This window comes from Spinacia oleracea, chromosome 5 (genome assembly GCF_020520425.1).
Source record: "Spinacia oleracea cultivar Varoflay chromosome 5, BTI_SOV_V1, whole genome shotgun sequence".
NCBI classification, from domain to species: Eukaryota; Viridiplantae; Streptophyta; class Magnoliopsida; order Caryophyllales; family Amaranthaceae; genus Spinacia; species Spinacia oleracea.
Window position 1 is genome coordinate 14,278,821 of NC_079491.1, and position 65,654 is coordinate 14,344,474.

Below are 65,654 nucleotides of genomic sequence, written 5' to 3' on the forward strand. Positions count from 1 at the left end.
ATTCTTTACTCCGCTCCCTCATAAAATACCAGCAAAACCCAAAAAAAGTTCAACCATGCTAAAGACTTAACACACAACTTATCCGAAGAAAAGAACTAAGAAGTTTCATCATTCACAACCAAGCAGACAAAATGACTAGTAAACACTACAATAGGATATAGAGATCAAGAAAAGGAGGTTACCCAGGTGGAGCATTCTTCATTACAACATCACCCAAGTGTTCTGGATAGATAGCAACCCGATGCCATTGAACATTACAACGATCAGCATACTCCCTCGGCTCTTCATTAGGAAATGGAATCCGCTCATTCCTAATCCCACCCGTTCCTACAGTAGTAAGCGTCATCAATTTCCCATTCTTCAGCCTCTTCTGCATAGGACTCTGCCCTACTTGTCCAACCAATATAGCCTAATTCCAGAAATTGGCACTCAATTAATCATCCAATTAACACACATAAAACCTCCAATCTTACATTCTCACACATATATTTGCAGTTTTCGACAAATCCAGCAACTTAGATCTCCACAATTAACAATCAAACAATTGCTAATATCTCAACAACAACAACCCATTTCCATTAAATTACTATGTTCAAACAGCATATATCCAATAAGGCTCGACTCGAGACCAGTACTTGTACATGACCATAAATTGTTTACTAAAATGTACGAACCTTGTAAATGCCGATGTCTAAGCCACCTTCAAGGACCGTCTGATTGTAGGCACGGTGTCCTGCCGATTTGGGGGAAGTTGAGGAGAACTCAGAGGAGGAAGCGGTGGAGTTATCAGGGGGTAACTCGGTCGATTCAGTGTCCGAGTCGAGAGTTGGTAACTCGTCTAGCAATTTATCCAAGTTGTCGTCTGGAATTGAAGGTCCAGTGGAGAAGAAGGAATTGGTAGTGTGATTAAGATAACAAGAGGGTTTTTTATTTGAGATGAGATTTCGATATAGTCTTCTTGAAATTGCTGCCATTGAGTTTGAGGTAGCCATTGATGGAGAGTTTGATCAGAGAGAGGGAGAGAGAATTGCAAGGTTTTGGGGCTTAAACCTGAGTAAAACCCTAGGGGAAATGACTACTGAGGTCTGAGGTGGGAGACTCAACGGTCAACAACTCAACACTAGGTAGTAGACCTGTCAAACGGGTCGGTCGGGTTGGGTTGTAAAAAAATATTTTCGGGTTTGGGTTGAATCGGGTCGATCACTTTCGGGTTCAGGTTTATAAATGCTTGTTCAAGACCCAGAATTTTTGGGTTCGGGTCGACCCAACGGGTTGAGAGATTTTAAAACGCGCATTATATTTTCATTAATTTAGGTGATAAATATACAAAATATGAGCAGAAATTAACAAAATTTCCTACACAAGTTTATATTTAGTCAAATTCAACCATAAAATGACGTATAATTCAATTTAAAATCATATTACACACAACAATAGTAAAAACTGTTGGAGTAAGCTTGAAGTAACTTGGAGATCTAAGACAAGTATATTTAGGAGTCATCTAAATATGCTTAGGAGTTCTATTATGCTTAGGAGTGTTCTAATAAACATATCTAGTATTTAGGAGATTATCTAAATATATAATGTTTCCTAAAAGGATTAGGAAATCTCTCTCTATATAAGAAGATGTTAAGGTGTGACATAACTTACGTGAATTAAGAGATTAAGCAACTTAGAGTTTTGAGTTATTTTCTTTAAGTTAATAAGAGAGTTATTATTGTTAATCTTGTGTCCACTATATTGATATTCTACATTTGGTATCAGAGCTTGTTAGCATAGGATACTTGATCGACGACGGTTCGGCTTCTCTGTTTTTGGTTTCACCAGAGTCATCTTTGTTGTCACCCATGACGACTTGATTGTTTGCTCTGATATCAAACTACACTGTCTGGGCCTTACGAATGAAGATTGCTCTCAAGGTGAACAAAGTGTGGGAAACCATAGATCCCGGAAGTAAACACGAAGACAAGAACAACTTGGCAATTGCCCTGTTATTTCAATCCATACCAGAAGCTTTAACCTTGCAAGTCGGAGAGCTCGACACCTCGAAAGCTATTTGGGAAGCAATTAGGGCAAGACATGTTGGTGCCGACAGAGTAAAGGAGGCCCGATTGCAAACCTTAATGGCAGAATTTGATAGACTCAAGATGAAGGAGGAAGATACAATCGACACATTCGTTGGTAGAATCTCTGAAATTTCCTCCAAATCAGCATCTCTTGGAGAAGTCATTGAAGAATCAAAACTTGTGAAGAAGTTTCTGAAAAGTTTACCACGAAAAAGATACATACACATTGTAGCAGCTCTTGAACAAGTTCTTGATTTGAAAACAACCAGCTTTGAAGACATTGTTGGAAGATTAAAAGCTTATGAGGAGAGGATCAACGAAGAGGAGGAGAATCACCATGATGATCAAAACAAACTCATGTATGCAAACATGGACACATCCCAGAACTATCAACAAAGTTACGACAGTAATAGAGGAAGAGGACGAGGAGGTCGTTTTCCATGGAGAGGAAGAGGTCGCGGTCGAGGCCGAGATCCAGAAAGGACGAAGAATGTAACATGTTATCGATGTGACCAACAAGGTCACTATGCATCCGATTGTCCCGATAGGCTATTGAAATTTCAAGAAGCAATAGAAGAGAAGGGTGAAGAGACTCATGAGGCCGATAGATTGATGAAACATGAGATGATTTATCTGAATGAAGGAAAAGTGAAGCCCATACTGTTTGAGACACATCTAGACACGAGTAATGTGTGGTATCTAGATAATGGAGCTAGCAACCATATGAGTGGAAATCGGCAGCTCTTCATGGAGATTGATGAAACAATCTCAGGAAAGGTACGATTTGGTGACGACTCACGCGTAGACATTAAAGGAAAGGGATCGATATGCTTTGTACTCAAGTCAGGCGAGAAGAAAATACTGGAGAATGTGTATTTTATTCCTGACTTAAGAAGCAACATCATAAGCCTTGGCCAAGCAACAGAAGCAGGATGTGAGGTGCGAATGAAAGACGAGGTCTTTCGACTACTTGATCGAAGTGGCAAATTACTTATGGAGACTACTAGGTCCAAGAATCGCCTATACAAAGTAGTGTTAGAGGTTGACAACATCAAGTGCTTACAGATGATAGGAATAAGTGAGTCAAGCAAATGGCATGCAAGATTGGGGCATGTAAATTTGGATACCATAAAACTAATGATTACCAAAGAACTTGTGAGTGGTATACCGAAGATAGCAATCGAGAAGGAAACTTGTGTCTCTTGTCTTCTCGGCAAGCAAACAAGACAAAGCTTTCCTCAAACAACATCGTACAGAGCATCGCAAGTTCTTGAACTCATCCACGGGGATCTCTGCGGACCAATCTCTCCACCCACTCCAGCAAGAAAACGGTATGTATTCGTACTTATCGATGATTATACTCGCTATATGTGGACAATTCTGTTACAGGAGAAAAGTGAAGCATTCGAGAAGTTCAAAATCTTCAAGAACGTAGTAGAACAGGAGACGAAAAACACGATTAAAATGTTCCGTACAGACAGAGGTGGAGAATTTACATTGCATGAGTTCATGGCTTCTTGCGAGAAACATGGTATTCAAAGACACTTAACAGCACCATACTCACCTCAGCAAAACGGAGTAGTTGAGAGGAGGAATAGGACCCTGCTTGGTATGACAAGAAGCATCCTAAAACATATGAACTTACCAAAATACTTGTGGGGAGAAGCTATAAGACACTCCACCTATCTTATAAACCGAGTAGCAACGAGATCACTAGAGGGAAACCAAACACCGTACGAAGTGCTTAAAGGCAAGAAACCTAATCTCAATCACCTTCGCGTTTTTGGATGTATAAGCTATGCAAGAACAGAAACTGTGGGTCGGAAGAAGTTGGATGACCGATCACGAGTGTTAGTGCACCTCGGAACGGAACCCGGATCAAAAGCCTATCGTTTGTTTGATCCGGCAAATCGAAGAATTGTTGTCAGCAGAGATGTGGTATTTGACGAGACCAAGAGCTGGAAGTGGGATGAACTAAGAGAAGAAGAAACGGGAACATTTGAGATAGACTTTGGAAGGGATGGAGTTATCATCCAAAACGACGAGACAACAAATAATAATACTATAGAGAACAGAGAAAGAAACGAAGAAGTCGACGATGATGGACCTGATACAGACAATGAGGGATCGGAGCAAACTCAGCAACCACTGCGACAATCAAATCGAGTACGTCGCAGGCCAGATTACTTGACTGATTATATTTGTCTGGCTGAAGTTGAAAGTGAACAATTGTTGATGCTATTGGATGAGGAACCATGGGAGTTTAGTGAAGCCAAAGGATCAAAACATTGGATAAACGCGTGTGAAGATGAAATTTGTTCAATAAACAAGAACAAAACATGGGATTTGTGTGACTTACCGATTGGAGCTAAAGCAATCGGACTGAAGTGGATTTTCAAGATCAAGCGCAACTCCGATGAAAGCATTAATAAGTACAAAGCTAGACTTGTAGCAAAGGGATATGTACAAAAGATAGGTATAGACTTTGATGAAGTGTTTGCACCAGTAGCTCGGATTGAGACAATTCGGTTCATCATCGCCTTGGCAACCTCAAACGGGTGGAAGATACACCACCTTGATGTAAAGACCGCGTTTCTTCACGGAGAGCTGAAGGAAGTCGTTTATGTTACACAACCAGAAGGGTTTGAGATCAAGGGGAGTGAAGAGAAAGTATACAAGTTAAACAAAGCACTTTACGGATTAAGACAAGCCCCAAGGGCATGGAATACCAAGCTAAATCAAATTTTGATGGATCTCAAGTTCGTAAAATGCTCAAAAGAACCCTCGCTTTATCGAAAACAAGAAAGGGAGCAACTTCTTCTTGTAGCAGTCTACGTAGATGACCTGCTTGTCACAGGGTCATGCTTAGAGATAATTTTGGATTTTAAGCGAGAGATGGCAACTAAGTTTGAAATGAGTGATCTTGGTGAGTTAACTTATTACCTCGGGATTGAAGTAATCCAACATGATGACGGTATCTCGTTGAAGCAAGAAAGATATGCGAGGAAGATTTTGAAAGAGACTAAAATGGAAGAGTGCAATGCAGCTCACATACCAATGGAATCAGGTCTGAAACTGTCCAAAGCTCGAGAGGAACAAGGCGTTGACGAGAAAGAATATAGGAGAAACATTGGATGCCTCCGATACCTGCTTCACACGCGACCGGATCTTTCGTTCAGTGTTGGGGTGTTGAGTAGGTACATGCATGAACCAAAGGGGTCACATAAAGCAGCATTGAAGCAAGTCTTAAGGTATTTACAAGGAACCCTCTCCCATGGTCTTATGTTTAAACGAGTAAACAAGTGTGAGCTCGTAGGGTACAGCGATAGTAGTCACAATGTGGATGTAGATGACGGCAAAAGCACCGCTGGCCATGTTTTCTATCTCAATGATTGTCCAATCACTTGGTGCTCGCAAAAACAAGAGACTGTGGCTATGTCTTCTTGTGAGGCCGAGTTCATGGCTGCCACAGAGGCAGCAAAACAAGCCATTTGGCTCCAAGATCTACTCAGCGAAGTCACGGGAAAGACAAGTGAGAAGGTGTTGGTTCGTGTCGACAATAAATCCGCCATTGCACTTACGAAAAATCCAGTATTTCATGGACGAAGTAAGCATATACACAGAAGGTATCATTTCATAAGAGAGTGCGTGGAGAATGAGCAAGTGAAAGTCGAACATGTTCCAGGTAATGAGCAAAAGGCTGATATTCTGACAAAGGCACTAGGAAGGTTAAAGTTCAAAGAGATGAGAGATCTCATTGGGGTTCAAGACTTGTCGAAGAACGACTTCAAGCTTAAAGGGGAGATTGTTGGAGTAAGCTTGAAGTAACTTGGAGGTCTAAGACAAGTATATTTAGGAGTCATCTAAATATGCTTAGGAGTTCTATTATGCTTAGGAGTGTTCTAATAAACATATCTAGTATTTAGGAGATTATCTAAATATATAATGTTTCCTAAAAGGATTAGGAAATCTCTCTCTATATAAGAAGATGTCAAGGTGTGACATAACTTACGTGAATTAAGAGATTAAGCAACTTAGAGTTTTGAGTTATTTTCTTTAAGTTAATAAGAGAGTTATTATTGTTAATCTTGTGTCCACTATATTGATATTCTACAAAAACAACGTGTTTATTATGCTTAAATTTTCTCATAATCTCATTTTTTAGTATAAAAACAATGATTTTCAATCGGTCGGGTCCAAAACGGGTTCGGTCGGATTTTGACCCATTACTTTTCAGATTGCTCGGGTTCGGATAAAATCGGGTTACGGGTTACAAAATATTGTTCAGGACCCAATATTTTCGGGTCGAATCCGGGTCGATTTCTGACAGGTCTACTAGGGAGTCAAGTAAATTAACATAAGATTAAGGCTAATAAGTCATGATAATAGGATACATGGATTCGATTAACAAGGTATGGAGTATTTATTTCGATGAATTTCGGATAACAGAGATGAATATCGGGGAAGATTTACAATCATCAATGAATTATAACCTCCTCAAAATATGGTTTATGCACCTGGGTGTACAATGCTCACTGTGCACTGTTTTTTAATAAACATATAGTTCAAATACAAAGAATATATAGAAAATGAACATATAGTACAAATTCAAAGAAAATATAGATCAAATATTTCACTTGTACATGTACATTGAAATAATTCTCCATGTTCATTATATTCTCAATGAATGTTCTATCGGGGTGCACAATGAGCATTGTGCATCCGGGTGTATAATCCAAATTACAGTATAGCCTCTTTCTTAAGAGAAAATAGCTCATCGGCCATTGCGTTGAATAGGACGAAGGTCGGCTCCATATATTTGATTTTATCATGTCATCTAATACTACGGAGTACACCCTCTGTTTCTTATTGATCATTTTTATATTTCGACTGTGCACATTTGTCAATGCACATTTGACTACTAGGATCTTTAATTTCGTATTATGGAGTAGTAAAATTATTCGGAGTAAAACTTATATTCTCAAAGTACTCATTGAAATGAATCAAACAAAATCCTATATGATTATGTTTTTTTGTTCATATATTCGGAGTAAATGAGTAGATTTTATCAAATTCTTAATAGTTATAAGATTCCAAACAAAGAATAACATTAAGAAACGAAGGGAGTATCAATTATGAGAGTAAGATGCTAGTCCTGTTATTATCAGCTAGTTAGTGAAGCCAGCTAGTGTTAAAGTATTATAAGTACATAACAATTTGGAGAAAAATTTAAATGATGTTTTATTTTTCAGTTCTAGCTTTGAGATTGTTTCTTAGTCTCATGTTAGGAGGGATGGAAATGTTGTTGTCCATCACCTCGTTAAGTTAGTGTCTTTTGGATTTGAACAAGTATGGGAATACCACTGTCCTTCAAAGGTCTCCCCATACGTATTGATGGACGTTCTGTCTATTGATTAATGAAGGCACCTAATTTTCCCCTAAAAAAAATAAAATAACATTTGGACATGATACAATAAGGTAAACAATCGATGTCCCAGGAGTCAATGACCAAACAAGGAAAATAGCAACTAAAGCCTAAAGGTGTGCACTTATAAATGACTGTAAGGTATATTTGTGGTATGTCGTGCCTAATGCCAAATTCGATGTCGTGGGTTGCTAGTTACGTAAGACCTACTACGTTTTGTGTCGTGCTCGGGCAGAACTTGAGCATTTGTGCTGAAAGTGTACATCTTGCCGTGTTGTGCCTATGTGATTAAGGCTAATTTCACTTATTTGTCGTATTTTATGTTTCACATCTCACCTTCTCGTACTTAATTTACCAACAAACGTGTGGTATAGGCATAACTCTCAAGGTCTATCACACACGTAATCAAATCATTCACCGTAATGATTCAAAACTCTCTACGGAGTATAAAACAACCCCATACCTTAAACAATTATATAAAAATCATGTCCCTTAAATAATTCTCGATTCCGCCTTTAACCAAATGTCTAATAGATGTACTATTGTGTACTTACTAGTCACTACTGATTCTTGTATACAAAGTATTAATATTGCACAAATTCTTAGATATACCCGAGTGAATCTAGAGTTAGGTGTATTTTAACTATTAACACAAGAAGTATCGAATCTTGTAATAGTATCTATTTACTTTCCATTTTAGACAGTCGATACTTACTACTTAGGAGTAATCCTCGTGCGGAGGGGCTTCTAGTGTACTTTTTTTCTTACCCTTTTCAAAAAAAAAAACAAATCAAGGAGTATTTTTATGTCAATTGATAGACTCCTCTCACATATTATGCACACGTGACGAAAAATGTGAGGGGTACACAATCTCATTAGAGGTTCTCTAGCCAAGTTGGTCTTGGCATAGTGGTTGCTCACTTTGTCTCTTAACCAATAAGTTGAGGGTTCGAATGATCGAATCCAAACCTTTAGGAACGAAAATAGATCATTAGCCAGCTTAAATTTATCTTTAAGTAAAACACGCGTGTAAAAAGGTTAGTCACTGCTGTTGACGGTGGACAAGTTAGTTATACACACACAGATAAAACATCAGAGGTTCTGTTAATCAAGGAGTAGGACTATGAGAAGAGATAAAAAAGAAGCATGCTCAACCACAAGGATATCAATAACTAGAATACCTCTCATTTTATTTGAAAAAGTACATTTTTCAAGTCATACCCTTTTCTCCTCTATATTTATAGTGAGAGCCCCCATTTGCCAACTCTTCTAGACCCCCCATCTCTAGTCTCTCCAACATCAAAACCCACAAAACTTCATCACCATATACTTCCTCAACATAAAAAAAGCAAGAAACAAAAAGAAAAAGGATGAACATAGAAAAGAAGAAAATGGATGAGAGCAGAAAAATAGTAGTGGTAGTAGAAGAATCGGAAACAGCAAGAACAGCTCTTAGATGGGCTCTACAAAACCTGGTTCGATACGGCGACGTAGTGACCCTCCTCCATTTATGTCCTTATTACCCTCCTAGATCACGTAACAAGAACAAAATTAGGCTCCTTCGCTTGAAGGGTTATCAATTAGCTCTTTCTTTCAATGACATTTGTACCTCTTCCTCTTTCAATGTAAGTTCAGTTTTTGTTGTTTTAAATTTACAGTATGTTTGTTATAGTATGGTTTAATTAAATTAAATCATAGAGTACAGTAGTTAATTGTAGTTATATTGATACATATAGGTTTGAATATATACAGACGAAAATAGAGATAGTGGTGACAGAAGACGATGAAGAAGGAGAGAAAATGGTGGGGTTGGTTAGAGAAATGGGTGCTTTTGCATTGGTTCTTGGTCTTCATGATCGCAGCTTTTTCTACAGGTCAGTTTTTTTTCCCTAATAATTCATTCGTACCCTTCAAATCTTATTGTCGTCTTGAGAAAATCTTAGATTCCATTTTAACTAGGTTAATCGGTAAAGTCTTACCATACTAGATCAAATCCCGTGTACAACTGTACATCGCTATAAAATGCTCCCTCCGTCCCGGAATACACGCATCGGTTTGAGTCGACACGCTTGCCAATGCACAACTATGACCACTAATATCTTTAACTACATATAATAAAAACTTACGAAATATTAATATTTTGAAAATATATGTTAAGATGAAGCCAACAATATATTATATGCTAACTTTTGTTTTCATATACTAGAAATAAAATAAAGTCAAAGTGAATTATGTGAATAGTTAAAAAGTCAAACCGGTACGTATATTTCGGGACGAAGGGAGTAACTTGTGCCTTGTGGAGTGTTGAGTTGAAATGGTCCCAGCCTCAGCTCCCTGGAAGAGAGTAGTTGGATTAGGATGCCTATTAAAATTGATGATAGATGGATGATGTCCAAAACACCAAAACACGTATTCACTCACGCGCATTTCGTTCACTTCCCTTTATTGTCGTTCAGAAAAGTATTACGAGTATTGCCAAAGTTTTTTATTTATTTTCCATAAAAAAAAAAAGTTTATATTTATTTTGTCTTCCTTTTCAATTTTATAATCCGTAATTCTCACGTAAGCCACATTTTTGGCTAGGTTGTCCGTGTATATAATATGCCATTTTTTCAAAAATAATAATCTGTAAAATGGAACTTATGACAAACTTTTCATGATTTAAGTCATTTAAGTAAAATATTATGTGATGCAGTACGTAGTATGTGGCTATGTAAGTGACCAATAATAAAGTATTATAAATAGCATTGTCGACAATTGAGTGAATTGTTCTCTCATCTATTTGTAATTTGTATTGTCCCGTAATTTATTTGCAACCAAAAAAACTATCGAGTGAATAAAAATATTTTACTCTGGCTTCATTGTTAATGTTAAGTGAATGTTTACCCCTCTATCAACCGTGCAACAAAGATTAGCTAAGAGCCAAAGTTCTAACTTGCATAACACTTGGGGATCTAACGGTTGATTGGTTTCTCCTTATTAGAAGAATGAGCAAGTAAGCAAGAATGAGAAGACGAATTTAATCCTTTCGTGTACGTTTCTTTACAAAAATTAAATAAAAAAAATGAACAAGGAGTGATTTGGATGTTGTGTTTTCATTAACCACTCCAAAACCCCCCACCAAACCCCATTTCTTTAATTTGAGTATTTTATTAGGCAAGTTATATACTTATACGAGTGACATAATGACATGAATCCAGGGATATTAATTTATTTTGGACGGTCTTAAAACTTAAATAAATATTTAATTTCCCTATAATGATCTTTTATGCATACAAGTCATGTACCCTTTTAGAGTTTTAGGGGACATGTTGTTTCTTATTTTGGCACCTTGGAACCAGTTTCACGGCTTATACAACTATTAGAAATGGGAACAGAGAGAGGAATAGGGGATGAGTGCACAAAATCTATTTTGTTCCGACTTCCGAGTATACGTAAAATTCGGTGTACCCAAGATCAAGATAGAGTTACTCGGTTGAGTTAGCAGTGTCAAGGGTGTTTATTAGATTGTTATGTTTAAAAACGAGTCTATGCTCTAACTCTAGTTTAGAGGTCCAAATTTCCAATCCAATGTAGTCCATACGAAATAAAAGTCGATTTTAAAACACGGAGTCCAAACCGATCCGAATTTCCACCCACCAAATCAAATCCGTAATCCAAATCAAACAAAGAAACCGTCAATTTTTTGGGCTAATGGCCCGTGAATAACTAACATATGAGCTATCGCCTGACTGCCTGAGGTTCGAATTAATAAAGAAGGACATACATGTTAAGTTTAGTATGACGGGCTTAAGACTATTCTTGCATAAGAACTTTACGTAGTGTTTCTTAATTTTAGTATAACCAACTTTTTACTCCATAGTTCAAAAGGAGTAACTTTTGAATTATTTTATTGAGTGTAATAAGGTTAATCATTATTCGTTTAGTCTAATTGATCTAGTTGACAATTTCGTTTTTGGATACAAGGATGAATTAGACAGGAGGAGAAGTGTACTATTTATGGAAATATAACCCCATAACTTGCACGATGATTACTAAAAGGAAATATTGTAGCATTATTAGTTATTTTTAAAACCGACAAGCATGTCCCTCCAACATAACACGAGTTTATCTTGTCGAAATCATAATATTTCCGCGCGCCACTGCCTCTACATTTCTATATTTTTGAATTCTACGTCATATATTGCCATTAATTAATATTATTAATTCAGGATTTAGTTATTTTGAAGAGAAAAAAGAAAACAATGATTGAAAAGAACATGGCAAATTGGCAATATAGAACATGTATGCTAATTGCTAAACATATTCTTAAACGGTAAGGATAAGAAATTAAAAGTAAAATAACTAATTAAACATGCCGTAATACTCGGCAATGATGTACTACGTATCTTGCAAGATTCCACATTATAAAAGATTTCTAAAGTTCATGTTTATATTGGCAATATTGGCAAAGAAATAGCCTTGATAATCAATGAAAACATTGTAGTTTCATACGCAAGAAAGAAGAGAGAAAGTGTGTGCTCCAATCCAGTTTTCATTCATTGCCGGCTTGCTCTAAAGAGAGGCTAAGCAAGACATTATATACAGCCCTAAGTACTACACTTAACCAATGAAATAAGGACAGCTAGCATACAAGAGAATCAACCTAGAATAGCACACAATTGTGGCCCTAGGATCAGTCACATGATGCTGACAGAAATGACAAAAAAACGGCTAGATAGTACATGATCACATGCACTGAATTTGATAGAAACTAGGAGCTGGATTGGGCTTCATTCACATGGCTCATAGGCCTTCATTTACTTGGCACACAGGCCTTACTTCTTCAATACTCCCCCTCAAGCTGAGAGTGAGAGCTTCGAACTCCCAGCTTGGACAGAAGGTGGTTGTGCTGTTGAGTAGTCAAAGGGGGAGTATTGAAGAAGGTGGAGGAGATTGGGTCTCAGTGGGTGGTTCATGAATATCATTTTCTGTAGTGTTTGGTGTAGTTTCCAGTTCACTCCAGTCACTGCAGGTTATGGTGTTTTGTGGGTTTCTGGCTGTTTGTTGTTTAAATAGTTTACATGGAAACACATGTTCAAAGAATTTGACATCTCTGCTTACAAACACTACATTGTTTGTCAAATTTAGCAACTTGTACCCTTTCTGAGTCAGAGAATATCCTAACATTAAACAATGTACCCCCCTAGCTTGAAACTTATCAGATAATCTACTAGGATTACTAGCCATAGCAAGACAACCAATAGATTTAAGATGATCATAGGTAGGAAGGGTTTTATGAAGTACCTCATAAGGGGTTTTGTTGTCCAGAACTGTGCTTGGAATTCTGTTGGTGATGTATACAGCAGCAAGTACACAATCACCCCAAAAATGTAGAGGTAAACCACCCTGGAATCTAAGAGCTCTAGCCATTTCCAGTAAGTTTCTGTGCTTTCTTTCAGCTCGACCATTTTGCTGAGGTCTGTTAACACATGAAGTCTGATGTATGATTCCCAATTTGTCAAAAAAAGGTCTGCACTGTTGGCTGTCATCAAACTCATGTGCATTGTCAGATCTGATGATCTTGACTCTTTTGCTGAACTGATTCTTGCACATGTTTACAAATGTTGTGATTGCTTCAAATGCATCAGATTTCTGTCTCAATAGGTGTACCCATGTGACCCTGGAATGATCATCTACCATAGTTAGGAAATATCTGTGATTTCCTCTGGTTTTGACCTTATAGGCACCCCAAATGTCTATATGAACAAGTTCAAATAGATCTTTTGCTCTTGATTTGCTTAGACTGTAGGGAAGTTTGGTCAGCTTCGCTGTAGGACAGGTTATGCATACATCACTGTAGTTGCTTTTGAACCCTTTTAGCCCTTGTATTTTGCTTATTTTCTTCAATGGTGCATGTCCCAACCTGTGATGCCAGAGTGTTGTATCACTGAGAGTAGTCACATTTGATACAGTAGCAGGCAAGTCAAATGTTGTGAGACTTGTATCAGCATTCATGGCTTTACTGTGTTGTCTTTCAAGACTATGTTGAGACATGGTTTTCTTCAGATCCATCAGAATCTGTTGCATGGGCTTGTTGATCAAGTAGTAGAGACCATTTTCAGCCTTTCCTACTCCTCTAATTCTGTCTGAGTTGATGTCTTGAATCACACAAAAATTTGAGTGAAAATTGACTTTGCATTGAGCATCTGTGGCTAACTTCTGAACAGATAGAAGGTTGTGTTTGAATTCTGGCACATACAGCACATTATCAAGATTCAATCCATTTTCCAACTTCACCTTTCCACAGTGTGAGATTATGGAGGTGTGTCCAGTTGGTAGATTGATTTTAGGTTCATTTTTGCTTTTCTCTGGTTGAAGAATCATTGCAAAACTTCCTGTCATGTGATCTGAAGCACCTGAGTCAATTATCCACTCAGATTTCACACTATCTGCATAGTGACAGCTCACCATACCAGCATAGCTCATATCAAAGTCATCTTCAGTGTGTCTGAGTGACTTGCTTTTGAAGGAGTTGGCAGCAGTTTCATGAGTTGTTCAAGCTGCTGAGCAGTGAACATAGCTGGTTGAGTGTTAGAATTAGAACTGCTATCACTTCCCTGAGCATTTGCAGCTGTTCTGCCACCACCTCTTCCATTTCTTCCTCTATTCCATCTTCCACCTCTAGCATTGTTTCCATATTCTCTTCCTTTTCCTCTTTGGTCTTTATCCTTTTGGCCTCTTGGATGCCAACTTGGAAAGCCAACTACAGTCCAGCATTTATCCTGGGTGTGACCAGTCCTGCCACAAGCTAAACAGTTCTCATCACCACCCTTGCTATACATAGCTAGAGGTTCTGATTCTTCTTTAACAGGTTTAAGAATTTCTCTTTGTGATTCTTCTTGTTGCAGTGCACTACAAGCAGAGTCAACAGATGGTAGTGGGCTCATCATTAGAAGATTACTTCTCAATCCTCCATATATCTCATCTACACCATTCAGAAACTGAAACAATTTTTGTTCTTCTTGTTGTTGATGCAATGCACCCACAAATGCATTGATTTCTGAAGTCATGGTAGTAATAGGAGGGTATGAGTTAAGTGATTCTAGTTCTTCCCACAGTCCTCTAAGATCCGTGTAGTAATCTGTAATTGGTTTTCCTTGTTGTTTCATTTCATACACCTGTTTGTTCAGCTTATATTTCCTAGAACCATTTGTGACAGAGTATCTTTGGTCAAGTTGACTCCATATCTGTGCAGCATTTGTTCCAAACATGACAGACTTCTTGATAGACTCAGACACATTTGCAATGAGCCATGAGATCACCATGCTATTGCATGTGTCCCAGTGCTCTTGTTTCACTGCATCAGAGGGGTCTTTTTTGACTAGACCAGTCAAACATCCCAGCTTTCTTTTAGCAGCTAGGGTGATTTCAAAGGATCTCTTCCAAGATCTATAATTTGAGGCACCCTGAAGTTTTTCAACTACTACAGAGGTGCTCCCATCAGATGGGTGTAAATATAAGGGACTAGTGGTTTCTATGGTAGTCATGTTGTTTTGTTCACAAACAGACTCTATACTAGCAGAAATAAACAATAAAGTTTGAAGCTTTACTAACTTGCTATTCTAACAAATTTCCTGAATCATTCTTGCAGAAACACACAATGTAAGAGAGTTGAGTACTACCTGAACCTGGTAGCTCTGATACCATGAAAACATTGTAGTTTCATACGCAAGAAAGAAGAGAGAAAGTGTGTGCTCCAATCCAGTTTTCATTCATTGCCGGCTTGCTCTAAAGAGAGGCTAAGCAAGGCATTATATACAGCCCTAAGTACTACACTTAACCAATGAAATAAGGACAGCTAGCATACAAGAGAATCAACCTAGAATAGCACACAATTGTGGCCCTAGGATCAGTCACATGATGCTGACAGAAATGACAAAAAAACGGCTAGATAGTACATGATCACATGCACTGAATTTGATAGAAACTAGGAGCTGGATTGGGCTTCATTCACATGGCTCATAGGCCTTCATTTACTTGGCACACAGGCCTTACTTCTTCAATAATCAATGATCTAGATAAAACATGAGACTGTAGTAGCCTAGTAGGAACATGAAGGTCCACCGTCCACGTACTATGAATCTATGATTCGGTATTTTGGTGTATTATTGGAAAAATGACCTTTAACCGTACATTGGATGAGTAGCAATTTAGCATTAGCAATGGATAGGGCTGTCAAAAATTGACCCGATCCGAGAAACCGACCGAAACCGACCGACATCCGAACCGAATATATCCGAGAAGTAGAGGCTCTTGAATCCGATCCGAACCGATCCGACATTGATCCGAAATCCGATTTGACCCGTGAATCAAAGACCCGAACCCGATCCGCTAACAACCCGAGGAGACCCGTAACCCGATTAGTACCCGATTAGCTTTAACCAAACCGAACCCGCATCCGACCCGATAGCAATCCGAAATCCGATTTTACCGGATAACAACTGCAATCGACCCGACCCGATAAAACCCGATATCCGATTTAACCCGCATTGTTCTTGACCCGATCCGAATGAACCCGAAACCGACTTTCAACCGAATTATCACCTATCCGACTTGAATCTACTCGGCATCCGAAAATAACCCGACTCGATTTAACCCGATAACCAAAAAGTAACTACCCATACTCGATTTTATTCTATCCGATTTGATCCAACTAAAATTTAGTCTACTCATTATTAATATGACTCACCTAAACAAGTGAACTATTAATTACCTAAACTCCAACTCGATATACACATTTTTGTCGTATCATAGCTAATTTATTGTCATTATTCCCATATAATTAAAGGTCTTAAACATTATAAAACAGCATGAAATTAATTAAAAATTACGGAGTACAATACTAGTTTTTTATATCTTTGGTCTTCCCATTTCAGTATTATTTAATCAACCAAGAACTTAGTTGATGAAGTTTGGTTCTACAAATATTATACTTCAAAACATTTGTTAATCATTATTACGTTAGAGCGAAAATGTAACCTTCAGACAATTACAATATTCAATTTTGGGATATTTAATTGTCTAAATTTAACTTTATGAGTTCATTTTTACTTAATTTAGATATCTTCTATCACATTTATTTTACTTAACACTCCACTATCTTCTATCACATTTTTTTTTCTTAAGCAATAAGTAATGTCAATCCTTCGGGTGAGTTTTATGGAAACAAGTATTAACACTCCACTATGACACTATCTTCTACCACATTTATATTTCAATAAATAATACGGAGAATCCCACTATCTCATTTCACGTCTACTTTTACAATAAATTAATATTTATATGAACAATAACTTATCTTCTACTCCGTAAAATTTAGTGTCAACGAATCTTGATAAGTGTAAAGGTTAATTTTGGACAGAGGAAGTAGAATTCTAAAAATTCATTATTTGGCATGAGATATTAGAATAATAAAGCGATATGATTTGATAGTGAACTCAATAGTTACTCGATCCATAAAACATAAGAATACTACCAACCCGATCCTAGCTCAAACCGCAAACTCAATATGTAATTGACCCGGATCCGAGGTACGACCGATCTGAACTTGACCCTAACCCGAGACTCACGATCCAAACTTGACCCGAAACCGAGATTTTATCCGATCCAGACATGACACATTCCAGCAGTAAACCGGTTAAAATATTAAGTGAATCCGACATTCACCCGAACCCGAGACTTATCCGATCCGAACATGACCCGTACCCGCAGTTAACCGGTCAAAATGCAACCGTATCCGATATGCACCCGAACCAAACTAGACCCGAACCAAAATAAACCGATACAAAACCGTTTTTAACCCGAACCGGTTCAAACCGAACCCGATATTTAGCCGAACCGAAATTACCCGAACCGAAACCGACTCGAACCCGAAACAATTAATTACCCGACTTCACCCGAACCCGAAGTTATCCGAACCGATCCGAATTGACCCGGATAGAAACATTCACCCGACATTATCCGATTTCGACAGAACCCGAACCGTTTATAACCGATCCGAAACCGATCCGATGACCCGATTTGACAGCCCTAGCAATGGCCATGACATTATCCCAAACTCCCTCTCAAGTACGTCTCAACCAGAGATAGTTGGTTATGATCTTAGTCCATGTGACATCCCTATCAAACTCAACTTTACTTTATGTGTGTGCATGGCCTCATAAACTTTTACTACTCATTCGTCCCTCCGTTTCCGAATACCTACAACAGTTTAACTTTGCACTACTCATACATTAACTTTAACCAAATTTGTTTGCGAATATATTAAATCAATTGTTATTGTGCAATAGTTAGATTACTCGATCTTAATATATACTTTTCAAATATCAATTTTTTAAATTTTTTTACTAATATGTAATTATACATAATTACGGTCAAACTAGTCTCTTGGCAAGTATGTCAGTCAGACTGTTGCAAGTATTGGGGAATAGAGGGATTAGCCAGCTCATACATACCTTGAATGTCTCTTAAAGTTTGAGTGAACTTTATAAAATTTACAGAAAAACCTATCCGTCCTATTTTACTTATCCCATTTTAACAAAATTAATTTGCAATTTGTTTTTTTGGTTTTGCTTGTGCAAATGCATTTTTGATCGATTAAGCCCAATTTCTTAACTAACATACCTACAAAAAAATTAAGTTGGGTGATCATGATTCATGAGTTTCATCATGGTGGTACCATTAGTGGTTGGGTGACCAGTTATGGATCACTCATAATCGTCACAATTCACACGATTTTCCTTTGACTACTTGGCCTGTTGGCCACATTTATTCAAGTTCAATCACTTCTTTAATTACTCAATTATTTTTTCTATTTTGAGTACTCTTTAGTTGATTTAGGGCTTTCTTCTTTTATTCTTTTTTAACTAGATCTAAACAAACACGTCACCCGTTACACGCTTCAAATTTGTAAGAAAACACGACATAAAAGAACATACCTAAAAGTAACATCTTAAAATAGTTATTTTAGATGAACATCAAATTTGTCGATAAGAAGTTAGATTTAATTTATACTCCATGTATCATAAGAGATGATCCCTTTCAATTCCAATATTGAAAGATTTACGATTAAATTAGCAAATAATTGAATGGGCAGGTTGGCTATGAGACATGATAACATAACAAAGACATTAAATTGCAAAGTTCTTGCAATCAAACAACCAATAAGGCCGTCATCTTCATCGTCATCGGCATCGGCAAACCAGACAAGTTATACAAAATCAAATAATACAGCATGCATCACACAACTCCAAGCTTCACTCACTTTGGACTTTTCTCAAATCGAAGTTGCTCCTTTGCTGTAAGATTCCTTCCTTTTTCTACTAATACATTTTTTTTTTCCATAAAGATGTTTACGGTTATTATTTGCACAAAAATTAAGACAAAAGTAGAAAAGTTGGTTGGATATAATAAAATATGTATAAAGTAAAAGAAATGTGTAGAAACTAGAAAGGTAGGTGGACGTAAAAAAATGAATAAAGTAAGAGAAAAAGAGTGGAAATTTGTAAATATTGTGATAAGAATGTTAAAGTTGTAAATTTTGGTGTCCAAAAACAGAATAAAACCAAATATAATTAAACCTCATAAGACATTTAGAAACTAGCAAGCTATGATCTTAGTTTGAACCTAGTTATTGTCCCATATGATGAATTATTCATCTAATTTATTACTACTCCTCCGTCCCGGAATACACGCACCGGTTCGAGTCGACACGCTTGCCAATGCACAACTTTGACCACCAATATCTTTAACTACATATTAGTATAAAAACTTATGAAATATTAATATTTTCAAAATATATGTTAAGATGAAGCCAACAATATATTATATGCTAACTTTTGTTTTCATATACTAGAAATAAAATAGGGTCAAAGTGAATTATGCGAATAGTGCAAAAAGTCAAATCGGTGTGTATTCCGGGACGGAGGGAGTATTAAATTAGATATATACTTGCAAATTTGATAGATTAAGTTTTAGAAACAATACAACTTGCATAATGAAATAGTTAACACCGTTGAACTTTAAAATGGAGTCTTGTGACTAAACATACATCCAATCAAGTTAGTATTTCATTTGTTCTTTGCCTTTGTTTTTGTACCCCTTGTTTGCCTTTTGACTCCCTTTTCCAATATTCTATTAGAAACTAAAGGAGAAATTGTTTACTAAATAAACACTAATAAGTTCAGTTTCTTTTGGTAGCATTGCCAAGTTATATACGTAGTACGGAATAATTAAATAATGGACGAATTTTGTAACATGGTAGTACTATTAAAAGAAACGGTACTTGATAGATTTCTTTCTAAACTGGATATAATTAATAAGCATTTTTTCACAAAAATTGGAACATATTAGATAGTTTCTGATAATTTTTCCAAAATTAAATTACATAGGATTCTATCATTACGTTTTCTTAGAGTAAAATTAAAGATGATAGCAATCATGTTAATGGCTGATATTGTACATGTAGTGCATGTAGATGTAGACAAAGATGCAAATTAAAATAAACTGCATATGTCAGGCAATAATTTTTTTTCTTTTTGAAACTTAAAATATTAGATCATTTAGGTTAGCTAAGATTGGTCTTAGTATGCATGTCAATTGTTCCATTTTTGCGAGAAAAAGTGCCAAGTGATGGTGTGGTGTAACTTTACATTAGTAGATGGAAATTAATTTTGACACATCTGTTAAATTGTGAGCCCATAAATGAAATTGCGCTCTCATGGTACATATGATCTTTTTCTAGTGTGCCAAAATTTATTTCACGATTCATGTATGTGAAAGGACCAAAATGATTATACTTTTTTCGTTTCGGAAATATCGCACCATGGTTGACTTTTACTCCTTTAATCATTACTTTGACTCTTAATATCTCAAATCGTGTGCAAGTAAAAATTGTAATAAAATAATATTTAGAAAATATATATCAATACGAATCTAACATAACCCCACATGACTAAAATTTCCTTACGTACGAATTACAAAAAATGACCAAAGTCGTAGTGTGAATAATGTAAAAAATAAATGGTGCGATATTTCCGGAACGGAGGAAGTATTGAAGTTAATTGAACCTGGGTCGGACCGTCAAAGGTGTAACATACTCTGAATGAATAATTGATCGAATATCTCAAAGTATGTGACGATTTGATAATGGGTTTTTTGTTGCAGAGTCCCAAATATCAGCCCACAAAAGATTCCATACCAAATATGTCCAGACCCATCTGCAATTATATGGAGATCCAAGAAGAATAGGAGGAGATCACGCAGGAATTCATAGTTTATATATGTTCATGTATCTACACTTCCTTGTGTTTCATTTTACTCTTTCTTATGAGTTTTGGCTCTTTTATAGCTCATCTCATGTAATTCTTGCTCCTTTTTTTAACCACTTTTACCTAGGGTTGATGGAGATTTTTACTGTATAACTAGTTGTTCTTGCTCTTTCTTTGTTAATGTACTTGTAACTTGCGAGTACATAAGCAAAGAAATAGTGTTGGTTATACCATCTAGTCATTTTTAAGGTACAACTAGTTATACATAGAAAACCGTCAGATTTGATGTGGCTCTTGGTTTGCTAATCCAGAAATTCAACAAAGTAAAGTAGTTGAAAATTTGTAATCTTGTTTGTCATAAATTAAGACCTCATTATTCTTTACGTGCACTGTTATTATACTAGCGTACATTACTAGCACATTTAACGTCATTTTAATTTACATTGCAAGAGTTCCATTTGCTCTTGAAATATTGTGAAATAATCTTGTCTGTTCTCGTTACGGTTGTGTTAGAGTTTTGGGGAAAACAGCAAAACAGAATTTTGTATTTCACAATATTGAAGTAATTACAGCAGCTGATCTAATACATATATATAGTGATGCTATAATCTAGAAGCTTCTATGTTAATGATAAAAAGCTTTCTAACAACCAAGAGTTGGTTATAACAGAATGGTGACGTGGCATTGTTGAGTCATCAAATGCTTATAACAGCAAGCAGTACAGCAAGTAGTAAATAGAGCAGCAAAGCAACGATATATTCCAACACCCCCCCTCAAGATGGAGTGGGTTGAGAAGCAAACACTCCCATCTTGGAAAGCAACATCTGAAACTGAGCAGAAGGAAGTGGTTTGGTGAAAAGATCAGCAAGCTGGTCTTGTGTAGGCAAATAAGTAAGATGCAGTAAACCTTCAAGGATTTTGTCCCTAGTGAAGTGGCAATCAATTTCAATGTGTTTTGTGCGCTCATGGAACACAGGATTCTTAGCTATATGCATAGCTGATTGATTGTCACAGTGGAGAGTGATTGGTTCCAAACCAGTGACCCCTAAGTCAGATAAAAGATTGACAATCCAAGTCACTTCTGATGCAGCAGCTGCCATTGCCCTGTATTTAGCCTCAGCAGAAGACCTAGATACTGTAGTTTGCTTCTTAGATTTCCATGATATAGGTGAACCACCTAGTAACAACACAAAACCAGTGATTGATCTTCTGGAATCTGGACAAGCAGCCTAGTCTGAATCTGAAAAAGCTTGAAGATGTATCTTGTCAGAAGCTTTGAGCAAAATTCCTTGCCCTTCAGTGTGTGCTAAATATCTCAAAGTATGATGTAGGGAAGCAACATGTGGTTGTCTAGGGGCATGCAAAAATTGGCTAAGAGTTTGAACTGTATAGGATAGATCAAGCCTTGTATGAGTTAAGAAGTTGAGTTTCCCAACTAAAGATCTGTATCTTTCTGCTTCAAAGTAAATATCCCCATCAGTGTTTGACAACTTGATGTTTAGAGGCAAAGGTGTGACCACCTTTTTTGTTAAATCAAAACCAAAACCATGTAAGAGTTCTCTGGTGAACTTCTTTTGACTAAGAATGATCCCATCTGATGTATAGCCAACCTCAATCCCAAGGAAATAATTTAAGTGTCCTAAGTCTTTAATGCTGAATTCTTTGTGTAAGAAAGACTTCAATTCTTCAAGTTTGTGAGTATTAGTTCCTGTGAGTATCACATCATCCACATAAACTGCAGCAATGTTGATGTCAGTACCATCCTTATTAATGAATAAGCTGTAGTCATATTTGGATTGTACAAAGCCTTGACTTTCCAGAGCTGTCATTAACTTCTCATGCCATTGTCTAGATGCTTGTTTAAGGCCATAAAGTGACTTAAGCAGTCTGCAAACCTTGTTTGTAGGATTAGGAATGCCTTCAGGAACTTTCATATACACTTCTTCTTTCAAATCCCCATGTAAGAAGGAATTGTTGACATCCAATTGGTATAATGGCCAATGATTGCTAGCTGCAACTGCAAGTAAACATCTGATTGTACTCATTTTAACAACAGGACTAAAAGTCTCTTCATAATCAATGCCATATTTCTGATTGTAGCCCTTGGCTACCAATCTAGCTTTGCACCTTTCCAGAGCACCACTAGATTTCAGTTTGACCTTAAACACCCATTTACATCCTATTGCTTTCTTCCCCTTAGGAAGTTCCACCAGTTCCCATGTTAAATTCTGATCTAGTGCTTGTAGTTCTTTCTGCATTGCTTCCACCCACAGATGATGCTTGGCAGCTTCTGCATAGCTTAGTGGTTCAGTGATGTCACAAACATGTGAAAGAAAAGCTTGAAAGTGATCAGGAAAAGTCTGGTATGAGACAAGGTGACACCAGTGTTCAGTGGGAGATGTTGTTGCTGTATGACAGACATAATCATTCAGATAAGATGGAGTTTTGGGTACTCTGGTGGATTGTCTAGGTGGGTGTGTGACCATAGGGGGTTCTGTAGAGATGGATGCAGTAGAGGGAGCTAGAGTGAGAAGAAGAATGATTATCACCAGAGTTTTCTTGTGATGGAAAGAGGTGTGTAGAATCAGAAACTGTAGTGGAATCTGATGGAGAGACAATGAATGGTGAAACTGAAAGTGGAGAATGTGGAGGGAATGTAGTTTCTGGAGTGGAAAAATCAGGAACCTCAAATGTGGATGGTGACACAAAATCAGGAAGGAATATAGCATTGGTATAGTTAGATGTAGGTGTATTGTGTTTGGTGAAAAGGTGGAAAGGGAAGTGGTTCTCATGGAAAGTGATATCTCTGGATACAAAGAATTTATTAATGTCAATTTCCAACACTTTGTATCCCTTTTGTGAGGTGGAATACCCCATGAAAACACAAGGAGTGGCTCTCTTGTCTAACTTGGTTCTCCCAATTTTGCTTGTGGAAACATAACACAGACAACCAAATGTTCTGAGGTGAGACAGATTTGGTGTAGTGCCAAACATTATGAGGTAGGGTGTATCATTTTGAATGGCCCTCAAAGGCATTCTATTGATCAAATATGCTGCACACATGACACATTCACCCCAAAACCTAGCAGGCACCCTTGATTGAATATAGAGAGCTCTTGCTGTCTCCAATAAGTGTTTATGTTTCCTCTCAACCACCCCATTTTGTTGAGGTGTATGACTACAACTTGTTTGAGTTTGAATCCCATGTTTCAGATATAATTGCTTTAAATCACCCTCACACAACTCCTTGGCATTGTCTGATCTGACACATTTGACAGAAATACCAAATTGATTATGCACCATAGTTAAGAAATCAGTCATCACAGGAATTGTATCTTTCTTATTTCTTAACATGTGAATCCAAGTAAAATGACTAAAATCATCAACTATTGTGAGGAATTGATTACAACCAGTGGTAGTCTTTACAGAGTGAGGTCTCCAAACATCAATGTGGATCAATTCAAAAGGTGTTGTAGTCCTAATGCTACTGCTAGGAAAAGCTTTTCTAACTTGTTTAGCTGCAGGACATACTTGACAAATTGTATCCTGTATACAAGAATTGACCTCACAACTGGGGTGTGCTAGCTTAAGTTGACTGAATGGTAGGTGTCCTAGTCTTAAGTGCCACAATTTGGCATTATTTATATCTAAAGAACATGTTGTATTGCAAACATGTGAAGGCACTGAAACTTCTCCTGTCAGTTGTTCTTCTCCCACATTGTATAATCCAGAACTGACATCACCAAGAGGAATCAATGTCCCGTTCTAACAGCAAACAAAGCACTTGTTATGAGTGAAATGCATCTCACACTGTAAATCCTTACACAATTTGTGGACAGAAATTAAGTTGTACTTAAAATCTGGGACATATAGCACATTTTGTAAAGTAATTTGGTCATTCAAAGTAATTGAACCTATGTGTTTGACTATTACCTTACTGCCATCAGGAATTGTGATATACTGATTTGCAACAGATTTATATTCAGAAAACAAAGACAAATCATGACAGAAATGATCTGAAGCACCACTGTCAAGCAGCCAATTAGATTTAGCAGAAAGCAGACAGATATTACCTACTATCATGGCCAAATTATGTGGTTGAACAGAATTGTTGGCTCCAGAATTATGAGCTCCAGTGATCTGTTGTTGTTTACTCGGCAACTCCATCAATTGTTGATATTGTTCCACTGTGATAGTAGTGTTGGGTTCACTAGTAGGATGTGCTGATACTTCTGTGTGTGTTTCATTGCCATGTGACATAGTTGTTGTCTTTTGATCTTTCAAATGTATGAAACCAGGTGGATATCCATGGATCTTGAAACATCTCTCAATACTGTGTCCTGGTATCTTACAGTGAGTGCAAAAGTAGCTTGATCCTGTTTTTCCTTGCCTGTTGTTTTGGAAACCAGTTTGTTGTGATCCAGTGACCTGAGTTTTGTAGGTTCTGTTGTTCCAATGATCTCCACCAAACCTCCTTTTTTCTGCCACAAAAGCCATTGACTCTGGTGGATGAATGTTCTTGCACACTTCTTGGTGCCTCTCTTCTTGAGCAAACAGTCTATAGGCTTCTGAGACCTTAGGTAGTGTTGGTATCATCAACACATTTCCTCTTATGGTGGCATATTGGTCTGTTAACTTCATCATAAACTGCATGACCATCTTTTCCTGTTGTCTCTGAAAAACTTTTTAGTCACATTACATGTACAATTATTGCAGGTGCAATATGGCATTGGATGTGCTTCCTCAATGGCATCCCACACAGACTTGATCTCAGTAAAAAATTCAGAAACAGATTTGTCACCTTGACTTATCTCAGCCAGTTTTTGTTCTAATGAATACACCTGAGCCATAGAAGCATATCCAAATCTGTCTTCCAAATCTAGCCACACATCTCTGGCTGATTTCAAAAACATCACACTTTTGGCAATCACCTCACTCAGATTTCCTAGAACCAAAGAACAAACCAGATCATTGCATCTCTCCCATGCCTTGCATTCTGCAGTTCCTACATCAGGTTTGGCAATGCTACCATCCACAAAACCGATTTTGTTTTTAGCTGAGAGAGCAAGAAGCATAGATCTCCTCCAACCAGTGAAACCTTCTCCATCAAATTTAAAAGAAACCAGCTGAGTTGAGTTAGCATCTGAAGGATGGATATAGTAAATGCTCGAAGGATCTTGGTTTGGTGGTAGTTTTCTTCTTGAATCTCCCATATTCTCAGCCATTTTCCAGGATTATGAACCAGCTTAGATTGATTCAATTTGAATAAATTGCAACACAAATCGCAACAGAAACACAATTCTGATTACAGAATTCAGGAATCAAACACTTTTAGAACAAAGAAGAATTAGAATGAAGAATGAACTTAGCTCGATCAATCGAATTTCAGAAATATTTTTGCGTGATTTTGATGCGGAATTTTTCAGGAAGAAGAGAGAATCATGTAAGAACCTGCTCTGATACCATGTTAGAGTTTTGGGGAAAACAGCAAAACAAAATTTTGTATTTCACAATATTGAAGTAATTACAGAAGCTGATCTAATACATATATATAGTGATGCTATAATCTAGAAGCTTCTATGTTGATAACAAGCTTTCTAACAACCAAGAGTTGGTTATAATAGAATGGTGACGTGGCATTACTGAGTCATCAAATGCTTATAACAGCAAGCAGTACAACAAGTAGTAAATAGAGCAGCAAAGCAATGATATATTCCAACAGGTTGTTGCTAATTGTAATTGGATTATACATACATTTGAGTGCACAATGCTCACTGTGCAAGATGTATTGTAAATGAATATGGAGAAAGGTTTCAATGTAGTTATATCTATAAGTGAATTTTTTTTATACGGAGTATATATGTTATACTCTGTATGATCTATATGTTGTATGGGTTTGTATATATTCGTTTAAAAAAAGGGGTACATAAACGACGTGTTAATTGCTAACATGATACATTAATACACTACATAATTGATCGTACCTTGTGAGCTAAGTATATATACGCGTTGTGCATGTGAGCTTAATTAATTATTAGAAAAATTTGTCAAAAATAAGCCAACATTTTGGTCGTCCTTCTAAAAACAGTTCCACCTTTGAATAATTCAACCTTTGAGGATTATCTTCTCATAACAGTATTTGACATGTTGGTACTGGATCGACAAGTAAATTGGACAAGTGTGTCACTCACTAATTAGTTTAATTTCTTAATTTAATTGTAACTCTCTCTTTTCCAAAAATCAATCCTTATCTTTCTTCTTTTCTTTCTTATCCCCTCCCCCATGGCTCTCACCTTAACATTTGGAGTACTTAATTGCTTTAGCCACCAACACAACGCCACCATCAACATCACTTTCACGCTTTTCTTTACCACCAACACAGAAAAATAAACGAGAAATATAAAGTACCAATCCCAAATTCCATCAGAATGGTCGTTTAATGTGAATAACTCTAACAAGAGTAAATTTAATGATTTGTGGCCATGAGATTACATTTGGTTACAAACTATCAAATCTCACATTAGGAGGATGCCCGGAGGAGGAATGAAAATGAAGGACCCAAAAAAAAATTATGAAAATTTCAAATTGATTTTTGAATGGTTTGTGGCTAATATATCGTGAAAGAAGGTGCGTGAAAATCAATTGGAGGTGTGCGCAAATCACTTACTCCAAAGCATCCACCAAAAAAAACCCAGAACCACCATCACCTACCAGCTTGATTAACCTTCTCATATCCATCATCAACACTCGTTAGGGCTTGCATTTGACCCAGAAATCCAAAAATATGACTACACATCTGCAGGGCTCCAACAAACGTACTCAAATCCTCATCACCTTCGATCACAGTAAGAAAGACCCCATCAAAGGCGGCGGAGCGAGTGGGTGCGTCATGACGCACCTGAAGAAGCCTGACGGAGCTGAATTCAAGGGATCGGAGTGAGAGAAAGAAGGGAGAAGTAGGAGACCAAGAACGAGAGCAGAGGAGATAACGAGGCAGAGTATGGGAGAAAAAAGGTCTGAAACTGGGCAGAGTTGAGGCCAGGAGATAGAAGAAGCACGTGTCAGGGATGAAGGATAAAGGGAGAGCAGAGTATTTTTAAAAAATAATTAAAATATAAATATAAAAAATGGAAATCTTTTTTAATAATTAAAATAATAAAATAATCTAGACCAATTAAAGAGTGACATGTGTCATGTTTAATTTTATTTTATTTAAAAAAATTGACATGCTAATAAGGTTATAGGTAAAAAGAACTGTTTTGGGAAGATAACCCTCAAAGGTTGGATTATTCAGGAATTACGCAAAGATAAGACTGTTTTCAAAAGGTTGGCCAAAGGTTGGCTTATTTTTTACAAATTTTCCTAATTATTATTATCATTGAAAGTTTTTTTAATGATTACCACCTTTTTTAAAGTTCAGTTATGGAAACTTACCACCTTATAAAACGATTTTCGAGAAATACCACCTTTAACTTATCAAAAAGTTAAAAGTTACCACCACTTAACATAAATTTAATTTAACAACTTTCGTTAAGTGGTGGTAACTTCCAACTTTTTGGTAAACTAAATGTGATAATTTTCAAAACAAGTTGTATATAAGTAGGTAAGTTTTAAAAAATAAACTTTAAAAGGTGGTAATTACAAAAAGGATCCTATATTTTTTTTTATACGGAGTAATTATTTACGAGTTTGTTTAAGAGTATCAATAAACAATTTATTCATGAGCTTATATAATTATATTGATGAGTATTAATATGGTTATATTCATGTTCAAATTCATTTTTTCAAAGTTGTTACGACTCTATATGATAGGAACCAAGTAGGCGAGTAGTATATCAACTACTTATAAGGATCACCTCAAATACAATTAACCAACTAATATACTGATAATCACCAAACCATCAATAAATGAACATTAATTAATAATCAAATATGGAAGAATAAATTGCAAAATCACACACAGATTATACTTGGAAAACCCCTTCAATGTGAAGAGCAAAAAATCACAACACTTGTGAGAAGTCCACCCTTATCACATTCTTTAATTTATTATAACAAAACCGAGTGAAAAATAACTCAAATCCGTCATACAGAGATTTATAAACCACCAATTCTTTTATATGTAACAGATAAAGAATTCGAGGAGCAAAGTGAATAATATCACCAAATACAGGAGTTTTACCCAACAATTATAACATACAAACCGAAGCTCAAACGATGACCTAACTGGTCAATTTGAGGCCCTCATATATCCTCAAAAAGTTGACAAAGTTTTAGCAAAACACGACGATAGAAATTCCAGCAAGCAACAACTTCGTGAAAGTTGTCACTGAGAACCCATACAAACTGAACAGTGGTTGCACCTCCCTCTTTTTCTTTCTAGTTTTTGTCTATGTTCTAGTTTGCGACTGATGCCTAATTCCTCTCTTAGGACATAAGAACACCCTAAACTTCTAAGAGAAGCCAACCCATTTAGGGGTTGTTTGGTTCATTAAACTGGAATTGAATGGTATATATCTAGGAGGAAATGATTCTAAACTCCATACCAACGTGAAATTGTTTGGTTTAGTAATGGAATGGATTCCATGTCCAATATGTATTGTTTGGATCAGTCGACATTTTTCACAAATTGGACGAACATAAGCTCTTATTTTCATATTTATTATTCCACAAGACAGCCAATCAGAAATGTCACGAAATCCCCCACGCTTCTTGGATGCCCTTAGCGCCGAGGACTCCTAGAGATGGAGAGCCCCTTGCCTTTTCTAGCCTATTCTTTTGAAACAATTTTTTTTATCCTCGTTATATTTGCCCATCTTATTTCCTATTTTAAAGTAAAGTTAAAGGAGTTATAAAAAAGTTTAAACAAGTAACTTTTCCAATTGTTCCAAATTCCAACTAATTCTTCGTAAGTGAGGTTAAAAGTTCAACCATGGCAGCTAAGTAATAGAAGGAGACAGAGAGATTACTAATTAAGAAATATAAAATTGGAACTTGGAAATGAAATATCAATCACAGCATTCGCAATTTTCTCCTCTCCGCAAAGTCAATACAACATGTCGATATTCCATTTTCAACAGCTCGCCGGAGAAGGAGCCGGTGATGGGTTGCCGATTTCTGAGATAGAGGAGTTGGTCGTTGCTCTGTGTCGGAGAAGAAGAAAGGTCGCGGGTGGTCGAATCAAAAGTGGTGAGACAACTTCGCTCTCAAATCTTTGTTGTTTTTTTTGGGTGAAAGAGACGGGCCTAGCCCAAACAAAAGAAAGGAAAAACTAACTGTTAAACTACGTTATTGACTACTCCAACCATCATGCTGCCACTGCTGGAACTCGACGGAGGAGCTCCACCCCACTAAGGTCCTCCAATAAAACGGCTCTAAGGCTCACCGGAGCCACTTCCATGATCACAAGCTAACTCCATAGTTAGCTAACCAATCGGCGGCTCGATTAGCTTCTCTATAACAATGGGTAACCACTACTTCCCATTCTTGTTTCTTAACCATCTCTTTGCACCTTCTAACAACATGATAATAAGGAGAGCCGGGTATATCCTCACCTAGCAGAGCACGAGCTACTTCTCCCTCTTTGTTGTAAGTTAGGGTTTGTATGGGTGGAATGTATATTGAATCTTATTGGGTGGGATGAGTATGAGATTTTAGGGGGTTGGAATGGAATTGAAACCCCTTGATAGTTTGGTATGAGGTTAGCCCCAACTAGGGGCGAAGCTAGACTCAGTAATGAAGGGGGACCGATTTTACATACTGTAGTACGTATTAACTCTGATTGATCATCCTAATATTTACTCCTTAATTGTTACAAAATCAAACATAACATAAGATTATAAGAACATAGACATTTGTTAGGAATAAATAAGCTTCGTAAATTGACCTTAGTTAATACGGAATAATGCTAAAGAAAACCAGTAAAAAATTAAAAACCAAACTCATAGGAGGTAAAAGTTACGTAAGTTATAGTGCAAAGTGTATGGAATAATAAAATAGCCTACTTTTTAGCTTGTTTTTTTAGGGAGGCCCACCTTTTAGTACTACAATAGTATTATTTATTTAGTATCTTAATTATGCTTTATCTTTTAGCAGTGGGCCCCACACTATTTTTACACTAAAAATTCTTGTTGTGTCCGCAGTAGAGTACTACATTGACTTATTTTTTATTGGTACAGCAGAAACTTGAGGGGGGCCATGGCCTACTTAGGCCTAGACCTGGCAAACGGGTCTTTTGGGTCGGATTCGGGTCGGGTCTATTCGGGTCGGGCATTTCGGGTTATTTTTTCTCGGGTCGGTTTCGGGTATGGGTCGGGTCAATTTCGGGTTTCGGGTTACTTCGATTTTTTATAATCGGGTCGGTTCTGGTTCGGGTCAAAATTTCAGGTCAAAGTCGGATCGGGTCAATATCGGATCGGGTCGTATCAGATCGGTTCATATCGAATCGGGTTTTTTGGGTTATATCGGGTTTTTCGGGTTGGGTCAGATTTTTCGGGTTTCGAGTTTTGATCAGCTTATTTATCTTTTGTTTTGGTGGTCATACATTATTATTGTTTATTTATGATATTATTATTACAAAAAAAATTAAGGGTTTTGACTTAAGCGTATACGGTTTGAAGTTTAATGGTTTATGGTATGAGAGTTATAGTAAACAATAATTTAAAGGTTACCTTTTCAATTTTTTACAAGTGATAAAGTAGGCGATTCTAGTCCTAGTTCTACTATTAATTTGCGGTCGAGAAAATGAGACTTGAGACATGTACAAATATAATACTCCCTAATAAATTATCATGATTTAGTAAAGTAAGTACTTAACTAGTATAAAGACCAAACACTCGGATTACTTAAAGGTCAAAATGTCGTTATAAATGAAATTTATGGTTGCTATTTGATTATTTTTATTAAGTCGCTTTATTGTATTGTCATTTATCTTTTTTTATGTAATGAAATGAGGACTTGTAATGTGATATACTTAGATAGCTCCTAATTTCAGATCGCATATATTTCATATTTGTACCAATATCTTTCGTTGGTACTATTTGAAGATTTTTGGGACAGTCTCAGCGTACGACTACCTCCCGCTTCGACCGTATGTGGATGAAATGAATGAGATTCTATATATGGTTATATGATGCCACAATATTATACAATACACACGGATTTTGTGCATTTATATACTGATATCCAGTTATTGTGTTATAGTGCCATAGTATAATAATAATAATAATAATAATAATAATAATAATAATAATAATAATAATAATAATAATAATAATAATAATAATAATAATAATAATAATAGTCCCTCCGTCCCGGAATACTTGACCTGTTTTCCTTATCGGGTCGTCCCTTAATACTTGACCTGTTTCTAAAAATGGAAATATTCTAACAATATTATATTATTTCTCACTCCACCCCTATTAACCCACCTACGAGGGAGGCTGCATCGCTGGTAACCAGTGACACAATTACCCCATACCCGGGGTAAAATTGTAATTTCCGCTCAAGAGTTGAAAAGTCAAACAAAATATTACATATGGGCAACAATGACAGTAATTAGTACAGCAATGACAGTATTTTAATACAACAATGACAGTATTTATGCAAACGATGACAATACTTATATAACACTTGTATACATACTTTTGCTCATTCATTTAATATGCAACACTTTTATCCATTCATTTAAGTGATCTCTTTACTTTTTATATTTCATTAAAGTTGTATACATAATTTCCTTTTTTTGGGTGATTGTGACAATATTTTAATACAACAATGACAGTATATATACAACAATGACAATATTTATATTACCAATGACAATATATACCAAGTTAGCAACACTTTTACACATTTATTTAAAGGTGGACCATGTTTCCAATATATATATATATATATATATATATATATATATATATATATATATATATATATATATATATATATATATATATATATATATATATATATATATATATATAGGTGGGTATGGGGTAATTGTGTCGCTGGTTACCAGTGATGTAGCCTCCCTCACCCACCTACCCCCTACTCCATACAAAAAACAATTAAAAATTCAACACCTACTCTCCCCCAACCCCACCTCTTAACCCACCTCCCACTAACTACATTAAAATAATACCCCACTATCAACTACTACCTATTAAATTAAATAAGTCAATTCAAGTTCATTAAAATCTGTGACGGTCAAACCGGGTCGAGTATTCCGGGACGGAGGGAGTAATAATAATAATAATAATAATAATAATAATAATAATAATAATAATAATAATAATAATAACAATAATAATAATAATAATAATAATAATAATAATAAAGTAAATAATTATAATATGAAAAGCTAAAAAAATCTTATATTATATTTGAATTAATTGGTAAATTTGAGTTGCTCTTCGGTTCGGATCAGTTTTAGATTTTCGGTTCGAATCGGTTCGGGTTGATTTAAAATTTACAGTTATTTTCGATTCGGGTTAATTTGGTTTCGGGTGGAGATCGGTTTGGGTACTTCGGTTCGGGTCGTTCGGGTATCGGGTCATTTCAGGTCAAATCAATTACGGGTCGGTTTCGATTTCGGGTCGGGTCTATTCGATTTTCGGGTTAATTTTGGGTCATCGCTTCGGATCAATTTCGGATTACAGATCGGATCAATCGGGTCAGTTTTTCGGGTCCGGATCGCTTTGCCTCTGGCCCCAACCGACCTATAATATGGGTAGAATAGATTCTAACTCCTTTTCAACCCAAGGACAACCAAACAGGGCCCTTAGTACCTGAACTACTCCATTGGACAATGACCCAATACTTAGACAGTTGGACTCACAAATTAACACAAGTCAAGAGATTTATTTATGCAACAAATGAGCCCAAGTTTATTCAGAGTATCTTCCAAAAATTCCCACGAATTTACACACGAACGCTTCCCCTCTCCCCCTCCCCCTCTCCCTCTCCCTCTCCCTATTCGGTGAAACTGACTCTGGGATTCCGGGTACTTGCCGGCCGGCGGCGGCGAACTTATCTACCGACGTTTAACTAGGTGAGATTAAATTCAGTTGTTTATTTTAATTATTATCGTCATCATTCGTTTCCAAGGATTAGTTTTCATTGCTCACTCCTGAATTGTTTGTTTACCTTTCAATTTTCATTGTTTTGTTACCTTCTTTTATGTTCTGTTTTTGGGGTGAATTTGAAACTTTGATTGCCAGATTTCTCTTTCCTGGACACTTTGTTGTTCCGTCTTTGGCATATATTCATATCAGTTGTCCCAATTTTGATTTTCACGCATTCTAATTCACATTTTTACTCAGTATTATCTTTAATGTCAAGACCATGTTCAGTAGTTTTATGCCGGCTAGGTTGGAGGTGAGTGATGCGCAATGTGGTATGCCATTTCTTAGTTCATTGGTTTGACACTTGCACCATCTTTTATGCAAATCAAACAACATTTTGATCAATAACATTTCTTTTTATTTATTAGTACACTACTGTAGTGTGATATATGTGAATAGTGCAAAATTCAAAGCTGAAAGATTAATTGTGGACGGAGGTCTTAGTAATTGATGGTTTATATGCATACTGTAAGAACTAAGAAGACAGCAACATACTGTTAAGCGTTCGTCAGAAGTAAAAAGAAGGGGGATAAATTAGAACTATGACAAGTATTGATGATTATGTGCGTGACTGGGAGTTAACTAATACGGTGTTTGTTTGCTGGGAAATGTTCTTTCGGAAGTGCCGTACAATGTTTATTCAGTAGGCAGCTCCCCAAATACATTTCTAGCTTCTCAAATGAAATAAAGTGAACAAGCCAAAGCCTAATTGTGACATTAAGAAAATATGAAGCCTATATGCTATGTTACTCAAACTTTTCATTTCAATCAGAACCTATGTTGGATACTCAACACCATGACCAGGGTATGGACACTAACACTGTTATGAAAATTAGCAAAAATGATCACCTATATATGTACTTTAAGACAATGTCAGTAGCTAAGCCCTATGTTACTCGGACTCTTCATTTCACCTCAAGTATTCGTGTTAAATTTTCAACACACCGAAGTGTCAAAGATGAAGAACAAGTATGTACAACTTTTAATTTAATTAAAGTTGATGACTTGATGCAGTTAAATTCTTCCTGAAATTATATTTCAATATCTTTCACCAACTTTTGCGTGCATAAAACTTGGAAATGGTACATTTCTATTTTATATGATGCTCAGAGATTTCAGCTTACTTACTAGTTTGTGAACTTTGAAGTATTTGCCAAATAATAATGCTAAAGAATTTGCTTCCAGCCTTCCGTGAGGCTGTTTTGATGATTCTTCCAAATAAAGTGGTATATGTTCAATTTTGTATGTAGTGGGTGAAGACAAGACTGTTTTGATACTTAGAGAATTCGGCCTCATCTCTCGTGTTATGGCAATGAAGATGATCGTAGATGAACAAAAGAAAAGGACCATGGCGGCGTTAGAACGCCGGTTTATGGCTGCAAAAGCAGAGGCACAACCCCAAGTAAGGGTGAAGAGAAGGCCTGAGGACACACTTTCGAAGTCTGCGCCTGGTGGTTCTTCTGTAGGGCCTTCGGTTGAGGCACCTACTGCTTGCATGCTGAATGCTTCATCAAAAAAAGGTCCTCTTTCCCCATCAAAATATCACGACCTTTGTTCTATTTGTACTAATTGACTGAGAAGAAATGACTAAGTGAAGCTGCATCATAAGATTCTTGAGATGCAAAGGACTCAAAGTGTCATATGAGCTGTAGTAGAACCCTGCAGTAATAGTGATCGACAATCTAAATTCGTCTTTCTAGTTGCTGGCTTTGCTGCTTCTTCGAAATGCCACATGTATGGTGTTAAAATTTACTTATATAGGGGCACAGCCGCATAGGGCTCTAATTGGAGCTGAATAAACCTAAGCTTTCATTTCAGTGATCTAATAGGTGTTGTTTTCTTTTTCAAATGCTTCTTAGCTATTAGTCACCTCTTTCTCACTGAATTAAATTTTATTAGTTCTTGATAAATGATTTATAAAACCAGTTTTAGATGACAAGTGAGAAGCAGCTTACTGTTTGCCAACTAAGGCTGAGTGGTATTTTATCGAAGAGCGCTGAGAGTTCAGCTACAAGTTGCTTACTTTATGTGGTTGTTTGTTTTGTCTTGAGTATCAATAGACTGCAGTTGATTTTCTTAGTGGCCATGCCATACTGAATAATGATTTTCTTCCTGATACTGCTTATGCTACTGGATTTATTTGATGGAACTCACTTGTGCATGCTCGGATGAATGCAAAATTCCCGGATAAAATTTAACGAATTTTCTGATTATACTCAGCAGGCCTGGGAGGAGAGGGTCTTACTTACTCGCGTATTTGTGAGCCAGTGCATGAAAATCTCCTGACAGTTGTAGAGGTGAGTGCTTCATGTTTAAACTATCACTATTGAGCTTCCTGTGTTTATGGTACATGTATGTGGTCTTTATGTTTAAACTTTTTCCTGGATCTTCCAGACATCTAATAAAGACAAGACCACAGTTGATAAAATTTTACATGAGGTCCTTCAAAAAGGTGATTCAGCTCAGAAGTACATCCAGGGCTCTAGGAGCATCAAGTTGGACAACTGGATTCTACTTGACAATTTTGTCCAAGGGAGTAACACGTCTGTTTCTCGCTTACGAGCATTGCGTGCAAACTCCAAGCGCTCTAAGAGGCATATGTCCATGAAACAGCTTAAAAAGTGTGGGTTGTTAAATCTTCCCCAGGATGTACATAAGTGAGTTTATCTTGTTTTGTGCATAGTAAAAATTTCAGCTTTTATTTCTACAGCTGCAATGCATGTCATTTTAACTCTCTGGTGGAGATTATTTTTCTTCATTATACACATGCTCAATGTTGCAAACTGGCAACATTATCACTAGACTATGGTGGGCCCATATAAGAATAGTTGCTATTCTCTGGACTAATTTAACATCGTCTGAATGTTCCCAAAAAAATGAAAAATGATCTAGTATATCATGAAATATTCTTATAACGGTTTGTTTAACCTATGCAAATATCCATTACCAAAATGTCTTCCCAAATAGGCAAATAATTACTCAATTTCTGTTAGATTATAAAATGAAAAAAATGGCAATGATAGGAGCAGTGCTAACTGCTAAAGAAAAAAAGGAGGGCGTACTAGCAGGCGCTGGTTGATTTGACAGATAGATAGCGTGAGTGCATGACTAATCTTCTCCAAAATCAGACTTCAGATATCTGAACAAGATAGCAGATTAAAATCCTTCCTGCTATTCTTTTAAATGGAAATTTTATTCAGTAAAGAAGCATAAATTTTATTATGGATGGATTATGTAGGCTGATTGACTTAGCTGTTTCATGAATATTTGTTCATTTATACAGAGTAGTTTGTGATGAACATGTGGATGTTGGTTTCCATCATTCAATGTGTTGCATCTGCTAAAATTCTTGGTTCAGCTTGCCTGCTTTGCTGAAGTCATTAGTCTTTGTTGTGTTGGAAAACACATTTCAAAACTCTGCAATAGTATAAGTTTATTTCTTAGTGTTGCGGATATCTTCCCTGGTTGGTAACATTCTGCTGAAGCAAGATTTTGTTTCCGTTCCCAATATTGTTATGGGCTATAAGCCTATAACCTATGTTTTAGAAGTGGGTTGCTAGTATTAACGGTTTTACACTTTTGATGTATAAGTACCTGATTGTCTTGGCTTGTTTTACATCTGAACTATTCTAATTTTTGCATCAGGCTGTCTCTTGAATCTCTCAACTCCCCCTTCAACATTTTTTATTTATAACTTTTTGTTAGTTCTTGAGCTATTTTTTGCCAATAACAATGTTTGAGTTGTTTATTTTCATTTGTTTCTAGATTTGAGCTTTTTATGCCAATACATGAGATGTGGCAGAAGTACGTAATGCAACTTTTGAAAAACAGTGGGTAAGATCTCCTTCCCCTGCGGGGTTTTTTAAAATATTTTTAATATTCTTTTAAAAATTTATATCATTATAAGGAAAGTGCATTGGGCTCTTTCTTACTGTTTAGGGTTGTTTGAATTTCATGCTTGTAGGAAAAATCATGTGGGCCAGTCTCTTTACACTGCAGATCTCCATGGTGCTATTCTTCGAGGTTTCTGAATAAACTACGCTCTAATATATTATATACTTCGTATCTTATTTGTCTAGGAAAATGCAATATTCGTGGTAAAAATTGGAAAGTTTATCTTAAATAAGCAGTAGTTTGCCTGAATTATCTTTAAATAATTTAAAATGGACTGATGCGTTACAAACACCAGACTTCCTGTTATTTATGTTGTTTTTTTTTTTGGGGGGGGGGGGGGGGGGGGGTTGGAATAATTTGTATTCCCAAAAGTGCAGTATCCAGGCTTGAGATCAAGAATTCAGTATCACAGAACATTTTTTGAGGGTAAAATCTAAAAACCAGTATGGTCATTCAATTACCCAATATCTTAGTTATTCTGCCTCTCTTTTATATCACATACTCTGAGTAACTTCTCTATGTTACGGTATTACAATTAGTACAAGGTACTTTCGAACAATCTCTTGTTTTGGTCATCCCATACAGATTGGACCAGTGTAGCCAAAGGCTTTAGCGCTCTTCTGTGCTTCAAGAATCCATTGGACCATTCAAAATGGAGGGATGCGTTACAAACACCAGGGCTTTCGGCATGGAATGACCACAGACAAGCATAGTGTGCACAGACTACCAGAGCTCAGTCACCTTGCAATTGAAAATTAAATCCACATGATTCTCAGGCTATTCATCACAAAAGATGCATAGAATAGAGTAATCTGAGTTCGTGTTTTAAGATTGTACAATTATGCATAAACTGCAACCCATATTCTAAGATTCTCGTGTTTTTAGCTATGGGACCAGAGAACTCAAGTCCATTCCCTCTTTTTTGCTTCACCTTCCCGGCTGATTTCCTTGGAAAACCCTGCCTCTTTCTTTTTCTTCTCCCTTTAGATATTGTCCTTTCTCTTATGCCTTCTGTTTCTTACTTCTTAATTTTTTTCTCATACTTTTTTTTAGCATAGGAACTATCTTTCATCTAACGCAGAGAATCCTCTCTAGAATTAGGGAACCAATTACATGCAGGGGAGTTGATTTTTTAAAACCTAATCTATGCGTGTGGCCTGACAGCCTGTCTTGAATGACAAGCCACAAGCCACAGGAAGTTTTGGATTTTTGGGTTGTGTATAAATCTCCCATACTCAAGTCTAGTGAATCATAGTCAGAGCTCCCAGAAGATTTCCTGATAAAAGTCGTAGTATGGGAACTTATCCTCACAAGAGAGGGATTAAGGAATGAAATTCGTAGTTAGAGGAGTTAGGGATAGGGATAGAATCATTTTGACCTCTGATTTCTTGCAGGAGTTAGAAAGATACGCTCCGCTGGTTGTTTTCTATTAGATCGGCAATCGAAAAGTTAAATTGCTCTTTGAATTAGCAGGCCATGGATAAAACTCTTAAGGGGCCTCATTTGCAACCAGTTAACAGTAAAAAAAAGAATGAGGTGGCCATTCCCCGAACCTTGTGAATGGAATCTGTGAAAACCTCCCAAACTGTTATAAGGATACCCCTCCAGATGTGAGACCCCATTGCATTTAACCCCAACCTTGGGTTTAATATTTTTCCTTTGTTCTTTTGGCTGTGGGATGTAATGGACTAAATCAAAATGGCTCTTAAAACCTCTTCGCTTCCTTTCCATGAAGTAGAAGATGGTCTTCCCGTTGTCGTCCCGTTATCGCTTTTGGATCAATTGGAAACAACCTCTCTGCAATTGTAGGGGTAAGGTTGCGTACACCCGACCCCCCCTTACCCCGCTTCTTGCGGGAGCCTCTTTGAGGTAATGGGGTAATGATAATGATGATGATGATTGCACCTCATGGTTAATTTTATCCGTCAAGTCTCTCCACCATTGTTTGATATAATATGCTTTTAAAAGTCTTTTCAACACCTAATTCCAAGTCCCCTCCTCCCTCCTTATTTTGGTCAAGCAATCATGTCCCAACTCCCAAGCCACCAGTGAGCTTTCGAAGCATTATGGATGTTAAGACAAGATTGCTTGGCCTAAAAAGGAGGGGGTATATTTTGAATAAAACAACATAATAGAATTTTGGGATACTATATGAGTCCGTGATGTAATCTTGTGGCCCGGTGACCAATGTTATGAGGTCTAGTTTTGGCATAAGTATCGTTGGCTATTGCATGGTTTATATCCTTCACATATCATGGTGTATAGGACTATACTGAATGATGTTGCATATTCATGTAGGAATATCCAAATTTTAAAATTTTAGCTTTCAAAAATTGTGAAGTCTCTTAAGTTATTCTTGTAGAATCACAATGAATAGGAATGAATCTAATGAAAAATTCAATATAACAAAATTCAACGGCTTTAATTCTTAGTGTGTAGTACTTGGTTTGAACTTGGGAGTTGAAATATTTATTTTTTAACAACTTTAACCCTGGCATAATATCTGCCTTCCTTTCGGACTCTGTAAATGCTATTGCAATTACAGATTTACAACTGTGACTAAAGCTCTGTTTCATTCTTAAAAATAATGGATGAGACAAGTGCTTGTCTAAAAGAGGAAAATAGAGTTTCTGTACCTGTTGCTTTAAGCTAAATGTATCTGTTTCTTGTCTCTCCGGCAGTGGTTGACTGCAAAATTGACTCCTTTATTGGGGTGGTCGGCATCATGATCCGTGAAACAGCCGAGACATTTGGAATAATTACACGAGAAAACAATGTTCGAGGTATATAAACAATAACTTCAACGCCTAAAATGTTATTCATTTGTTTTTAATAAACTTGTTTGTGTTTTCTTTCATCCGTTGTTGGCACAGGCTTTCCTTTTTGAATTATGTGTTAAATCTGTCTTCTTGGTTGTTTACTATCCCAAAGTGGTAAAGGATGATGCGTTATGATGTGGGTGTTGCTTTTCCTGAAATTATCTAGCCCTGTCCCTCTTTTCCTTTGAGTAATTTGCTTCTGTGCTGAAATGAGTTTCAAGGTGACAGTAGATTAGTGGGCGTGATGAATTGTTAGCTCCTTGTTGAAACAAGTACACATTTGATGCTTCTATCATGGTTAATTTTTTTTGTCTATTTTCTTCGGAGCAACAATATTTTTGTAGGCGGTGGGGGAATGAACAAAAAGTCTAATTTCTTCATGAATTTTCATTATTACTCAATACCACCTCTAATTTTGTTAAGGAAACTTTTAAAGGAATTGACAGAGTTAGGGATTGGCATGTATTAGCATACAATGTGTTTTACAAAATTTCTTATAAATTCATGACCTTCACCACTAGCTGCAGTAAGCTTTTTGAGGGTCTATTCGACTATCATCAGCATACAACTTCTTTTATGGCTCCGTTTATTTGACTTGTGATACTCCAGTACCAGGCATCAAGAATAACATCAACCAGTCGTATTCTCTTTCAAGATCACATGTCTATGGAACTGAACTTGGTACCCTACTGAAGTCATCCATCACCTTGGATCTTGTAAATTATTCGAATATGATGATGGCTGTGTTACCCCTGCTTTGTGTCTATATGTCCTGTCGTAACGGTTGGAAAAAACATATACATTCTTGCTCCATTTAATTTAAGGTCTCTTCCTTTCCTTGATTCTTAATTCATTCCTTGTTTGCATATGTATGACCTTTTTCTTAATCGTCTAAGAACGTCAAAATCTGTGGAAACTGTAGATCCTTGTCATATATGATTCTGTTTGCTCTTATTTTCGAGTGCTTGAGTATTTGTAAAATTGTGTTGTCATTCGTTCTCGACTATTTCCAGTTTGCATAAGTCTCCTATCTTCAAATGTTTTGTTTTGGAGTACCCTCTTTCCTGTGATTTGTCAATTAACAGCTGCAAGTTGTCCTGTCTGTTTTCTCTCTAGATTTTTTCGGTGCTGTCCTTTGTTTTAATGTGCATTCAAGTTTTCTACTCTTTGTTCGTTTGTTACCCCGTATCTAACCTGAACTTTGTACAAACTTGTACAGTTGTACCAAAAAGGAATTCTGTTTTTGTATTTCAAGCTGATTGCTGGAGAATCACATTGCTTGGTGATAAATGCACTTCAAGGAAATTGGATACATTTTAAATTAATACTATCAGTTGTATGCGAGGTACTCTTTTTTGTTATATTTAGTTCAACTACAGTTGTCTGTCATACCTGGTTAATTTTGCTATTATATAATAAGGTACTCCTTACTATTGCAGAATGTTACTGTAATGGTGGCTGATGGAAAAAAATATAAGCAGACTTCAAGCTCAAGGTAATGTACCGCGCCACATTCAGACTCAAGGTATTGAGTCCTGTTGCTTGCTCAGTATGTTTGCAGAGAACGTGATGGTATCATCTCATGTTTGATTTATACTGGGAACACATTTTGATTTCTAGAACTTGGCTGAATGTGAAACGATCAACCTCTACGGGAAAAGTGACACCAAGTTTGCTTTTACTCGTAAATAAAGGGACTCCATGAGATGCAAACATATATACTCAGATGCCGATGCAGTTACAGTGAAAATCTGAGATCCTTCTTAACATAGTCTGTCAGATATCAATTTGGAGTGGTTCAAGTCCTCAAGTTTTGGTTAATAGTAAGATAGAAACTTATGATTCGTTAATAGTCGAATATTTTATATGATTATGAATGTTGGTTGGTCAATAGTGTTCGTATCCTAGTGCTAGGTTGGTGCTACGTTCAGCAACCAACTTGGTGTAGTATTGACAATGAACCAATCATTAGAGTGAGATTGAGTTAGCTTATTCCCTTTTATGTTATAATATAAAAAGTTATTGTGTTTGATTCGTTTTTGTTTTTCTAATTAAGTACAGCTGTACAGTGTGTCAGTGTTAAATAGGCAATTACTTTTTTGATGCCGCCTTATGCGTTTCCTTATATAATAGAGGTGTGGATGTCCTATCAACCATTGTTGTTACAGAAACTTAACCATTACTCCATAGCTTGTTACTCCTCTACTCGGTTCTAAGCGGAATAGTTGATTACTGGGCAAAATCTATACTTGTTACGTCGAAGAATTCATTTGGTGTCATTTCTAAGATAGAAATGTTACGTGGTAACCTATTATGTATGAGTTTTGTGTGAATAGCCTTGTAAAACTTTTTGTGGTAACTTCTAACCTTAAAATATACTCCGTAGTTTTTTGGCGAGAAATAACCTTATTTTTAATACAGACGTAATATTTTCAGGCGTCTGCGCGTATAGGTCGTGTATCTATTCTATTTATTGTTTCACCCTTTCAAAGGTAGTATATCTATATTTATTGTAAACATAAAAAATACTTGTAATTGTCCCACTATTATATCTTATACACAAAGTACTCCGTATTACTTTCCACGATTATCCACATTACTAAATTTCATGTAAATACAAGTGTTGCGAATAAATAAAAGGGCGAGAAAACTAACACTTCGTAAGCTCTTTTGAAACTTTCGCAGCTAACCTCATCACTCATCACTCATCAGTCATCATATCCGACTCACACATTAGTCACACCACAATTAAAGTCATGTGCACTTACTGCAATCATTCCACGTATGCAGAAGACGCCTCTCTCTCTTTATCCCATTCCGTTACCAAACACATCATAATTGTCGTACGTTATCAAGAATTATTATTGTAATTAAATAATAATAATACAACTTATAATACGGAGTAACTCAAGAATCAGAATTCTGAAGGCTGAAATTTTTTGTACGAATTTGCTGTATTTTTTGTTTTCAATTTGCAGCAGTTGATGGTCGGTTTGGGGTCCATCTCCCATCACAATATTCCTTGTAGTATTTGATAAATTTTGTATATCCGTGAGATAGAAATGAACACGAGACCAAACACGAATTACCCGTCCTAGTTTGGGGTCCATTTGCCATCACCGAATTTCTTGTTTGTTTAATCTTTATGCTTAACCAAAAAGTAAAAAAAAAGCTTCAAATTTTGTGCTTTGTTGTGCTTTGTAGCAATTTGTTTACCAAAAATGCTAATTATTCTTTCACCCTTTTTGCTGTAATGATGCACTCAACTGGCTGATTTTGTGGCCCTTCTTCTTCTCTATCTTTCTAGTTTTCTGCTACCAGTTCTTCTTATCTTTTTCTGCAACTTTTTTTTTATATAATTTTTTTTTTGTTTTATTTTTCTGGGATTTGAAAAAGACATTGATGTTTGTAATGCTTCTAGTTCAAGCAAAGGTGATTCTTTTAATTTCTAAACACCCATAAAAACAAACAAAAAATCATCCAGAAAATTATTTTAGCTTCTAATTTAAGCTAAACCTCAAAAAACCCAGATTTTTTTATTTTGTTTTTGAATTTTACACTCAAATCTTCAAACTAAGCTAAATCAATCCAAACCCAGTTTTTATTTTGAACCCAAATCATCTGATACTTCATTAGTTGATGTTTTTGAAGCTTTTGTTCAATACAAAAATGGCTGATTTAAGCTAAGGATAAAAAAACCCAGATTTTTTAAACACCAAATCTTCAAATTGAAGCAAAACTATCCCAAACCTGTTTCAATTTTGAACCCCAAATCATCAAATTTTAGTTTAGTCGATGATTTAAGAGTGTTTTTGAAGCTTTTGTTTGGTGCAAAAATGGCGGATATTGGAAGGTCAGGGTCATGGAGAGAGGAACTAGCTAGCTTAGTAGATGACGGGATTAGATACAATAATGACAACAATAATAATGGAGATCCATTTATAGCAGCAGAAATTCCAAAAGAAAGCAGGCATTTCAATTTTGATGCTCATTTTGGAGGAGAGAGAAAAGAGGAAGAGGAGGATTGGAAGGATCAGATCAAAGGTTTTGCTAAAGCTTGGGGTGAATTATTGTTAGACCTTTCAAGAGGGTGTAAAGATATTGTTCAACAGAGTTTAGTGGCTGAGGATTCTTATTTTGTTCAGAATTTTGGACCGCCTTTGGCCAAGATTTCTAGTAGATTATGTTTTTTGAATGATTATCTGCCTGAGGATCGACACCCGGTTCATGCTTGGCCTATCATTTTTTTCGTTTTCCTTCTCGCTCTTGCAGGTAATCTTTCATAAGTTTTTCTTTTATTACTATGATTATTGTTAATTAGATGTTTGAAAAACTCAATCTTTGGCTTTCTGTAGGAAAAAAAATCAGAAGTATTACTTGTTTGTTGAATGTTTTGTCAGCAAGACAAGAATTATGTTGCAAACTTGAAACTAGTCCTCCAATTTTAGTTTTGTATGAGTAAATCATTGATTATGATGAATTAGTATTATAGTGTGTCGCTTTCTTGCAAATGGTGGTTGTTGAATGAAGTGTTGTTCAGCTTTTTGATCTGGACATCATTATCAGTGGCTATATATTAATCAATAATTGACTGATTCATGTTTAGTACATTGCTGTGTATACAAGAGTATAAGGGGAATTATTTGTTTGGGTGTGTGTGAAACATGAAAGGGAGCGATGTAGACGGAATTCGATCCGAGGTCTTGGATACCAGCTCCAATACTACATCCAAATAAGCTAATCCGTATACTGTATACATGTAGTTCAGGGTATTGTAGTTTTGAATTCAGTTTTCTTGTCAGACTGTTTGCAATATGAATCCATAACCATGATGATAGGAAAAGCTGTTGCTTCTTTCTTATGAAAGGTACTGTTTTGCCTATAATGTTTAAGTGGTGAAGTCCATGCATACCCTATGTTATTACGACTCTTTACTTCCCGTCAAGTTTCTATTTTGGATTCTCGGCACTCACATAGTAGTGCCACTTGACACTTTATTATGGATTAGAAACATGCAAACTTTTTACAAGCTGGGTGAGTTTGGCTCTTGGACACATGGTAGTATCCCAATTACTCGTATCATGAATTGAATGTTACCATTTCAAGTGTTCGATGTCACTCAGAGCATATTTTAGTTCTTGGGATGCAGGGTATAGGAGAGTGGTTTTAAATTGTCATATATACCTCGTATTAGGGAAATGCTTGTAGGTGGTAGAAATCCCACCATTACTCCATAAGTACGGGTTATTGGTTGTAGTTGTTCTATCAGTGATCAACGTCCTGTGTCATTATTACATTCACAAACTCTCTAATTACAGATCATGTCATCTTGAACGTCTTCTCTCTCTCTCTCTATACTTAAATTACATATTGTACTCATGTTTTAGGGCCTTTCTAGGCTATTCTGGTGCATTCTGGTGCATTCTGGTTAATCTATGAGTTTTGTAGTCATTTATGTTGTTCTTGACAATCTTTGATGTCATGCAGTACTGAATGTAAATAATGCACACGATAATCCGGCTCCTATTGTGAAGAAAATGCTTATACATCCTCCTTGCGCTAGCACTATACTGCTTCCAGATGGTCGGAATGTAGCATACCTTGAACAGGGTTTGCCAGGCAATAGAGCTAGATTTACACTGATTTCTCCGCATGCTTTTCTTTCTTCCAGACTTTCAGGTATGTGAAAAAATTATTCAAGACTATTGGATAACTAGGTGGACTTTTTGCCTGTGTTTTTTACCATTTTTGTAATTAGAAAGTTTTTCTGTGAAGGTATACCTGGAATTAAGGCCTCCTTACTGGAAGAGTTTGGCGTACGTATGATAACATATGATCTACCTGGTTTTGGTGAGAGTGACCCTCATCCGTCAAGAAACCTCAACTCATCAGCCATGGATGTGCAGGACCTGGCCAATGCTTTGGGTGTGAAAGATAAGTTCTGGGTTTTTGGATACTCTAGTGCAGCGATGCATGCATGGGCCGCAATCAAGTACATGTCAGACAGGGTTGCAGGTAAAATTTCTCAAAAGCATCCTAGCTTTAGCAGTGTTTTATCCTTTTAAGTTATTTACTGTAAGTTACTAAACTGTTTAATGTGCTTCATTTATTTAAACTGGCAGGTGCGGCATTTGTTGCTCCAATGGTGAATCCTTATGAATCGAGCATGACAAAGGAAGAGACAAGTAAGACATGGGAAAGATGGGAGCAAAGAAGGAAGTTCATGTTCTCCACAGCTAGGAGATTCCCAAGCTTTCTTTCTCATTTTTATCGTCGAAGCTTCTTTTCCGGAAAGCATGGTTCACTTGAGAAGTGGTTCTCCCTGAAACTCGGTGAAAAAGTGAGTTTTTCTTTTCTTCTTAGATGGTTACTTGTGAAATGATATTTTTTTCGCAGTCTCATGTTCTCATTCTTTTCTCTTTATTAGTGTAACTATCATTGTATAAGTGGTATTTCCTTTACAGCCCTGGTTGGTATAAATAGAAGGATGGTAATGAATTTATAATGTAATTTATTAAGGGAAGTTACATGACAATATTCAGGGTCATGGAGCTTTATCCCTAGACATGTAGTTGTCTTAATAAATTTTCATTACCGCTCAATACCATCTGTAAACGGGGTAATGGTAATTTATGAAGAAAAGAAATATTTTTTTTTGGGGGGGGGGGGGGGGGGGGGGACAAGCATCAACATTACCTTGCACATTGTTATGAGGCAGTGTAAATCCATTGTCATTATCAAACCTACCCAACGGGTAGTTTAAGTTTCTGTCACTGCAATGTTGAGTAATAAATACTTCTAAAGTACTACTACTTAGCTTCACGGTAAAAGTCATAACGTCGTTCTAGTTTGCTTTAGGTTAGGTGCATCTTTGATCTTTCCATATATAAGTTAATCCTTGAGAAGTAATTATGCCAATTATATTTGTTTGATACAAAGTATGTATAGAGAGTATAGACAGGTTTTACATTATGCTTTTTAAGCCCTGTTCACCAGTTTCATCACCCCCATGCAGGATAAGGCTCTGATAGAAAAGGCGAGTTTTGAAGAATTTTGGCAAAGGGATGTAGAAGAGTCAGTGAGACAAGGACGTATGAAATCATTCATTGAGGAAGCCGTGTTACAAGTGTCAGACTGGGGTTTCAGCCTTGCAGACTTACAGATAAGGAGGAGGTGTCCGGGTAAAGGCATCCTTCCATGGCTCAAATCCATATACGGGCAAGCTGAATGTGAATTAACTGGATTTTCAGGGCCAATGCACATATGGCAGGTTTGTCTCGTCATATTACTCATCTTTCTCCCATTTATACTGTGATTTCTTTTTGCATTTTGGTTCTTGTTCATCACTTCCATATAACCCTATTTTACAAATTCAGCATTTCGGTTGTGTTTGTTGTTCTTGGACATTGATAAGATCCCTCCATTTACATTTAGCAGCATATTAGGGTTACTTGGTTTAACAGAAGTTTATGCTCTAAATTCAATATACTTGGTATTTATTACTTGGTTTTAAGCACTGTACTGAAAATGGTAAAATGGTGAACAGGGGTTGGATGATCATGTTGTACCACCATCAATGGCACAATACATCAGCCGCACACTACCAGGCGCTACATTGCATCTGCTTCCAAGTGAAGGTCACTTTTCTTACTTATACTTCTGCGACGAGTGTCACAGACAGATACTATCCACACTTTTTGGAGATCCACTGGGTCCATTTGATAATACTACAGTTCAACAAGATACTACACAAGAAGAACAAGATACAGATCAGTCTTTGGCTAACACAATTGAACAAGAGGCATCTACTGCTAATGCCGCACAAGAATGAGACTTCATACCATATCTTTTTTTTTTTTACTCTTTTACCTTCTTGTTCAACACTTTCAGAATTTTTACTGTGACAATAGCAACATTGTAAATATGCTAGCTTTGCTCTACTAGGTTAAATTGCTATCTTCACCGAGGATTCATCGTAATATTATTCAGAGATGGATCATTTTGGTTCATGCTGATCTCAAGCTACGAGTAGGTCATTGTATCTAGTCCTGCTGCATGATGATGACTACCCGCGACTTTTAATAGATTTACCCCAATACTCTATACACTTTTAACACTGCACTGGAACCGGTTTGTACTAGAACCAAAATTAAGAAAATTTGTGACCGTAGTCCCGACCGAAAAAAATCTGGTTTGGATCAAACGAAATCAGTTTTTCCTAGTTTGGTCTTGGTTTGGACTGAATTGGACATAAATTATTTAACATAACATCATAAAATTTTCGAAATCATTTATTTCCAAACAATTTATAGTTAGTAATCTTCATTTTAAAGGAGTAGAAATGGATATGAAAGACTAGAGTAGGGGGAAAAAAAAAACACATGATCGTAGGGCTCTAAAGAAGAATAATAGTTTATTTAATTTAATTTAGACCAAAAATACAGATTAAAATTTAAAGGATAGTACGCCGAATTAGAATCAACCGGACCGGTCCGGTACATATCCGGTCCAGTGTCTGTCTACTTTGTTGTCCGGATGGAATTTTGAACACCCCTACTTTTGACAATTTTTGTCATTCGAAAACGTTTTTGTATTAGGATAATTAATTTACTATCTATCACTGTGCTGATATCAGCATATGCCTTCAGCAATTTATTATTATTTTGTTTATTTAAATGGAACTTTTCAAACCAACAAAAGATACGAAGTAATACATGACTTCAGTATAGAACTTGACTAAACGTAATAAAACTATAAAAATATGATTAATCTAGAACAAAGTAGTTATATTAATGAGCCAAATAGTTACCTTCTTATATAATTAGTTAGAATATAATACTCCATCCGTTTCTTTTTGTTTGTTACGTTTGGACTTTTACACGTTTATTAACGTATAATAAAGATGCTTTTTACTTTTTATTAAAAAAATAAACCCAAGTAAAACTTGAATCCACTAATCATTACAACAACCAATAAGATTGTTTTATTTATCAAAACGAACCAATAATGAAAAAGAACAAAGATTGCTAACTTAATATACTTGGAAAATTGTAAAGAAATTTAAAGAGTTAAAAAAATTAGACCAATTAAAATTAAAAGCGGGCACAAAAAATGACACTATAATAAACTTATAAAAGAAAATATTCTCTCACGTAACAAACATTGTGAAGCACCTTAAAATGTATACGTAACAAACAAAAAGAATGGAGGGAGTACAAATAGTTGTACTTAGAGCCAAATAGTTAATATGTTCTCATTTGATGTTCCTATTTGAAGTTTGGGGTGGAAATTAAGAAAATAAAATCTAGTAATGATTGAGTGTAAGAGAAATTAATAAATAAATGAAGGAAAGTAATAAAAAAAATGAAGGAGAGAGAAGATATTTTTATTAAAGTAATAAAATATCATAAAAGTGGGGTTGGGTGGGTGAATGGGATATTTTGAAGATATTTTCTCATTGAGTTCCTTCCTCTTAGATTTCCAGGTTTAGAGTTCCTGTAAAATCTTTTCATTCTTCTGCCCAGCATAGCAGCTTCTTCTTCATCAGGTTCTGAGTCCTCCTGTTCCTCAGCTTTAAGAGCAAGGCATCGGTTCTTGGGATTCTCAGGAACAACTGCTCCTAGATGTAATCCATGGGTCATCAAGGATCCCGCAAATTGTTTAATGTTGAATTTGGTGAAGTCCTTTGTTTCAAACAATGAAGTGACCTTGGTTCTCCATCTATCATCTTGTATTCTTGTGGCATGCTCCTTAGGATCTTCCTAACCTGTTCATCAGAGGGAATAATTCTTCCAAGAGAAACTAGCTCATTAGTAATGTTAGTGAAACGAGTAAACATTTCCTGGATTGTTTCTCTTGGTTGCATTTCGAAACGTTCATACTTAGACATTAATAAATAAATTTTAGAACGTTTGACCTCATTAGTTCCTTCATGAGTTATTTGAAGGAGATCCCAAATTTGCTTTGCGCTCTTGCAGCCCATAACTCTGTTATGTTCATGAGGTCCAAGGCCGCAATGCAAGATTTTCACAGCCATTGCATTGATTTCATATTTCTCAAAATCTTCCTTAGTAAATTCAGACATGGGTTTAGGAACTACCTCATTTTGAGCATTGGTCATTGTTACCTCGAAACCGCCGACTTCTATGACTCGCCAGACTTGATAATTCTCTACCTTGATATAGATCTCCATCATGTTCTTCCAGTAAGTGTAGAATTTTCCATTGAACATTGGAGGTCTTTGAGTGGAATTGTAACACCCCCAAAATTTGGACCTTTTATATAATCAAAAACCCTGTTTTTATATCATAAAACAATCGTCCAAACCTTGGGAGTGTCACTGCTACATTTATTCTCCATAGAAAATAAATGCAAAGCATCAAAACAATTTAAAATCATTAAAGTCAAAATTAACTAAGTGGTCTAAAAGGTGCCCCATACAAACTACAACCAATTCCCATAAAATGAATAACAAAAACCAACTTAAACTTAAACTGAAATAGAAATTGTCTCTTGACTAGGTGGTTATTCTAAGCGTCTCCTCACTCGTAGCCAAATACCTTTACCAACCTGCAAAAATAAATAGAAAAGAGACAAGAGAGACGAACTCCCAAAAATCAGATAAACTGAGTAATTCCAACTCCATCCCGTAAAATAAAATTTTAGTTTTGAAAACGTTTTGAGTATATAAAATAAGTAATTAAACAACAAGTACAAATTTAATAATTCCATTATTAACTTATCACATAAGATCAATATTAATTAAGTGAGGGAAAAAGAACGCTAAGGGTCGCGCGTAACCCTTGGAAATGGCCAAAGTAAGACGAGTACGGAATGTCCCTAGTGTGCACACCCCTCACTAATTGACTATGGGTCTCCGCGACCGCGCACCAATAGAATTAGGAGGAAGACTAAGCAGAAGGTTTAATACAGAATAATAGAAACCTACTAGAAGCCTACCGGGTCTCCACTAAAGTGCACCGATAGAACAACATCTAGAAGGGCAACCTGTTCCTTACCCTTACGGGCTTTTCCCTCGGAGATTACACTTTACGTAATTAATATTTTAATAAGGCCAAAACACATAATACAAGAGGAATCATTACCGATATCGCAGTCCAACATTATCACTTCGTTCGACCAAAATAGACTACATGCTGTTCCGGTGTTGTAAAGATGGAAACAATGGGCTTCGAATGAAGGCCCTTTTGTATGTGTTGAAGATCTTGCTTGTTTGAATGAGTGGAGTCCGAATTCACCTGCACAAGAGCAAAGTCACTAGCCTCGGGGGTGTTTCCGAGGAAAGCCCCTCCGATGCCTAAGTAAGAATGATGCTCGGATTCTAGAGAGAAGTTCTCTAGAAGAGTAGTCTTAAGGCGATAAATTGGACGTACCTTGAGGTGTGAGCCTTGGCGGCCTATTTATAGTGTTTGCATAATAAATGCCCATAGGTCATTTATTGTTATTGGGCCTTGGGCCTTAATGGATGGCTGAATAGCCATTGGTAGGTTTGATGTTGTCGTTTAGAGCCATTGGGCTTTGGACTTAGTGGCCCAATTGAGAATCAATTGGGAGCCCAAACAACATGCCCCCCAGACCCGGTCCATTTAGAACTAAATGGGTGGGTTTCCAGCTGTCAGAAGTCCGAAGGTTCCCTCTCTTTTTTGAAAAGGGATGATTTGCATTGATGACAAGTGTTGGGAATTGTAATGTGTCATGGAGATCGTGGGTTTGAGGAAGTTGATGCGCCCTTTATCTTTTCTATAAATACTGGGTGCGTTGCTCCTTTTGAACTTTTTACTCCTTATTTCAAACCCATTCTCTCTCTAAATTCCGGCGATCGCAGTGCAATTTGCTTCTTCAGATCTACGAAATTCGGCCAACTTTAGACTTCGGGAACTTGTGTTGTTCGCTTTATCGGCGAATTCCGCTTCGGAAAAAGGTAATTTGCTTCTGAGTTCTCCTTTTTTCTTCGCTCTTCCTTCTACCCCTCAATCTAAACCCTAGATCGAGATTTCGCGACCATGGCAAAGAATAGGGGCAAAAGCAAGTTCGTTGTTGGTTCCTCTAGTGAGAGAGAGAACGCGCCTTCGGGGAGGTTACCGAAATCCTCAAGGGGTCGACCTTCGGAGAGGCCGTTGGTGAAGAGTTCGATTGGTTGGGATGCTTCCGAAGATGAACGCGCAACCTCTGGTGAGAGAGCTGGCTTTTCGGGTGCTCGTCGTCGTTACTCCGAGTTTCCAGTTCATTGGACGGAAGCTGATCCGAAGGGCAAGTATGCCTCAATTTTGCATGAGACCACGCAGATCGACGGTCCGTTGGAGAAATCGGTCAGCGGTGACTGGTTGGTGGAAGCGAAGTTAGGGAATTATCATCGGAAGGCCGAGGAGCTATACGGAATTCAGCATGCCTTGGGGTACTGGTGCGAGCTTCCTGAACAAGAGCGTCCTCGGGTGACTCATCCACCGAGGGGGTTCATTTCCGTGTATACTCACCATTTGGAGAATGGTCTCCGCTTTCCTTTGGATCCGTTCGTATCCGAGCTTTTGGTGTCGTACAACATTAGTTTGGCCCAGCTCACACCCAAATCTATGAGGCACATAATCGGATTTAGATGGGTGTGTGACTTCGTCAATTTCCCTTGCTCTGTCGCTATTTTTCGGGATCTTCACGACCTGGTTCTCAACCATGCTTCCAAGGGTGATGGGTATGGTTGGTGGACCATTGTCAACAAGAAGTCCCGAAAGAGGGGGGATCCGAACTACATCACGGCGTACCCCTACCTTAGCTCTGACCACAATTGGAAGACGGAGTGGTTGCTCGTCCGTGTGCCGACGGATCCGAAGCATCCCAACTTTTATCGTCCTCCGAAGTGGTTCGTGGCTCCTGATCCTGATATGAGGGGTGTGGCAGCTCCAGATCGGAACCATCGCCACTATGTGGACCTCCTCCAGTGGTTCTTGGCTCAAGAGGATAACCATCGACTGCCGTCTAGCTGGCTCCCGAATCTCAATTACATTTTGAGGGAGGACATTCTTGCTGTTGCCGGTCTCAGCAGGATTTTTGACAGGGGTAGGTGTCTTTCGGCTGAGACCGTTTTTTCAGTGAGTTTGTCCTCTTTCCTGTTTCGTTTTGCTGACATGTTTTGTGCTTTGTTTTTGCAGAGTACGGCTTTAGCTGCATTGATCCTAAGAAGTTGGGCATTTCTTTGGATTTGAAGACTATTCACGACCCGGCTCCCGAGTACAAGTTCGGAAAAGATAACCCTCGTAATCCTCGTCTGAAGGATTACGTGTTGTCTCCTTCGGGGGTGGCTCGGATATCCGAAGTTCGAGCTGATCCGTGGGATTCCGCCTCTTCTGTTGAAGCTGTTCCTGTGAAGGTTGTGCTTCCTGAGTTGAAGACAACTTCGGACCCGGTGAGTGTTCATTTATAAGCAGCATTTTCTGTTTATCTTTTTCTTTTCGGTTGGCCGTCGGCTAACGTCTTGGTCCTGGACCATCTTTTTAGGGTCCTGGGACTGACGCTGTGCCGCGTGCCGTTCCTTCGGTTTCATCTCCGGCTCGGATAGATATCACTTTATCTAGGAACCGGGTATTTCCCGCTTTTTTCTCTATTTCTTCCTTTTATCTTCTTTTATATTCGTTGACCCTTGGTCTCCCCTTTTTAGGATCAACGCAAAAGGAAGGGTAGCACTCTTTTGAGGCCGTCTACGCATCCGAAGAAAGCGAAGGCTTCTCAGCCCTCGGAGAAGGTATTTGTTCTGACTTGGATTTTTTGTAGTTCGTTTCTCCCTTTTTCGGAAACTAATCTTTGAACGCCTGCTATGTAGGAAGCGGTTTCGGAAGTCATGCCTCCTCCTAAGAATCTTCTTCACTTCATGCCCTTGCCAGGGCAGAAGTTAAAGAGTGTGGTGGTTGCTGAACCGCCGCCCGTGGATCAGCCGCTGGTCGAGGAAGATATCATCCCTTCTCCCCTTAAACCATCTGCTGCTTTGGGGATCGAAATCCAGGATATCACCGAGGTGATGGAGGCGATTGAAGCCGATTTTGTTCCTGGTTCGGATGTCCCTGAGGTAGCTGGGGAGAAGAAGGAGTCTGCTGATCTTCCCTTCGAGAGGGAGAAGAGTCCAGACAAGGAGATGATAGATCTCTCGGGCCCCGAAGCTGCGGTCCCCGAGGTTCAGAAGGAGGTTCCCTCTGCTGGAGAGGAGGAGCAGCCCGAGCAAGGTTTGACGAGGAAGAGGCGCCACTCAACTTTGGGTTCTACTTCTACCTCGGCCCTGGATAGGCTGATCCATGCTGATCCCTGTTCGGATGTTCCGCTAAAACGGATCCCCGAAGAAGTAAGGGAGGCGATGGCTCGATATGCCAGGGCTCCGATTTTGGGAGAGGACCCCTTGGCTCACGTGGGATCCTTGGTGGGCCCCGAGGCTGCTCGGGAGAATCTGCTTCGTGCTAACCCGCAGTGGAGGGTTCCTGGGGCCGAAGAGAGGAATCCGGCTATGATGGCCCAGTACTATCTGAACGAGGTAATTTGCTAGATTTTTCTCTTTGAGTTGTGTTTTTGTTTTATGTTTTTCCTATTTTGCTCATCTTTCTCTCGTTCCCAGGCTGTTTTCTGGTCTTCGTTCGCTTCCGAGTGTAGCTCGGTTGAGGAGAAACAACTGAGGAAATATCGTGAGGCTTATGCTCGTGATATTCCCATTTTGGACCAGAAGGCTGGGCAACTCCTCTCCGAGCTTACGGAACTCAAGCAGCTGTACCTTCACTATAGTCGCGAGGCTAGAGAGTCTGCTGAGAAGATCGGGACCGAGGTTGGCCAGCTCATCTTCCGAGTTGAAGAGGATGCTGAGAAGATCGCTTCCTTTGCTGAGGAAAAGAAGGATATGGCCGCTAAGTTCGCTAGCGAACTTGAGGAAAAAGATAGACTCTTCCAGGAGATGAAGTCTAAATTTGAAGCGGCCGACAAGGAGCATAAAGAGGCGGAGTTAAGGCTCCACCATTTTGTCCAGCATCGGGAGCTGATCCAGCAGCAAGCTGATAAGGTGCCTGTCCTTCGGCTGAAGCTTCGGGAAAAGGATGACTATATTCGGAAGCTGGAGCAGGAGCGAGTCAACCTCTACACTGCTGATCAGTGTAGAGAGCAGTATTGGAACGGCATCCTGGGTGCTCGGCGCATGTTTGCGAAGCACATGCCTCACTTCCCTTGGAACGAGAAAGTTCCTCTATGGATGCAGGCCGAGGACCACTTGGTGGAATGCCAAGCTGATCGAGATGAAGCTGAAGCTGAACGCCAAGCTGCTCTTGCAGAGGCTCGGGCCCAGAAGGCAACTTCCGAAGGTGATACCACTGCTGGGGGTTCTTCGAAGAATGCTCCCCTAGGGGCCGCTCCTGAGACTCCCAAGAGTTAGGGATTCGGGCAGTCGTCTTCTTCAGAGTCGGTCGGTTCCAGTTGAGGACTTCCGAATATGTGCTTGCTTTTCCCCCTTTTGCCTCGGCGCTGCGTTGTACTCATTTCTTTTTGCTTTCTTTAGTACTTCGGTAGGCCGGTATTGTCTGTTGATGGCTGCCGATTTTAACTGTTTCATTTTGTTTTCAATTTTTGAGGTTTTCAGTGTATTTGTACTCCCCCCAAATATTGAATAAAAAATGAATGTTTGTTACTTGGCTGCTTCTTTTCAATTTGTACTTTCGCAATTTTAGGTCTTTAGATCCGTAGATTTCTCGAGCTCCTCTTTCTGTAGACTTGCTAAAAACCTTTTGATCTTGCGAGCTCTTTAAATCCGTAGATCTGTTAAGAGACTTTTTAACTTTTGCGAGTTCTTCAAATCCGTAGATCTGCTAAGAGACTCTTTGACTTTGCGAGTTCTTCAAATCCGTAGATCTGCTAAGAGACTCTTTGACTTTGCGAGTTCTTCAAATCCGTAGATCTGCTAAGAGACTCTTTAGTTTTGCGAGTTCTTCAAATCCGTAGATCTGCTAAGAGACTCTTTAGTTTCCAGACTCTTCAAATCCGTCGATCTGCTCAGAGGTTTGGATTGTTCTTCCGATCTCTTGTGGTTCGGAAACCTGGGCAAGAGATCGCTAGTCTGCCTCTTTAGTTATGCCTTCGGCGATCCGTGGATCTGAGCCGGAGTTTTATAACTTGATTCGAGCGACTGTTTGTTGCGAACAAATTTTATTAGGGTACCGCGAATCCGAGGATTCTGGACGATTCCCTGAAGTGTATGATTTGGTCATTTCTTGCATTTTATCAAGGAATGGGCAAAGTCAACCTGTTTTTAGTCTCGGATTGATCAGATCCGAGGCTGCATATATATATAAAGGGACAATAATTATAGAGATAAGTTTAATGAAACACATGGTGCCAATGGCTTTCCTCTTCTCATTAAACAACTTACTTGGTTTACAGACAGAGATCATACAAAATATTTCTTGAGAACATCGGTATTCCAATGGTTCTTCAGGATTGTTCCATCTAACTGTTTCAGCATATACGTGCCTGGCCTTTTTTCGGAATGGATGATGTATGGTCCTTCCCAAGTGGCTGAGAGTTTGCCATGGATCCGTCCTTTCTGAACCGAGGCGGCGTTTCTGAGTACTAGATCACCGACTTTTAGAGGTCTGGCGTTGACTCTTCGGTTGTAATGCTTGTTGACCCTCTGCAAATAGGCTGCGTTGAGTGTCCTTGCATCGTTCCGAGCTTCGTCCAGTAGATCGAGAGCTTCGGATAGAAGTTGATTGTTGCTTTCTCCTTGGAGCCCATCATATCTGTTGTATGCCTGGATCCTCAGGCTTTCTGTTCCGATTTCCACAGGAATTACAGCTTCGGATCCGTATACAAGGTGGAACGGTGTTTGTCCGGTAGCTTCTTTTTCAGTGGTCCGAAGGGACCATAGCGTTCCGGGTAGCTCTTCTAACCATTTGTTTTTGTCATCCTCGACTCTTTTCTTGAGTGCGTTGAGGATGAGTTTGTTAGCAGCTTCGGCTTGCCCGTTGCTTTGTGGGTGACAGACTGCCGAGTACGCTAGGTGTATGCCGAACTGTTTGCACCACTTTTGCAACGGGGTGTTGTCGAACTGTTTCCCGTGGTCGAAGACCATCAGTCTTGGTATGCCGAACCTTGTGATGATGTTCTGCCATATGAACTTGCGGACCTGAGGTTCGGTGATGGAGGAGACAGCTTCGGCTTCGATCCATTTGCTAAAATAGTCGACTCCTACAATCAACCACTTCTTCTGGTTCGTCGCTGAGGGGAAGGGACCAATGATGTCTAACCCCCACTGTGCGAATGGTAAGGGATACAGTGTTGATTGTAGGGTTTGAGCTGGTTGATGGATGGCTGGTGCGAACTTTTGGCATTTCTCGCATTTCCTTGCCATCTGCTTTGCCTCGGAAACCATAGTGGGCCACCAGTACCCAGCCCGAAGGGCTTTATGTGCTAATGTCCTACCTCCAATGTGGTTTCCGCATATCCCGAGGTGGATTTCCCTTAGGATGTAGTCAGCGTCTGTTGGACCCACACATTTTAGCAGCGGAGCAGAGAATGATTTCCTCATGAGCTCTCCTTCGGCGCTGATGATGAACCATCTGTTGAATCTTTTCAGTTTTCTCGCTTGCAGCTTATCTTCGGGAAGTTCTCCCCTTTCTTTGTATGCAACTACTGCGTCCATCCAGCTAGGTTCGGTACGTAAGCTGCATACTGTGGTGGGTAGCAAGTCGATGCTTCTCTTTTGGTGAACTTCCACGTGGACCGACCTGTTTAGGTCGATGAGTGTTGAGCTTGCGAGTTTTGACAGTGCGTCTGCTTGCGTGTTCTGTCCTCGGGGAATGAGGATGACTTCAAAGGATCTTAACTTTGACGTTAAGGATTTAATTTTTGCTAAATAGGCTGTCATGCTGGGCCATTTGGCCTCATACTCCCCTCGGATCTGGTTGGCTACAAGCTGGGAATCAGTTTTGAGGCGAACATGTTCGGCCTCCAGGGATAAACAAAGCTCTATCCCTGCGATTGCGGCCTCGTATTCGGCCTCGTTGTTGGTTGCTTTGAAGCCGAACTTCAATGCATACTCTATGCTTTTCCCCGTCGGGGGGATTAGTACAACTCCTGCCCCTGAGCCGTTTACTGTGGAAGATCCGTCAGTGAAGACCTCCCAAGTGCTTTTCGTATCATCCAACATTTCCTGGTATGAGCACTCGGCCAAGAAGTCTGCCAATGCTTGTGCTTTGATTGCTGTCCTCGGCTGATATTTGATGCCGAACTCTGATAGTTCGAAGGCCCAGGCAGCCAATCTTCCTGACCTCTCTATTTTGTCGAGTACTTTTTCGAGCGGTTGGTCAGTTAGCACTGTGATCTGGTGGGAGTCGAAGTATGGCCTCAGTTTTCGTGCAGCTACCACTACTGCATATGCGACTTTCTCGATGAGTGGGTACCGGGTTTCGGCTCCTGTGAGTGTTCGGCTGGTGAAGTAGATTGGCTGTTGCTTCTTTTCTTCTTCCCGAAGAAGCACTGCGCTGACGGTTCCAGGGCTAACTGCGACATATAGGTACAGGGTTTCCCCCTCCTTTGGTCTGGCCAGTGTCGGCAGTTGAGCTAGGTGGGCTCTGAGTTGCTGAAAAGCTTCTCTTTGCTCCTGTTCCCATATCAGTTCGGGATCCACTTTCCTCGGGACCCCCTTTTTCTTGACTGGTTCTGCTTCTCCTCCGGGGAGGTTCTTTGGTTTCAGTGCCTTGAAGAAGGGGGCTCCCTTGTCCGAGGCTTTTGATATGAACCTTGTTAGTGCGGCTAACCTGCCGGTTAGCCTCTGCACATCTCTCTTGGTCTTCGGCTCGGGTAAATCCAATGCCGCTTGGACTTTGTCTGGGTTCGCATCAATTCCTCTTTCGCTCACCATGAATCCGAGGAACTTCCCTGACTTCACCCCGAAGACGCATTTTTTTGGGTTCAGCTTCATGCTGTATTTCCTCAGATTTCCGAAGGTCTCTGCCAAGTCTTTGACATGGTCTTCCTCCTTGATGCTTTTTACGATGGAGTCATCCACGTAGACCTCCACATTCCTCCCTTTCTGGTCGGCGAAGACGTGGTCAACTAACCTCTGGTAGGTGGCTCCGGCATTTTTCAAGCCGAAAGGCATCATTTTGTAGTTGAACACTCCTGCGCTTGTGATGAACGCTGTCTTTGCCCTGTCATCGGGGTGCATGAATATTTGGTGGTAGCCTGAAAAGGCATCCATGAAGCTGAGCAGTGCATGGCCGCTGGTGGAGTCAACCAGTTGATCTATCCTTGGCAGGGGATAGCAGTCTTTGGGGCAGGCTCGGTTCAGATCTGTGAAATCTACGCACATTCGCCATGAGCCGTTCGCTTTCTTGACCATCACCACGTTGGCCAGCCACTTCGGATACATGCATGGTTCGATGAATCCGGCCTCTTGCAACTTTTTAACCTCCTCGGCGATGGCTTTGTTTTTCTCCGAGGAGTAATTTCTCTTTTTTTGCTTGATTGGCCGAGCTTCAGCGTTGACATCCAGCTTGTGACAAATCAGCTTCGGATTTATCCCTGGCATATCTGCTGCTGACCATGCAAAGATGTCTTTGTGATCCCTGAGTAGTCGGATCAAATCGATTCGGAGCCCCGAGCTTAGGCCCTTGCCTATTCGGACGCTCCTGTCTGAATTATCTTCGAGGAAGATATCCTCCATTTCTTGATCTGGTTCGGGAGATGGGGTTTCGGGGCGGGCATCAACTTCTGCGGGAGACAAGCTGCTCGTGCTTGCTCTTCTCCTTTTTGCCTCGCTTTCCTCTCCCTTAGCTCCCTTTCCTTCCTCGGGGCCGTCCTCCAATTTGGGTTTTCGGACAGCAGTGTGGCAGGTTCTTCTCGCCACTTCTTGATCACCTCTGATTCGTTCGGCGAATCCTGCATCCGAGACGTATATCATCAGCTGGTGGTATGTGGAGGGGACTGCTTGCATCTTGTGAATCATGGTTCTCCCCATGATTACGTTGTATACGGAGTCGCAGTCCATCACCAAAAATTCGTCCCGAAGGGTTTTTGCTGCCTGGCCTTCGCCCACTGTGACTGGCAGGGTGATCTTTCCTCGAGGGATAGCTGCGGATCCGTTGAATCCGATCAGAGGATAACTGACTTTCGTCAGTGCTTCCTCTGGTTCTTCGAGGATCAGCTGCTCGAAGCAGTTTCTGAAGATGATGTTGACGGCACTTCCTCCGTCGACTAACACTCGATGTACGTTGTGGTTGTTGAGGTCCATGGAAATGACCAGAGGATCGTCATGTTTGTACTGGACTCCGAAGCAATCATCAGCAGTGAAGGTCATGTTCGGGGGGTGTGGTTGGTTGTCTCCAACCGCGCTGAAGTTGACCCGATGGGAGAGGGCTCTTAGGTGTTTTTTGCTGGCCTGGCCGGACTTCTGTCCCCCGAACACCACTAGGATGTCATTTTTCTTGTGCCCTGTTGCTTCGTAGACCCTTTTCTGGGGTTGCTCGTGTTGTTTGCCGCTTGCGGCCTTTTCTTTTTCCTCCCTTCGGTCTAACAAGTATTGTTTCAGGTAGCCTCGGCGAACGAGGTCCTCAATGTTGTCTTTCAGCGAGTTGCATTCTTCGGTATGGTGACCGAAGTCATCATGGAACTCGCACCATTTGTTCTTGTTTCTCCGAGCTGGGTTGGACTTGAGCTTCCCAGGTAGTTTCCACTTTTCGTCATTTCTATTGAGGCTGAATATCTCCTTTCGGGGCAGAGCTAGTGGAGTGTAGTTGGTGTACTTGGGTTGAAGTTCACCCCTTCTCCCGTCTTTCTTCGGGCTCATCTCTCTAGCTCCTACTTTCTCTTTCCCCTTCCTTGAGCCGCCCTCGGGCTTGCTCTGAGTATTCTTTGTGTCTCTCGGATCCGACGATCCTTTCAGTCTTGCAGCGGCCTTGTTGAACTCTTCGGTTCTGATGAACGCATCAGCCATTTGGAGCACGTCAGCTATTCTGGAGGGGTTCTTCATTGAGAGTTCGTCACGGAACTTCCCTTCCTGGAGCGCGTGCTTCAAGGCGAAGATGGCCACGTCTGGCTGCAAGTTTGGTATGTTTGTTGATTCCTTCATGAATCTGGCCATGAATTCTCTCAGACTTTCGTCTCTTTCTTGTTGGATTGAGGTCAGTTCTGCTGTGGTTCGCTCGGGGCGATTGTTGCTCACGAACTGTGTGCAGAATCTCTTTTTCAGCTTTTTCCAACTCTTGATCGATCCCTTCGGCAGCGATCTAAACCACTCTCCCGCCACTCCGGTTAGCGTGGTTGGGAAGTATTTACACCAGCATGCTTCGGAGTAGGGACTCAAGAACATCTGCTGCTCGTAGGAGATGACATGATCCCTCGGATCTGTGATTCCGCTGTAGGTTAGGTGAGCTGGCAGCCTTACCTTCGGTATTTCTTCCATGATCAGCTCGTCCGAGAAAGGGGATGACGTAGGAGTCATGATTCTTTTCCCGAGTCTAGCCCTGATGCCTTCGTTTGCCGAGGCTCTGTGATTAGAACGTTCGGGCGTACGATGGGGGCTAGGGGTTCGATCATGCCTCCCGTCTCTTCTTCTTTCTCGGCTACTGACCTCGGGTCGCTCGCCAGATCTGCTCGACTCACCTACCCCGAGTCTCGTATGGATCGAAGGTCTTAACCTTGAGTGGACCGAGGGCCTCAACCTGCTGAGTACCGAGCTTCGGATCCGAGGATTACGAGTAGTTGATTCGCTTTGGAGAGCTGTTGGAGTAGGCGATGGTCTCGCAAACCAATCTGGTTGCTGTTGTGCCCTTTTTTGGGTGTCCCACGTGCTTTCCATCCACCTCGACGTCAAGTGTGTACCTGTCAAGGGAAGGAGTTCTCGTTCGGGTCTGGACACTTCCACACTGGGTGGCTCGTTCAGCCTTCGCCTGGTCCTCCTCTCTTCTCTGCGGTCATTTGCCAGTCCTTGCTGCTTCTCATTGAAGAGGAAGTTTTGCATGATGGTCATGGCCGCAGTGAGCTCTTCCCTAGTTGGAATCGGAGGTCCTGCATTTGTGGCGGTCGTAGCTCTGCTTGGCTGTGACCTCGCCATCGATTGAGGGTGCCCCTCTCGGTCAGATTCTGAATCTGACCGCACCATCATATCGTCGTCATTGTTGTTAACAACATCGTTCACCATTTTCGCGGAAAGAGGTGATTGATGTCTTTCAAAGGCTTTGAAGTGTTCTTCCCCACAGACGGCGCCAAATTGTTCCGGTGTTGTAAAGATGGAAACAATGGGCTTCGAATGAAGGCCCTTTTGTATGTGTTGAAGATCTTGCTTGTTTGAATGAGTGGAGTCCGAATTCACCTGCACAAGAGCAAAGTCACTAGCCTCGGGGGTGTTTCCGAGGAAAGCCCCTCCGATGCCTAAGTAAGAATGATGCTCGGATTCTAGAGAGAAGTTCTCTAGAAGAGTAGTCTTAAGGCGATAAATTGGACGTACCTTGAGGTGTGAGCCTTGGCGGCCTATTTATAGTGTTTGCATAATAAATGCCCATAGGTCATTTATTGTTATTGGGCCTTGGGCCTTAATGGATGGCTGAATAGCCATTGGTAGGTTTGATGTTGTCGTTTAGAGCCATTGGGCTTTGGACTTAGTGGCCCAATTGAGAATCAATTGGGAGCCCAAACACATGCTAATACAATTCTCAACAATAACGTCTATTCAAATTTGTCCAAGCGACGAACTATATTAAGGGATTAATATGTTGCAGCAGCTCATCACGACCATCAATGCATACCAATAACATATGTCCGAGTTAACTAATACAATGCATTCTGTAAAACATGACCACTAACCCATTTTTTATTAACGTATTTATGGTTTTTTTTAAAAATTACACTTATAATAATACTAGTACTATAACGCATCGTATAGTTTATATAAACAATAATTAGTCTTCCTAGCACATAATAGCACGTAGATATATCCAAAATATTTTCCTGACGGGATATAAGGATGATGGACATCGAAAATTACCTTGAACACACGCGTACTTTGAACTAGTAGTCTCTTTGCGTTATTTCCTAAATAGTCTCCCTCTACAATTGCACAAATAAATAAACCTAAGTTAGTCTAAAATTGTCCATAATTAGCATAGGTATACAAGAGTTAATTACTTCTGATCTCACGTCTACTAGTTGTTAGGGGGGAAGTGAGTGGCCATGGAATAGTAGGAAGCCCTTTTTTTTTTTTTCCTAATTCGATAGTACAGCTCCTGTACTACTATTCTTTAAATACAACAAAGATGCTAATCAAAAAAACCAAAGTCAAAACATGCTTTGTTTTGTGTCCTTTTATTAAAATAAATAAATATGTTCTTCAATATTTAAAACCAATTAATGCTCAAATGGAGTTCCTGCAATTTCCATACGAAGGGTGACAAAACTGAGATTTAAAAGGAATGAATATTTACGGAACAAAAATCAAATACGGATAGAAGGGGGTTAAGGACGATGGGTCCATGATCGTTTTCCGGTGGTTTGGAGTTATCAGTTCAAAAATTTATTTTATAAAAGCTCAAAGCTTGAAGGTGATGTTCATTACCTGCCGAGGAGAGGTTGATGATGATGATGATGATACGGTGATGACGACGGCTGTGTTTTGAGAGGCGGGGGTTTATTAGGAGTCAATTTACACGGCATGAATTTTGAGGTTTGTGGGAGTATATATAACATACGGTGATTAGGGTTTAATTAGGAGACTAAATTTCAGAACCTTTATAAAACAATCTAAAATATACTTTTTTTTTTTTTTAAACTCATTAAAACTTTTATTTTAAAATTGTAAAATTATCTTAAGTTACCAAAATAGTTTCTTAAAAAATACCCGAAAGTTCGGGATATTACAGGAATAACCTTCCTCGAGTTTCTCGTAAGCGTTCATACTTTCTAGGAACTTTTTCTCAACAGGTTTCCTGTATTTTTGTGAGATCCTGCTCTGATACCAACTGATAGTTCAGTAGGAACACTCGACAAGAAGGGGGGTGAATTGTTTCTTGGGAACTTGGGTAAGTTTCTTGCGGAATTTAAACAATAAAGAGGCTGTAATCAATAAGCAAAGAAAGATATGAAACTGAGGAACCTTCTTGATCCTAATCAAAAAGAACCTCACAACTCTTTTGTATTAATGTAATAACTCTATTACAAATACGCTATTTGACTCGAGTTCCTATCGAACACGAGTTCCCCACAACAATCCCCGTCGATTACTGTGCTCCTCTTTCTCACTCTGACTTAACTCTAAGTCACTCTTTCTCTCTCTGACTTAACTCTAAGTCACTCAAGGATCACTCAACCCTTAAACCCAAAATACAATTTGATAGATAACTCTAGTACGTAATAAAGTTTATAGGAATAAGGAACTCAAGGAACACTCTATTTGCTGATTCTTTTAAAACGTTTAAACTCTTTAAGATATGTCTTGCAGAGATCAGTTGTGTTTTAAAAAGTAAAAACTCTTCTCCTTTTATAGAGGAGTTTTACCTAAGGTTGGATACCCATATCCCCCTCAACTACCCACTAACTGTTACTGCTCAGTAACATGGGCATAGTTGGAGAGAAACAGGGGAGACCAAATCAAAACACTACTTGCACGTTTAAATGAAAATACTGGGTAGAGTTTTAAGGATCATGGAAAATCTTTTGCTTGAGAAACAAGGAGAATACTTATGTTCCTTTTGTTCCAAACTACGTATAAACAATATTAAATACTTACATAAATCCTAAACATAATCTCATATATTATAGTCTTCATGCTTGCACCTTTAGGAAGCTTCACTCGAAGTCTTCACAGTTTGTTCCTTCTCTGGAACGTCGAGGATCCACATAATATATGAGGATCTTGCCTTTGTAAACTTGCTAAATGATTAATTCTTCAACGTAGTGTCTGACGTGGATCACATACTTACATATATTCCACGTTGCTTAGTTTATCCAACCCAGGATCTCCTTAACTTAGCATTATTCCTCTAACGATCTCG

General features: G+C 38.6%; 4 protein-coding genes across 6 annotated transcripts in view; 3 read left to right on the forward strand and 1 right to left on the reverse strand.

The window, feature by feature from the left end:
* Positions 1-1,087, reverse strand: part of LOC110789480 (single-stranded DNA-binding protein, mitochondrial) — a 4,050-nt gene extending 2,963 nt beyond the window's left edge. Inside the window, exons 1-2 of the mRNA XM_021994147.2 lie at positions 675-1,087; positions 183-409 (exon numbers count right to left, since the gene is read on the reverse strand). Coding sequence (XP_021849839.1) covers positions 183-409; positions 675-992 — 545 coding nt within the window. The 5' untranslated portion in view covers positions 993-1,087. The remainder of the gene's footprint in view (positions 1-182; positions 410-674) is intronic.
* A 7,264-nt stretch (positions 1,088-8,351) lies between these two features.
* LOC110789481 (uncharacterized) lies at positions 8,352-21,199 on the forward strand. Its single transcript, XM_021994148.2, has 4 exons — positions 8,352-9,116; positions 9,244-9,365; positions 18,629-18,832; positions 20,698-21,199. Exons 1-4 carry the CDS (start codon positions 8,862-8,864, stop codon positions 20,804-20,806), a joined length of 690 nt encoding a protein of 229 aa, XP_021849840.2. The 5' UTR covers positions 8,352-8,861; the 3' UTR covers positions 20,807-21,199.
* Positions 21,200-33,693: 12,494 nt separating this feature from the next.
* LOC110789482 (ribonuclease MRP protein subunit POP4) lies at positions 33,694-42,667 on the forward strand. 3 transcript variants are annotated; one of them, XR_002533609.2, is made up of 10 exons: positions 33,694-33,849; positions 35,173-35,442; positions 36,143-36,219; positions 36,317-36,579; positions 37,688-37,756; positions 37,887-37,945; positions 40,498-40,599; positions 41,855-41,980; positions 42,075-42,130; positions 42,256-42,667. XR_002533609.2 is itself a non-coding variant. In XM_021994149.2 (9 exons), the coding sequence occupies exons 2-8, from the start codon at positions 35,229-35,231 to the stop codon at positions 41,953-41,955; spliced, it is 885 nt and encodes a 294-aa protein (XP_021849841.1). In that variant the 5' UTR covers positions 33,694-33,849; positions 35,173-35,228; the 3' UTR covers positions 41,956-41,980; positions 42,075-42,667. The 3 variants fall into 3 exon arrangements, 2 of the variants coding, with proteins under 2 accessions (XP_021849841.1, XP_021849842.1); XM_021994149.2 differs by having other exon boundaries at positions 42,075-42,667; XM_021994150.2 differs by having other exon boundaries at positions 36,146-36,219; positions 42,075-42,667.
* An 877-nt stretch (positions 42,668-43,544) lies between these two features.
* Positions 43,545-48,656, forward strand: LOC110789483 (uncharacterized). The gene is made up of 6 exons (XM_021994151.2): positions 43,545-44,907; positions 46,123-46,314; positions 46,411-46,650; positions 46,758-46,975; positions 47,651-47,905; positions 48,182-48,656. Exons 1-6 carry the CDS (start codon positions 44,472-44,474, stop codon positions 48,464-48,466), a joined length of 1,626 nt encoding a protein of 541 aa, XP_021849843.1. The 5' UTR covers positions 43,545-44,471; the 3' UTR covers positions 48,467-48,656.
* Positions 48,657-65,654: the final 16,998 nt, after the last annotated feature.

Excerpts from the sequence above, each read along its gene's own strand:
- LOC110789481 (XM_021994148.2), top strand. The coding sequence starts at position 8,862 with ATGAACATAGAAAAGAAGAAAATGGATGAGAGCAGAAAAATAGTAGTG. Across the intron at positions 9,366-18,628 it reads GATCGCAGCTTTTTCTACAG|GTTGGCTATGAGACATGATA; the intron begins GTCAGTTTTTTT and ends TTGAATGGGCAG. Across the intron at positions 18,833-20,697 it reads ATCGAAGTTGCTCCTTTGCT|AGTCCCAAATATCAGCCCAC; the intron begins GTAAGATTCCTT and ends TTTTTGTTGCAG.
- LOC110789482 (XM_021994149.2), top strand. The coding sequence starts at position 35,229 with ATGGCAATGAAGATGATCGTAGATGAACAAAAGAAAAGGACCATGGCG. Across the intron at positions 35,443-36,142 it reads GAATGCTTCATCAAAAAAAG|CAGGCCTGGGAGGAGAGGGT; the intron begins GTCCTCTTTCCC and ends GATTATACTCAG. Across the intron at positions 37,757-37,886 it reads CAACTTTTGAAAAACAGTGG|GAAAAATCATGTGGGCCAGT; the intron begins GTAAGATCTCCT and ends TCATGCTTGTAG.
- LOC110789483 (XM_021994151.2), top strand. The coding sequence starts at position 44,472 with ATGGCGGATATTGGAAGGTCAGGGTCATGGAGAGAGGAACTAGCTAGC. Across the intron at positions 46,315-46,410 it reads TCTTTCTTCCAGACTTTCAG|GTATACCTGGAATTAAGGCC; the intron begins GTATGTGAAAAA and ends TTTTCTGTGAAG. Across the intron at positions 46,651-46,757 it reads CATGTCAGACAGGGTTGCAG|GTGCGGCATTTGTTGCTCCA; the intron begins GTAAAATTTCTC and ends TTAAACTGGCAG.